Source organism: Arachis hypogaea, chromosome 15 (assembly GCF_003086295.3).
Source record: "Arachis hypogaea cultivar Tifrunner chromosome 15, arahy.Tifrunner.gnm2.J5K5, whole genome shotgun sequence".
NCBI lineage: Eukaryota > Viridiplantae > Streptophyta > Magnoliopsida > Fabales > Fabaceae > Arachis > Arachis hypogaea.
The window spans coordinates 73,703,649-73,775,737 of NC_092050.1; the positions used below are offsets into that span (position 1 = coordinate 73,703,649).

The 72,089-nt window shown below is 34.6% G+C and overlaps 2 protein-coding genes and 1 non-coding gene across 4 annotated transcripts; 1 reads left to right on the forward strand and 2 right to left on the reverse strand.

Annotated features, from left to right (window-relative positions):
- Window positions 1-7,864: 7,864 nt before the first annotated feature.
- LOC112753886 (small nucleolar RNA R71) lies at window positions 7,865-7,972 on the reverse strand. The gene has a single exon (XR_003178248.1). It is a non-coding gene; the product is annotated as a small nucleolar RNA R71 (small nucleolar RNA).
- Window positions 7,973-21,359: 13,387 nt separating this feature from the next.
- LOC140179511 (uncharacterized) lies at window positions 21,360-26,206 on the reverse strand. Its single transcript, XM_072218398.1, has 7 exons — window positions 25,700-26,206; window positions 23,943-24,043; window positions 23,582-23,844; window positions 23,366-23,437; window positions 23,026-23,235; window positions 22,322-22,437; window positions 21,360-21,705 (listed from the first exon to the last, which is right to left on the reverse strand). The coding sequence occupies exons 3-5, from the start codon at window positions 23,778-23,780 to the stop codon at window positions 23,174-23,176; spliced, it is 333 nt and encodes a 110-aa protein (XP_072074499.1). The 5' UTR covers window positions 23,781-23,844; window positions 23,943-24,043; window positions 25,700-26,206; the 3' UTR covers window positions 21,360-21,705; window positions 22,322-22,437; window positions 23,026-23,173.
- Window positions 26,207-52,441: 26,235 nt separating this feature from the next.
- On the forward strand, window positions 52,442-62,387 carry LOC112750306 (protein SHORT ROOT IN SALT MEDIUM 1). 2 transcript variants are annotated; one of them, XM_025798952.3, is made up of 22 exons: window positions 52,442-52,580; window positions 52,673-52,775; window positions 52,895-52,994; window positions 53,293-53,493; window positions 54,235-54,525; window positions 54,672-54,775; window positions 55,055-55,741; window positions 55,852-55,897; window positions 56,536-56,628; window positions 56,710-56,765; window positions 57,668-57,785; window positions 58,354-58,565; window positions 58,647-58,710; window positions 59,005-59,178; window positions 59,318-59,348; window positions 59,444-60,765; window positions 60,857-60,931; window positions 61,035-61,109; window positions 61,197-61,772; window positions 61,850-61,891; window positions 61,972-62,034; window positions 62,119-62,387. In XM_025798952.3, the coding sequence occupies exons 3-22, from the start codon at window positions 52,926-52,928 to the stop codon at window positions 62,206-62,208; spliced, it is 4,389 nt and encodes a 1,462-aa protein (XP_025654737.1). In that variant the 5' UTR covers window positions 52,442-52,580; window positions 52,673-52,775; window positions 52,895-52,925; the 3' UTR covers window positions 62,209-62,387. The 2 variants fall into 2 exon arrangements, with proteins under 2 accessions (XP_025654737.1, XP_072072466.1); XM_072216365.1 differs by having other exon boundaries at window positions 52,487-52,775.
- Window positions 62,388-72,089: the final 9,702 nt, after the last annotated feature.

A 72,089-nucleotide genomic window follows, 5' to 3' on the forward strand; every position in this document is an offset into this window, starting at 1 on the left:
TAGTCTAGTGTTGGTCTCATCGCTCGTCGTCTTGCCCGGTCGCTGTCGTGTCGCCACTCTCCGCCGTCTATCCCGGTTGCTGTCGTGTCGTCGCTCGCCACCGTATCACCAATCGTCGTCATTTCTGCGTTGTCATGCTCTCCATTGAAGGTTAGTGGCGTTATAGTTTCTAGGTTTGGTGTTGTTTGATGGCTGTTGGTGAAATATTTTTTGAAGATGGAAAATTTACTATGCGGTTGATGTGGTTTAATTTTTATGGCTTCTTTTGAAATATTTATAAAACTCGATTTGGCCATTTGTGAGTCTGTTGTTGTGAACATGTTTTGATTTTTGAAATATGGTGCTTATATGATATTGTTTTCAGTAATGCTTCTTCAAACATTTTTCTTAGCTAATTTGGTTCCCCTAATTTACAGTAAAGTCATATATGCGTGTTCCATACTCTCATAATTCATTCAGTTGGTAATGTTTTATGCCAAATTTATTATAATGGGTTTTGGATTTTGGTAAATTTATCTAGTTAAAGTCTTACAGGTTGAAGAAAAACTACTATAGTAGATTATAACAAGTTTTGATAATTAACTTTTGGCAATAATTTAGTTTAATATTATTTTAAGTTCTATTAATTTTTTAGATGAAATTTTTAGACACAAAATTAAGATATTCAATAATTATTGGTGTTATACGAGGTCAAAGTTTTCATCTTTTAGGTTCCAAGCTAAATTTCAAATAATTATAATGTTATGTATTATTTTTATAAAATTATATAATTCTATTTTTTTTAATATTATTTTGAATTTTTTTTAGTTGTATCTTTGTTTCGGTAAAAAAATTCAAATTATCAATTAGCATTTATTATAATTTTTAATATTTATCATTATGATAAAATTTTCTTTAAAATATTTAATATTTTATATATTCTATTTTTTTTAGAAATATGATGATGAAAATAAAAAAAAAATTTCTTTTTTAAGAGAAAGGCTACTGCTAAAGAAAGAAAAATATATAGTGTCCAAGACAGTCTATTTTCAGTAGTGGTGAAATAATAGTTTAAAATTAATTTAAATTAGATTAAAATTAGAATAAGTATAAAATGGAGTATCAAATAATACATACATAAGATGCAGATAAATGTTTACTTACCTGGTTGAAGATCCAGATAATTGTCTATTGGTGTGAAAATTAAGGCCTTAAAAAATCTTTAAAAAAAATTCATCGTGTGAAACCAAAACAATTTCATACGAAAAAAAAAATCATTTAAGTATGAATAAATAAACCAGTCATGGAGGTGAGGTGCATAGAGAGTGCGTATAATTGTTATGTAAAAACTATTTATAAAGGCCGAAAAAAACTTTAGAGAAAACAGTTCAAAGTTGAATATAAATAAATCTTTAGAGGAAGCTGTAGCACTTCCTTCCAATACAAAGATAATACTCACATTTAACAAAGAATTGCAACCAATTGGTCAGGCAGCTGGACTATTCAGTGATTTTTTAGAAAGTTTGGGTGCTGACTATTCCCAATTTCCCATATGTAAAGAGAGTTGGAAGCACGTGAACAAAGCTAAGAAGGAACATGCATACGACATGATTAAGGTATATTTTTTAGTTTGACCATTTTAAACAATTTTAGTATTCAATTTTTTTGGGTAAGAGTTTTTACACAAGTAAATTATATGGCTGGTTAAATTTTTAGATTTCATTTTCCACATGTTTATTTCAGCATTTCTATCTTATACGTAATTGCGACTGCTGGATTTGAGTGTTATAGTTTTTCAATTTAAAGTAGTCTGTAATGGTTGTGGATATTCTTCAAATTACCAGTCTTATCCTTGTTAGTTGGTTTTGGTTAATGACAATGGCAACTAATTGCAACGGGTCTTTCACTATGAGGACGATGCCGGAGGAAATAAAGCGCAAAATTATGCAACGGATAGGAAAGAACTAGAAGGATACAAGACACAACTTGTATCATAAGTGTTACAAAGAAACAAGAACTTTTGAGGAAAATCTTAAGCATCACCCATCAAGAATAGAAGAAAGTCACTGGAAATGGTTCCTTGAATATCGTCAGAAGGAAGAAACAAAGGTAAGCTTTGGTATTTTTTATTATTTCCATAAAAACATACGTGTGTATACATATTATACTCCTTACATTTTATATTCAGCATCCGATTCTCATTTATATTTGTTTTGTTATTTGTTCATAGAAAAAGTGTAACCAAAACGCTTTAAATTGGAGCAAGAAACTTTACACACATATTGGGGGCTCCAAAACATTGGCAAAAAATGACGATGTGGTAATAAGCAATTATTTGCATTGAGATTTTGATTAATCTTCCTAAATATGGTGTTGTTATTTACATAATTATGTCGATATCAATTATATAGGAGAAAGAACAAAGAAGGCCCGTTGGTAGAAGAGAGTTGTTATCATCACTCATAAGAAAAAAATGGCTCTTATATCCATCTCGATACGCGTGATGTTAGTGTAAGTAATGTCTGAAAATTTTAAACTTATCTTATTGTATATATCATGCTAATTTTAAATCATGCCTTTCCAATTTCTTGTATATTTGTAGGAAGCAATTGCAAACGTTGAGACTTGAAAGGCAGGATGAATCCTCTAAGCACCTTTCACAAAATAATTCGCTAGCACAAGTTCTTGGAAAGGAGCACCCAAGATGAGTTCGTGTCTTAGGTGCTGGACCATGTCCTATCCAAGTATTTGGTATTGCTACTGGACAACCGTCGGGTTCTGGTGAGCCAAATGAAGAGTATGAAAGGAGGATTGCAGAATTAACAGCTAAGATAGAAGAAGAGCATGCAAAGAGACCGTCGATAGAGGTTTTGGGATATCTGATCCAACAGTAAGGAGGCAATTTGCCAGTTGACGTTGCTGTAGAGCTGGATTATTTGGACAATACACAAACCTCGTCGCCCGCAAGGCCATCTTCATCTGGCAACCATGACTCGCAACAAAAATAGTGACTTTCAATCAATGTTATTAGATACTATTGGATTTAAGTTGGTTTAGTGATTTATGTTTCACTACAAGGTTTTTGTTTATTTGTGGCAGTTTTTTTTCTTATTTGTGGAGGTTTATGACCCCCACTAAATGTTTTGTGGGGTTTCTAAAACCCCCAAAATTTGAGGTGCCACGAGGTCTTTTGTGGGGGTTTTCAAAAACCTCCACAATCTATTCAGTGGAGGTTTTGTATGTGTTTAGTGGGGATTTTATATTAGATTTTGTGGAGGTTTTAAATTACTTTTGTGGCCGTTTAAAATCCCCATAAATAGATTTTTTAATTTAACAAAAATTAACTATTTTGTGAGATTTTTAAACCTCCATAAATCCTGTAATTATTTATTTATTTTTAATTTTAAATCATTCATTAATCTCATCTCATTTACATATTCTCAAATTAAAATTTTATTTTTTAATATCAAAATTTAAAAATTAAATCTTTTATAACACAATTCCTGAATATAAGATATAACTCTATATATAAAATCATTCTCTGAATGCCAATTTCTATCACAGAACAAAGCTAACCCCTTTATTTGAATCAGTAATAATTAGTAAAAAAAAAAAATACAGAATCCAGATATGATATATTACACAATGATCACCACTTCCAGGCATTATTATATACAACATATTATGAGTATACATCATTCTAAAGCAATTCAGATAAGAAGTAACAAAGATGCAATAGTGATACAAACAGCAGCTATGGTGGCAACAATTGAACCTTGATCAAGTGATTTCTGTAAACTTATTCTTGAGAAAAGCTGGTAAGCCAAATACACTACAATCAACAATGAAATGATATATAATACCTTCTTATGTCCTGATGAGTGGATAATTTATACGCTTTTTGGCATTGTTTTTAGTATGTTTTTAGTAAAATCTAGTTACTTTTAGGGATATTTTTATTAGTTTTTATGTTAAATTTACATTTCTGGACTTTACTATGAGTTTATGTGTTTTTCTGTGATTTCAGGTATTTTCTGGCTGAAATTGAGGGACTTGAGCAAAAATCAGATTCAGAGGTTGAAGAAGGACTGCTGATGTTGTTGGATTCTGACCTCCCTGCACTCAAAGTGGATTTTCTGGAGCTACAGAACTCAAAATGGCGCGCTTCTAATTGTGTTGGAAAGTAGACATCCAGGGCTTTCCAGCAGTGTATAATTGTTCATACTTTGGCCGAGTTTAGATGACATAAAAGGGTGTTGAACGCCAGTTCTATGCTGCTGTCTGGAGTTAAACGCCAGAAACAAGTCACAAACCAGAGTTGAACGCCAGAAATACGTTACAACCTGGCGTTCAACTCCAGAAAGAGCCTCTGCACGTGTAACGTTCAAGCTCAGCCCAAGCACACACCAAGTGGGCCCCGGAAGTTGATTTATGCATCAATTACTTACTTCTGTAAACCCTAGTAGCTAGTTTATTATAAATAGGACTTTTTACTATTGTATTAGAGATCTTCGGAACATCTTTGAACATCTTTGGATGCCTAGTTCTTAGATCAGAGGGGCTGGCCATTCGGCCATGCCTGGACCTTCCACTTATGTATTTTCAACGGTAGAGTTTCTGCACTCCATAGATTAAGGTGTGGAGCTCTGCTGTTCCTCAAAGATTAATGCAAAGTACTACTGTTTTTCTATTCTATTCAACTTATTCCGCTTCTAAGATATTCATTCGCACTTCAACCTGAATGTGATGAACGTGATAATCATCATCATTCCCTATGAACGCGTGCCTGACAACCACTTCCATTCTACCTTAGATTGAATGAGTATCTCTTGGATCTCTTAATCAGAATCTTCGTGGTATAAGCTAGATTGATGGCGGCATTCATGAGAGTCCGGAAAGTCTAAACCTTGTCTGTGGTATTCCGAGTAGGACTCTGGGATTGAATGACTGTGACGAACTTCAAACTCGCGAGTGCTGGGCGTAGTGACAGACGCAAAAGGAGGGTGAATCCTATTCCAGTATGATCGAGAACCTCAGATGATTAGCCGTGCTGTGACAGAGCATTTGGACCATTTTCACAAGAGGATAGGATGCAGCCATTGGCAAGGGTGATGCCTCCAGACGATTAGCCATGCAGTGACAGCACATCGGACCATTTTCCAGAGAGGATTAAAAGTAGCCATTGACAACGGTGATGTCCTTACATAAAGCCAGCCATGGAAAGGAGTAGGATTGATTGGATGAAGACAGCAGGAAAGCAGAAGTTCAGAGGAATGAAAGCATCTCTATGCGCTTATCTGAAATTCTCACCAATGATATACATAAGTGTTTCTATCCTTATTTTATGTTTACTTATTATTTAATTTCGAAAACTCCATAACATTTTGATATCTGCCTGACTGAGATTTACAAGGTGACCATAGCTTGCTTCATACCAACAATCTCCGTGGGATCGACCCTTACTCACGTAAGATTTATTACTTGGACGACCCAGTGCACTTGCTGGTTAGTTGTATCGAAGTTGTGAATGAAAAACAATTTATTAAGACGTGCGTACAGAGTTTTTAGCGCCTTTGCCTGAGATCACAATTTCGTGCACCAAGTTTTTGGCGCCGTTGCCGGGGATTGTTCGAGTTTGGACAACTGACGGTTCATCTTGTTGCTCAGATTAGGTAATTTTCTTTTTGTTTTCTTTTCAAAAATTTTTTCAAAAATCTTTCAAAAATTTCTCCTTTGTTTTCGAAAAAATTTTAAAATAAAAATGTTTTCAAAAATATATTTTTTCTTCAGAATTTTTAAGAATGAATTCTAGTATTTCATGAAGCATGTTGAAGCTTGGCTGGCTGTAAAGCCATGTCTAATCCTTCTGGGTAGGGAATGTCAGGCGTGTCATGTCTGAGTTACATACTAAAGCTTGGCTGGCTATTAAGGCATGCCTGACCCTTTGATTGGAGCTTTAGACTAAAGAGCATAAGATTCCTGTATATTAAAAATTTTGAAATCCTTATTTTTCTTTTTCAAAATGATTTTCGAAAAAAAAATTAAAAGAAAATACAAAAAAATCATAAAATCATAAAAATCAAAAAAATATTTTGTATTTCTTGTTTGAGTCTTGAGTCAGATTTAAAGTTTGGTGTCAATTGCATATTCATCTTGCATTTTTCGAAAATTCATGCATTCATAGTGTTCTTCATAATCTTCAAGTTGTTCTTGGTAAGTCTTCTTGTTTGATCTTGATGTTTTCATGTTTTGCATCTTTTCTTGTTTTTCATGTGCATTTTTGCATTCATAGTGTCTAAACATGAAAGATTTCTAAGTTTGGTGTCTTGCATGTTTTCTTTGCATATAAAAATTTTCAAAAATAAGTTATTGATGTTCATCTTGACATTCAAAGTATTCTTCGTGTTCATCTTGACATTCATAGCATTCTTGCATGCATTCATTGTTTTGATCCAAAATTTTCATGCATTGAGTCTTTTTCATGCTTTTCCCTCTCATTATTAAAAATTCAAAAATAAAAAAAATATCTTTCCCTTTTTCTCTCATCAAATTCGAAAATTTGAGTTGACTTTTTCAAAAATTTTTAAAATATAGTTGTTTTTATGAGTCAAATCAAATTTTCAATTTAAAAATCTTATCTTTTTCAAAATCTTTTTCAAAAATCAAATCTTTTTCATTTTTCTTAGTTATTTTTGAAAATTTTAAAAATATTTTTCAAAAATCTTTTTCTTATCTTTATCACATAATTTTCGAAAATAACATCATCAATTAATGTTTTGATTCAAAAATTTCAAGTTTGTTACTTGCTTGTTAAGAAAGATTCAAACTTTAAATTCTAGAATCATATCTCATGATTTCTTGTGAATCAAGTCATTAATTGTGATTTTAAAAATCAAACCTTTTTCAAAACTAATTTCAAAATATCTTTTCTAACTTCCTAACTCCTTATCTTTTCAAAATTTGTTTCAACTAACTAACTAACTTTTTGTTTGTTTCTTATCTTTTTCAAAACTACCTAACTAACTCTCTCTCTCTCCAATTTTCGAAAATATCTTCCCTCTTTTTCAAAATTTCTTTTTTATTGACTAATTATTTTAATTTTTTATTTTAATTTTCGAAAAATTACAAACCTTTTTCAAAAACTATTTTCGAAAATCACTAACTCTTTTTCAAAAATAATTTTCGAAAATCCTTCTCCCTCATCTCACATCACTGCTCCTATCCTTACCCTTGTGTTTGGATTCTTCATTCTTCTTCACCCCTATTCCTTTTCTTCTTCTACTAACAATAAGGAACCTCTTTACTGTAACATAGAGGATTCCTCTTCTTTTCTTGTTCTTTTCTCTTTCTTATGAGCAGGAACAAGGAAAAAGGCATTCTTGTTGAAGCTGATCCAGAACCTGAAAGGACTCTGAAAAGGAAACTAAGAGAAGCTAAAATACAACAGTCCAGAGACAACCTTTCAGAAATTTTCGAACAAGAAGAGGAGATGGCAGCCGAAAATAATAATAATGCAAGGAGAATGCTTGGTGACTTTACTGCACCTAATTCCAATTTACATGGAAGAAGCATCTCCATTCCTGCCATTGGAGCAAACAATTTTGAGCTGAAACCTCAATTAGTTTCTCTGATGCAGCAGAACTGCAAGTTTTATGGGCTTCCATCTGAAGATCATTTTCAGTTCTTAACTGAATTCTTGCAGATATGTGATACTGTTAAGACTAATGGAGTAGATCCTGAAGTCTACAGGCTCATACTTTTCCCTTTTGCTGTAAAAGACAGAGCTAGAGTATGGTTGGACTCTCAACCTAAGGATAGCCTGAACTCTTGGGATAAGCTGGTCAAGGCTTTCTTAGCCAAGTTCTTTCCTCCTCAAAAGCTGAGTAAGCTTAGAGTGGATGTTCAGACCTTCAGACAGAAAGAAGGTGAATCCCTCTATGAAGCTTGGGAGAGATACAAAGAACTGACCAAAAAGTGTCCTTCTGACATGCTTTCAGAATGGACCATCCTGGATATATTCTATGATGGTCTATCTGAATTGGCTAAGATGTCATTGGATACTTCTGCAGGTGGATCCATTCACCTAAAGAAAACGCCTGCAGAAGCTCAAGAACTCATTGACATGGTTGCTAATAACCAGTTCATGTACACTTCTGAGAGGAATCCTGTGAGTAATGGGACACCTATGAAGAAGGGAGTTCTTGAAATTGATACTCTAAATGCCATACTGGCTCAGAATAAAATATTGACTCAGCAAGTCAATATGATTTCTCAGAGTCTGAGTAGAATGCAAGCTGCATCCAACAGTACTCAAGAGGCATCTTCTGAAGAAGAAGCTTATGATCCTGAAAACCCTACAATAGCAGAGATGAATTACATGGGTGAACCATATGGAAACACCTATAACCCCTCATGGAGAAATCACCCAAATCTCTCATGGAAGGATCAATAAAAGCCTCAACAAGGCTTTAATAATGGTGGAAGAAATAGGTTTAACAATAGTAAACCTTTTCCATCATCCACTCAGCAACAGACAGAGAACTCTGAACAAAATACCTCTAATTTAGCAAACTTAGTCTCTGATCTATCTAAGGCCACTGTAAGTTTCATGAATGAAACAAGGTCCTCCATTAGAAATTTGGAGGCACAAGTGGGCCAGCTGAGTAAAAGGATTACTGAAATCCCTCCTAGTACTCTCCCAAGCAATACAGAAGAAAATCCAAAAGGAGAGTGCAAGGCCATTGAATTAATCACCATGGCCGAACCTGTAAGGGAAGGAGAGGACGTGAATCCCAGTAAGAAAGACCTCCTGGGACATCCAGTGATCAATAAGGAGTTTCCCTCTGAGGAACCAAAGGAATCTGAGGCTCATCTAGAGACCATAGAGATTCCATTAAACCTCCTTATGCCATTCATGAACTCTGATGAGTATTCCTCTTCTGAAGAGAATGAGGATGTTACTGAAGAGCAAACTGCCAAGTTTCTTGGTGCAATCATGAAGTTGAATGCCAAATTATTTGGTATTGAGACTTAGGAAGATGAACCTCCCTTGTTCACCAATGAACTAAGTGATCTGGATCAACTGAGATTGCCTCAGAAGAAACAGGATCCTGGAAAGTTCTTAATACCTTGTACCATAGGCACCATGACCTTTGAGAAGGCTCTATGTGACCTTGGGTCAGGGATAAACCTCATGCCCCTCTCTGTAATAGAGAAACTGGGAATCTATGGGGTGCAAGCTACTAAAATCTCATTAGAGATGACAGACAGTTCAAGAAAATGGGCTTATGGACAAGTAGAGGATGTGTTAGTAAAGGTTGAAGGCCTTTACATCCCTGCTGATTTCATAGTCTCGGATACTGGGAGGGATGAGGATGAATCCATCATCCTTGGAAGACCCTTCCTAGCCACAGCAAGAGCTGTGATTGATGTTGACAGAGGTGAACTAGTCCTTCAAATGAATGAGGACTCCCTTGTGTTTACAACTCAAGGTTACCCTTCTGTAAACATGGAGAGGAAGCACAGTAAGCTTCTCTCAAAACAGAGTCAACCAGAGCCCCCACAGTCAAACTCTAAGTTTGGTGTTGGGAAGTCTCAACAATGCTCTGAACATCTGTGAGGCTCCATGAGAGCCCACTGTCAAGCTATTGACATTAAAGAAGCGCTTGTTGGGAGGCAACCCAATTCTTATTTATCTAATTTTATTGTTCTTTCATGTTTTATTAGGTTCATGATCATGTGGAGTCACAAAATAAATATAAAAATTGAAAACGGAATCAAAAACAGCAGAAGAAAAATCACACCCTGGAGGAAGACCTTACTAGCGTTTAAACGCCAGTAAGAAGCATCTGGCTGGCGTTCAACGCCAGAACAGAGCATGGTTCTGGCGCTGAACGCCCAAAATGGGCAGCATCTGGGCGTTTGAACGCCAGAATTGCACCCTGGAGAAGAGCTGGTGCTGAACGCCCAGAACAAGCATGGTTCTGGCGTTCAACGCCAGAAATGGGCAACAAATGGGCGTTCAACGCCCAGAACAAGCACCAATCTGGCGCTGAACGCCCAGAGTTGTGTGCAAGGGCATTTTGCATGCCTAATTTGGCGCAAGGTTGTAAATCATTGAACACCTCAGGATCTGTGGACCCCACAGGATCCCCACCTACCTTCACTCACTTCTTCTCACCCCTCTTTCACACAATCCCATAAACACTCTTCCTCAAAACCCTTCACCAATCACCTCAATCTCTCTTCCCTATCACCACTTCACCACTCACATCCATCCACTCTTCCCCATAAACCTACCTCATACACTCCACCCACCTTCAAAATTCAAAATCAATTTCCCACCCAAAACCCACCCTTATGGCCGAACCTTACCCCCCCTCCCTTCCCTATATAAAGCCATCCATTCTTCCTCATTTTCACACAACACAACCCTCTCTTCTCTTCTTGGCCGAATACACATCCCTCCTCTCCTCCATATTTTCTTCTTCTTCTTCATCTATTCTTTCTTTTCTTGCTCGAGGGCGAGCAAAATTCTAAGTTTGGTGTGGTAAAAGCATAAGCTTTTTTTTTCCATTACCATTGATGGCACCTAAGACCGGAAAATCCTCCAGAAAAGGGAAAGGGAAGACAAAAGCTTCCACCTCCGAGTCATGGGAGATGGAAAGATTCATCTCCAAAGCTCATCAAGACCACTTCTATGATGTTGTGGCCAAGAAGAAGGTGATCCCTGAGGTCCCTTTCAAGCTCAAGAAGAATGAGTATCCGGAGATCCGACATGAAATCCAAAGAAAAGGTTGGGAAGTTCTAACAAAACCCATCCAACAAGTCGGCATCCTAATGGTTCAAGAGTTCTATGCCAATGCATGGATCACTAGGAACCATGATCAAAGTAAGAACCCGGACCCAAAGAATTATCTCACCATGGTTCGAGGGAAATACTTAGATTTTAGTCCGGAAAATGTAAGGTTGGCGTTTAACTTGCCTATGATGCAAGGAGATGCACGCCCCTACACTAGAAGGGTCAACTTTAATCAAAGGTTGGACCAAGTCCTCATGGACATATGTGTGGAAGGAGCTCAATGGAAGATTGACTCCAAAGGCAAGCCGGTTCAACTAAGAAGACTGGACCTCAAGCCTGTGGCTAGAGGATGGTTGGAGTTCATCCAACGCTCCATCATCCCCACTAGCAACCGAGTTGAAGTTACTGTGGATCGGGCCATCATGATTCATAGCATCATGATTGAAGAGGAAGTAGAAGTTCATGAAGTCATCTCTCTTGAACTCTACAAAATGGCCGAAAAGTCCTCCCCCATGGCAAGGCTAGCTTTTCCTCATCTTATTTGCCATCTATGTTACTCAGCTGGAGCTTTCATAGAAGGAGACATTCCCATTGAGGAAGAGAAGCCCATCACTAAGAAAAGGATGGAGCAAGCAAGAGAGCCCATTCATGAAGCTCAAGAGGCACAGGAAGCTCATCACCATGAGATCCCGGAGATGCCTCAAATGCATTTTCCTCCACAAAACTATTGGGAGCAAATCAACACCTCCCTAGGAGAATTAAGTTCCAACATGGGACAACTAAGGGTGGAACATCAAGAGCACTCCATCATCCTTCATGAAATTAGAGAAGATCAAAAAGCAATGAGGGAGGAGCAACAAAGACAAAGAAGAGACATAGAAGAGCTCAAGGACATCATTGGTTCCTCAAGAAGGAAACGCCACCATCACTAAGGTGGACTCATTCCTTGTTCTTATATTCTCTGTTTTTCGTTTCTATGTTAAGTGCTTATCTAAGTTTGTGTCTTATTACATGATCATTAGTATTTAGTAACTTTGTCTTAAAGTTATGAATGTCCTATGAATCCATCACCTCTCTTAAATGAAAACTGTTTTAATTCAAAAGAATAAGAAGTACATGAGTTTCGAATTTATCCTTGAACTTAGTTTAATTATATTGATGTGGTGACAATGCTTCTTGTTTTCCCAATGAATGCTTGAACAGCGCATATGTCTTTTGAAGTTGTTGTTTAAGAATGTTAAATATGTTGGCTCTTGAAAGAATGATGACAAGGAGACATGTTATTTGAAAATCTGAAAAATCATAAAAATGATTCTTGAAGCAAGAAAAAGTAGCAAAGAACAAAGCTTGCAGAAAAAAAAAAGAAAAAAAAGTAGCGAAAAAAATTAGAAAGAAAAAGAAAAAGCAAGCAGAAAAAGTCAAAAGCTCTTAAAACCAAAAGGCAAGAGCAAAAAGCTAGTAACCCTTAAAACCAAAAGGCAAGAGCAAATAAAAAGGATCCCAAGGCTTTGAGCATCAGTGGATAGGAGGGCCTAAAGGAATAAAATCCTGGTCTAAGCGGCTAAACCAAGCTGTCCCTAACCATGTGCTTGTGGCGTGAAGGTATCAAGTGAAAACTTGAGACTGGGCGGTTAAAGTCAAGGTCCAAAGCAAAAAAAAGAGTGTGCTTAAGAACCCTGGACACCTCTAATTGGGGACTTTAGCAAAGCTAAGTCACAATCTGAAAAGGTTCACCCAATTATGTGTCTGTGGCATTTATGTATCCGGTGGTAATACTGGAAAACAAAGTGCTTAGGGCCACGACCAAGACTCATAAAATAGCTGTGTTCAAGAATCATCATACTGAACTAGGAGAATCAATAACACTATCTGAACTCTGAGTTCCTATAGATGCCAATCATTCTGAACTTCAATGAATAAAGCGAGATGCCAAAACTATTCAAGAGGCAAAAAGCTACAAGTCCCGCTCATCTGATTGGAGCTATGTTTCATTGATAGTTTGGAATTTATAGTATATTCTCTTCTTTTTATCCTATTTGATTTTCAGTTGCTTGGGGACAAGCAACAATTTAAGTTTGGTGCTGTGATGAGCGGATAACTTATACGCTTTTTGGCATTGTTTTTAGTATGTTTTTAGTAGAATCTAGTTACTTTTAGGGATGTTTTTATTAGTTTTTATGTTAAATTCACATTTCTGGACTTTACTATGAGTTTGTGTGTTTTTCTGTGATTTCAGGTATTTTCTGGCTGAAATTGAGGGACTTGAGCAAAAATCAGATTCAGAGGTTGAAGAAGGACTAGTGATGCTGTTGGATTCTGACCTCCCTGCACTCAAAGTGGATTTTCTGGAGCTACAAAACTCAAAATGGCGCGCTTCCAATTGCGTTGGAAAGTAGACATCCAGGGCTTTCCATCAATATATAATAGTCCATACTTTGGCCGATTTTAGACGACGTAAAAGGGCGTTGAACGCCAGTTCTATGCTGCTGTCTGGAGTTAAACGCCAGAAACAAGTCACAAACCAGAGTTGAACGCCAGAAATACGTTACAACCTGGCGTTCAACTCCAGAAAGAGCCTCTGCACGTGTAACATTCAAGCTCAGCCCAAGCACACACCAAGTGAGCCCCAGAAGTGGATTTATGCATCAATTACTTACTTCTGTAAACCCTAGTAGCTAGTTTATTATAAATAGGACTTTTTACTATTGTATTAGAGATCTTGGGAACATCTTTGAACATCTTTGGACGCCTAGTTCTTAGATCAGAGGGGCTGGCCATTCGGCCATGCCTGGACCTTCCACTTATGTATTTTCAACGGTAGAGTTTCTGCACTCCATAGATTAAGGTGTAGAGCTCTGCTATTCCTCAAAGATTAATGCAAAGTACTACTGTTTTTCTATTCTATTCAACTTATTCCGCTTCTAAGATATTTATTCGCACTTCAACCTGAATGTGATGAACGTGACAATCATCATCATTCCCTATGAATGCGTGCCTGACAACCACTTCTGTTTTACCTTAGATTGAATGAGTATCTCTTGGATCTCTTAATCAGAATCTTCGTGGTATAAGCTAGATTGATGGCGGCATTCATGAGAGTTCGGAAAGTCTAAACCTTGTCTGTGGTATTCCGAGTAGGACTCTGGGATTGAATGACTGTGACAAACTTCAAACTCGCGAGTGCTGGGCGTAGTGACAGACGCAAAAGGAGGGTGAATCCTATTCCAGTATGATCGAGAACCTCAGATGATTAGCCGTGCTGTGACAGAGCATTTGGACCATTTTCACAAGAGGATAGGATGCAGCCATTGGCAAGGGTGATGCCTCCAGACGATTAGCCATGCAGTGACAGCGCATCGGACCATTTTCCAGAGAGGATTAAAAGTAGCCATTGACAACGGTGATGTCCTTACATAAAGCCAGCCATGGAAAGGAGTAGGATTGATTGGATGAAGACAGCAGGAAAGCAGAAGTTCAGAGGAACGAAAGCATCTCTATGCGCTTATCTAAAATTCTCACCAATGATATACATAAGTGTTTCTATCCTTATTTTATGTTTACTTATTATTTAATTTCGAAAACTCCATAACCTTTTGATATCCGCCTGACTGAGATTTACAAGGTGACCATAGCTTCCTTCATACCAACAATCTCCGTGGGATCGACCTTTACTCACGTAAGGTTTATTACTTGGACGACCCAGTGCACTTGCTGGTTAGTTGTATCAAAGTTGTGAATGAAAAACAATTTATTAAGACGTGCGTACAGAGTTTTTAGCGCCGTTGCCTGAGATCACAATTTCGTGCACCATGTCCCTAACAAAGATAATAATATTGAATCGTTTTATGAAAAAAAGGCAATGGCTTGATAAATCAAAACCCAAAAGGATGGATTTGCTTACCTAAACTCATGACTTCGTAAGGAGAAAGGATGACCAAGAGAAGTGCTGGAAATGGCAACTCAAGTTCACCTTGAAATAAAGATCCAGCAGAAAATTCTTCATTCAATTATTTTTTGAAAGTATGAAGAATGAACAAAATAAATAGGAATTATTTGTATTATTTTGTGCAAATTTTCAGATAAGATGCACAATTATCATATCCAAATGAATATAGAATAATTAAACATAAAACTGTCAAGCACATAATAAATAAAAAGCTTAAATGTACAAATTTTCATTCAAGTCTTCATCGCTACCCCACTCCATGTGACTCACTCTCTTCCTCATTCCTTCCCTATTTATTTCACTTTTCCTATTTCTATAAAATCATCCAATTTTTCCACTCCTTAGTTACACTATTAATTACAGCTTATAATGAACACGATTTATATCAAAGAATTCTAACACAGTTACTATGTTTGAGTGGCCAATTAAATTCTAACACCATTTTTTAAGGAATTAGCTCCCTTAATTAAAAATCCCAATCCCCAATAGTTGACTCATCCCAACCAACCTGACCAATCATATATGAGTCGGTAAACACTATTTACAACTTGTGCAGGTCCATCAATTGATAGATTGAAAAAATTTACAATGTTGAATCAAAAAAGAAAAGAATTATACTTGTAAATTACACCATTGTGAATTTTTCCATCTCACAAACTCTGAAAAGGAGAATAGAAACACTACCTTGTAGTACTTGGCTAAAGGAATAACAAACTAAAGGAATAACAAACTCTGAAGGACTAGCCCTGCAACCGAAAGAAAGATTTTGAGTTCAAGACTTTATAATTGAGAACAAGATTTCATTAAACAATTAGTTGATCCATGCCTCTGTAATTGAACAAACATACAAGAACTGATAAATTAGCATAAAGAAAAATAAAGATACTCACCTAGGATTGTAAAAAACGGTAAAGGGACTATTATTTGCAGCATCATGAGTAGCTGCCGCAAGAATCCCAATATGCATACTATCACTTGACAATACCGAGGATGATATGTTGGCTGGTTGTCTGTTAGCTCGCCTGATGTCCAAAAGAAGCTGTTGCTTTTCATCTCTGCCGGAACATTTAAAAGAGCAGGAAAGATAGTCAAAATGCAAGTCATTTGCTAAAGCCTAAAAATTTTATTTAGCATAGAATAACCCCTAGCCTTCTTTTTGGTATTTGTAGAGTCTTAAAAAAATAAAAAACATCAATACACTTCATTATTGAAAACATTTAAAATAATGCATGTATATAAAAACTGAAAAATGCATTCAAATTACCGCACATATTACAAAATAAGATAGTAATAAGCTAGTAATAAGTATTCTATAATTTCTGTCGTCTTTCTACTCATGTTACAATTACTCATCAACTAAGTAAATATTCGTTGAACTTAATAAATATTTAAAAATAAGAAAGCTTATCTTGGCATTAACTACATTGATAATAATGGATGATATCATATCTAATATAATAGAGTTAGACTATGGTTATTAATTAAATATTGTTCTCAGACTTGTGCAAAAGAATAGTATAGTATAGCAATACATACTCTATATCTACCAAACCATTATTCAACTGTATTCGGACATTTGGAGGCATCTTAATCTTAAAGACAAACCTTTGATGACAATATAGTAAAGATAGGGTAAATAATAATAATAATAATAATAATAATAATAATAATAATAATAATAATAATAATAATAGAAGAAGATGGACAACAAGTAGAATGCATAAGGCTCACATTGTCACTTCTCTCACAATATCTACTAGGGCCAATCCTTCCCTTGTCTTGATTTCATGTATTCCTATAAAATTAATGCCGGATATAAATCATAAATTGCATCTTTAAAATTCACTATAAAAGGTAAGGAATCACTTGTTACTTTTAAAACTATCTGAAAATTGTTCATTTAACAGCCAATAAGATATTTGCTCAATATTTTTAGGCATCGGATTTCCAGTGCACAGGTATACAACTTCTGTTATCTGCTGAAAAGTCATATGCGTTTACTGCAAATATTTAAGCAACAATGAGTATGTACCTCACCTGAATATAAACAAGAATGTTAGTAGGATTCCAAAACACTACAATTTTTCACAAGATCAAAAAGGCATGTATATGTTTCAAAGTTCAAACCCCTAATATTTCAACTGCAACATTTGAAAAAATGATATTGTACCTTGAGCATCAGGAAGCACAAATCAAGCAAGCAAGTATAATAATGACATAATAGAAACAGAACGAAAAAAAACTTATAACCTCTTAAGGATTGACAATGTCACTGTATCTAGCAGCCAAAATGATTGAAATGGTTGTTGGAACAAAAGGGTAGGATCCACCAATAACTGCAGGTAACCGAGTTCCAAAGAATGTTTGGAAGAATGTGTTTATGCCTGCTACAAATTATAGAGTTTGAATTACTCTTGCCTTCTCTTCCTATTCAAACAAAAACAAGAAAAAGAATAAACAAAAGTTTGCTGTGTTTGTTAGATTTATTATGAATTGGACTATATAAGATTGAAAATTTGAAAAGCATACTATTCATGAATCTTTCATTTTCTCCTCCCATCTGTGGAATTAGAGAGCTAGGAATCAGAATAGTTGTGCCAAGCATCACTAGATAATGTTGGAAACCAAGTAGGATTGCCTCAGCTTCATGCACATCAGAATTTCACAACTCAATTATCATAGTATGAATTCTCAAAAGGATGAATTCTCAACCAACACATAGTTGCAGGTTCTAGAAAGTCAATTTAACACCTTAAATAGAAATAAACAAATCCAGAAAATATATATAAGTTACTAAGTCATAATGCCAGAATCCGTTATATCTCTCTTCAGTTTAATGGATAATGTGAAGCAAGTCCCACAAACATTGCTATGTTTCTTTGTTCTAGTTATAGACGATATAATTTTTAGGAATGTTGATGGAAGAAGCAGGAAACATGTGCTATTAAGTATTAATCATTGAAACTACGAAATTTAATCCCGAACTAAATAAGCACAAAGTAGGAACAAATCCTCACCTCAATGACTCAGTTTCACGAGATTTCATAGCTTCGAACGCAGCTTCAATTGAAGCTTCCAGAGTCTCCAGCTCGCTCACCTTCCAGATCTACTCAGCCAGCACCACCGAGTCTGCACCCAAACCGTGCTCTGAATGCTTCAAGCCGCTGGAGCAAAACCAGAACCATCGGCAGAACCCGCTGTGGAAGACGACGCAGAAGATCTAAAGCATTACTATTCCGAGAGGCAAGAGCTCCACGAATTGAGAGGCTCCACGATCACCTCGTCCTCCATTCATAATTCCACCGGCGACACATTGATGGAGGAGACTTGGCAGTAATGGCGGCGAGGAGAAGAATAGCAGTAGCGATGGAATTAAGATTTTAGGGTTCAGACTCTCCCTCATTCTCTTTCTCGAAGAACTCTTCTGTTTTTTTTAGTATGCTCAGTTAATTTTTGTTTGGATTGGGCTTTTTATCATTAATTGGGTTAAGAGTATTATAATAATGGAAGTTTTTATTATATTATTTAAAATTATCACAAATAAAATATATTATGGAGGTTTTAATAACTCCCACTAAAAAACTTTCACAAATAAATAAGAATTTTGTAGTGTTTATTTTTTTTCAAATTATCGAATTTTACTTCATATTAAATGATGCACTTATGACAATCTCATTATATATGTTATGTTTGCATATATATAATTTGTTTTGCTATATTATTTACTTGTTTTATTTGGTTAGAAGTTCTTTAAATTAATCGGTAACTAATAAATTAAAGTTGAATAAACAGACTACTTTAAAAGAGGCACAATAATAAAAAAAGATAAAATTTTAATGGGAACCTGAATTTGGTGGCGGTTTTTAAACCACCGCAAAATAGGCATGTCGTTCGTTTCCTGGCATTTAGTGGCGGTTTTCAACTGTCGCAAAATGACTATCATTTTCGGTTTGTAGCCGCTGCAAAATTAATAGACCAAATTTCGAATCCCCAACGTCAACGAGTAAAAACCGCCACAAAACTATTTTTATTTCGTGGTGGTTATTCCAGCGGTTAGCTAAAACTACCGCTAACCGTTTACCCGCGACCTATTTTCCTGCAGGTATTTAACCTCCGCAATATGACACCAGAACCGTCGCAAAATGCCGGTTGTGTTGTAGTGATTAGTCATCAGTCAATATAATTGGGTATATAATTAACTAATATGTGTATGCTGGTTTTTTTATCTCATAATAAGGTGTGATTATTCGGTCTTTATTGCATGTTTATTTTGCCTCTTGGTCTCACTATCATATGTTGTCACATTTGGGTACTTCACGTGTTATTAATTTACCTTCATTATTTTTAGTCAATTAAGTTCAAGATGATTGGTTATTTTAGTCCTAATGTGATAGTTGATTTGTATAATCAAAAATATAATATTATCGATGTAAATAGCAAAACTCAAAACATTCATAATATCACAACATAAGAACTCTATACTACATATGATAATAAAAGAAACATATTTATGCTGCATACCTCTCGATACCAAATAGCGACTACTGATCATATAGTAGCAAGTAGTTCATTAACAAAAAGATATTAGAATTAAGCAAAGATAGACTGAACATAACAATAACGACTTACCTACGAACATAAAATATAACAACACAACTTAGAAACATCATAATCATCTAGTCCTTGCTTTAACCTTGGTTTCATCAAACCATATAGAGTCCTTCGGAGTGTAAGGTGTAGGACTTGATATTAACATTCTCATCCCAACTATGATGCAGTATATGTTCCTTTTAGATATCATGTATTTTAGTTTTGAAACCAAGATATCAATCCTCTCCGCATCATTTGAACCGCAAAAAGAACTCCGGTACTCTATGATAGAAATGATATCCTTCCCTAGAAATAGTGTAGGTTGATACGGCATTGCAATACCTGAAACCTTTAACATTCTTTCCTATCCCAACTCATTATCATCAATACGGGTCAACTTCAACATTACAACCTGTCTAGTGAAGCCTATGTTTGAATAGGACATGAAGCCTACTCCATTGTTATAATGTGTAAGAGAATGGTAGGTTGACTTTGCATGAGACAGAAACCTTCCTTCATAGGTGAACTTTTTTTGCAGTGAGAAAATGACAATGCTACGTGGTACCACATAGTTAACTCCTTTCTAACCAATCCAATAGACTGATCCCTTATCGACAACCGAGGTTGGACCAAGTTTTTGAATATCGCTGTGAAATGATCCACTATTTTTCCAAGCAGCATCAAACGAATTATACAATGTCTATGACATGGACTTGTGGAAAAAATGCTTTTTGTAGACATGAAGAATTTGATACTTAATGGTTTCAAACAAATGCCAAAAGCATAAAGGGAGACCGCATGGCAACAGTGTTTTCTTGCCTCATCCGAGACATAGTTTACATTGCAGGTAAGCGGATTCCAGATGACCAACATAAAGTTTAGGCCATCTTGGAAAAACCTAATACATAGGTTCCCATTATCAGACCCTATCATTGAGTAAAATCTAAAATGGTTTATATTGACAGATAAATTAAGTTGAATCTGCTCTCCATTTTGTGGATTTGCCCTCAGAAACCATTGGTAGTTGTCATTAGTTGGAGGGTATCCAACACCAATGATAAGTGTGGTGCTCATGTTCTTATTTTCTTGGTAGTTCAGCTTCACAAACAATGTTCTAGAGAGCTTGTACCTCCATGCTTTATTTAGAGTCCTACATCTAGCTATTTTTGGGTCGGTCTTTGCCAAGATCTTCTACAATAGGTCGTCATTGAGGTGTGGAAGGAGCACTCTCCTTGGTGGTATATCACTCATTTTTTTTTATTAAGGACAAGAATTTTATAGATAATAATTTGGATATAGTATAAGATTTCTTATTGTTGCTTGTTTTCATACTCACAGCAGATTTATATATACATCCGTTGTTAAGCACTTTGTGCATAATACTATTTTTTAAATAGTTAAATCTTAATGACGGGGTTATGATCCAAATGATAGAAACAATGGTCATTAAAAAAAAAGAAATCATAAACACTGAATCCCCAATGTAAAGGACTAAAGGAAAATATCTCTACATAGACAGAGTAAAAGCTATATATCTTGCATGTTTCTATGATTTGTAGGTTATTTACATATTCTCTATTAATATAATTTTTTCATTTCTTATGTTTGGTTTAAAGATATTCTTCTAAAATGAATAAATACCTGATATTGAAAAAATGAGTATAAAAAAGAAAGTGTATTTGATAAAATCCAAACTTTATCTGGGCAATATCAGTCTTTCACTCTTTCTCTTAAGTTTGACCGTTACCTTATTATGTTACACTTAATTACTGCATTTTCAGGTTCAGGTATTTATATCCCCTAAAGCAAACGTCTTTAACCCTAAAAATGTGAAGGTAACTATTGTCAATCTTTTTAATTACACCTATGCTAGCTAGCCTATCGTATCACTCATTTAACTTTATTTGACCCTAAGTAGTAAAACTTTTTCATGTTAGACTAATTTTTTATTCATCTATCCGTTAATATTCATTGGTCTAATATTTTATCCCCTTCAATTACATGTTGTAAGGGGTAAAAACAGAATGATAACAACAATATGTGTAAAAGAAAAAACTAGTTATCATTTTAGTGGTTAATTAAACTAAAGACTGGCAATCCAAAATGTAATACAAAAACTAAATTCAAAGTCAACATAATTTACCAACAGAAAGTGATAAAGTTAACTGATAATTAGAAACTAACATTACATAGTCTAACAATGACAATATTCCACATCTTGGATTTAGATTTTCTATTTCTTATTAGTCTTTCTGGTGAATTTGTTGGTTGAGAATTGTCCTTCCTCATCATTTATGTCGGTGCTTGAGAAGGCACATTTCATATCATTGGAAGTTCTTTTAACTGGGATTTTGTTTTTGAAACTTGATATAGAAGCCTCCATAGGATCCTTTAAATCAAATAAACAACGAAATGTGTTAATCAATCTAAGTATTGTTTTTAACAGTCTTTAAACTATTTTTAAAGACAGTAAATATGCTTTATTAAATCCATACCATATTAAACTAACTATCACTATCGATCTTGATATTAATAATGTTTTCCGAAATATTAATCGTGTTGCTACAGCCCATCTCCTGTGAACAGGGTAAGTATAATTCTATTTAGAATTGACAGCAACCAACTAAGCAAATATATATATATATATATATATATATATATATATATATATATATATATATAGTTAAAGAAAATGAACTACTACCCAACTTATAGATGGGTTTGCAGATACGTTAGAATGCTCTTCTTTTTGCAAGTACTTGTCTATCAAATGTTCATCATCACATATTTTAATGACTGGATAAACTTGGTCAAAATGCTTGATATTTTCATATTTAATATTAATTTTAAATAAAGCCTTTTTGTCTATCATATTGTCAAGGGAGGAGGGGTATTCTCCCTCACCAGTATCTTGCAATAAAAAAAAAATCCTCTCTAGTAGTTTAGTTTAAGAATGTTGAATTGGATATATTTTCTTTGAAAATCTCAACTCGGTATGCACTAACCTTTTCTTCCCTAACTTGATTTGCTCTCTTTTTACAGAGTTATGTTGTTTTCCTGTCCCAAAGCAGTAGGCTGATGCTCCCGTTACCATCATACACCATCACTTCGACCTTTGAACCTATCAGTAGAAAACAATTCCCACAATAAATTTATTCCAATTTTAGGATTTTTCTAGATTTACTATACTAAATTGTCTATGTAGAGCATAGTCCCAAACCTAATAAAGCAGATCCGTATGTGTGTCCACATTTAGTATATCCATACCTATCTCCAATAGGAGTCTCAACTTTCTTCGAGCACTTTCTACATGATTTATAAGACCAATCATTTTTACCTATATTTATAGCAACAATGGTGCCAACAATCTAGTACGTTCCTTCATGAAAAATGTTAATTAACATTGGTGAGTGTTTGAAACCATGGTATGACAACATATCAAGAGTATTTCACATATACATATGTATTATCTCTTTTGAACTTAGGGTCTGTTCAACAGTCTTCACGACAACAACACTATTGTTTAGCTCATCAGTCGTGGACCATGCCCCTTGGATTGAAACTTGACTAATCCTAGATGTACTTGCAGGTGCAATATTAAACAGTCTGAACATTATATTGTAATTGTAAGCATGAAATTATTCTTATGAACATTAACTTCAAGGTGCAAAAGGTTAATAACAACAAATGTGCAATAACTGGTACTAACCTGTTTCTAAAACCAAGTACCTCTGCTAACTCCAAGTCGACATGTACTTTAGATATGGAAAAGTTGCTATGGACAAATGTCTTTCCATTCCACTTTGTTGCCTTGAAGTATTACAACACAACAATAAGGGATTCTTCCCTTATATCTTCTAGGTGTGGAAGGAGGTGATCAACCGTTTCTCCGAATAGAATACAACCAATCTTGTTGTCCCTGTTAAAGAAACCAAAATGGAAGAAGAGTACAAATTCTTTTATTTTCATCATATGATATATGTTTATTTAATAGTAATATATCTTTGGGTTTGGGATCAAATTATAAATCTTCCAAAACAACTGCCAACCATTTGGTTTTTTTTCCATTGCTGGTAACCAACTCTCGTGGATCCTCTTTCCCAAAACCTCTCCAATCATGTCTAGAAAAAAAACACATTGAGTATAGTCAAACTCTAGGGATGGAAACATTTAAGTAATAAACACCAATATAACTTCTAGGTTTTATGCCAAAAATATAATATACACATATTAAGATAACTTTCAGTAACGCATTTTAAACTAACCAAACAGTTCGGTATTGTCAAGCTTTTCAGCATATAGTAACTCAAGAATAGTCTTCAATCGAAATGCTTCAAGGGAATAGCTTGGGTTTTCAATCGGATTTACAATGGTCCTATAGGAGAACGTGAGGACCCACTTTACTGAAGTTACCCTAGACTTTGTCTTGTTATCAACAACTATGAAGTTCTTCATCACATACATGCAGAACTCTCAGGTGTTACCCAACCACTTTTTCAAAAACGGGTTAGGAATTGATGCATGAATCCTATCATCCCGAAAGATATTTAGTTAGAATAATCAATAATTAAAAGAAGATCGAAAAATATAAATACCATTACAAAGGATTTTTTTTGAATAACATACCTTAATATCCTGAAGAATCATCTCAATCGATCCCACTTCTTTCTCGTTGAACTTGCTAGGACTCTCCCAGAGTCTTACCACGTATACCTTGAAATTCTAGGCTAATTTTTTTTGCATTGACATCACACAAGTAATCATAACATTCAGTCATTTTTTGTGATTTGTACTACAGAGGAAGATAAAACTATTTTTATTTTTTAAGAGGTGGGAGCAAAATGTTTTAAAGACGGGGTAAAATGTGGTTTTGCATCAAACAACTCTATTTATATTGACGTTCCACCGATTATTTTATTTGAAATTGAATTCTTTTATTGTACATTTGTCTTCCGGTCTTTTAATGGAGCAAAATCTTCCTATTAGATAGAAGTGCAATTTCATTATAATATATTTGCCAAGAGTCTACTACTGCCACTTGGCATGCATTAGCCATTAACATTTGTCAAGTAAATAACTGCTCCACTTGTCAAATACTTATTCATCTAATGCTCTCCTATTATATATATAGGAAGATGAAGTTCACCTACATATATGGGTTAATAGTCAAATTAGTTCCTGAAAGATAAGACATTCTTCAAATTCATCCCTAAAAATTTTTTTCAATTAAATTGGTCCTTCAAAGATTGTGAATTAATCATATTTGTCCTCCAGTCACTCCATTAACAATTTTCTTCAAAGATTGATATTGTAAAATGTTAATTGATAACATATATAATATATGATATGTCTAATTGGATATTGACCAAATATGTTTATAAAAATTCATTAATTTAGTCATTTTCCTTAATTACAAAAATTCTATTCCTAATATGACCTAGTGACTAAGTTGATAGATTTTTATAAACATATTTAGTCAACGTCTAATTAAACATGTTATGTGTCATATATGCTGTTAGTTAACATTTCACATCGTCAATCGTTGACGAAAATTGTGAGTGGAGTAACTAAAGGACAGATATGATTAATTCATAATCTTTGAAGGACTAATTTGATTGAAAAAATCTTTTTAAAACGAATTTAAAAAATGTCTTATCTTTTAGGAATTAATTTGACTATTAACCCTACCATCTCTTTAAAATTATTGACACAAAAAAAACTCTATAAAATTATGGATTTTGGGTAAACAATGACCCTAATTCCCCCAACCCATTAAAAACATCTCAAAAAACATAGGCCCACGTTATCCGCCCAAAACTTAGGCATCCAGGCAGTTGGCTTATCTAGTCCATTCCACAAAAAAATTAGCCAAAGGTATCCATTATCAACATCCAATTAACACTTAATCCTTCGACCAAGATAATACCACATCTGAAAAGCTATTTTGCACACCTATCAAGGAACTATCTGAAACACGGGGACGGATTCAGTATGCCAAACGTGTTTGCACACCAAAGTGCCAAAAAGTGATTTGGCTGACCGGTGAGCACTTTTAATGAGAAACCATTAGATTATTGTATGTTTTTTAATCTAACAGTAAAGATTTTTTTGAACTTAGTTTCATATGATTGGCTAGTTAATATTTTATATAATTTTTGGGTCAGTGGGGTAACTTTATAAATATTAGTTTTATGATGGTTATTGTTGTTAAATTTAAAATGTTTTGTGGTATTATATCAAAAAATAAAAAATTAGATATTTAAATTAATTCAAAATTGATAAAATTTGTATTGAATAAGATATTTTTCTGTTATATTATTTTGCACATCGTTGAACGCTGGAGTGGGGGCATCAAGCCAAAGTGGAAGAGGATGGGACTTTACCTCCCATGATAGCACATCGTGTGGACAGGATAGCTTCTTGGCTAATATCCTGGCTGCCAACGCGCACGACCCTCTTCACCAACACGGTCCTTCACCTCCGATGACGGCATCCCCAACGCCCGCAACCGCGTCGGCATACGACAATATTTCAGGTGTGCAGCAACGCCTTGATAGCAACCATGGCGCAGATGCCCCGACTAGGAGGATTACAGTATGGTAGGGATGAGATTAGGAGGGAGATGCTGTCACGTGTACACATGGCAGATGCCTTCCTCCTCTTTGTCGTTCTCTTAGCTTCCTCCTCTTCCTCCGCTGTTACAAGCTCTATCTTCATCGCCGGCGACGACTCCAAACCTCCCCACTGCATCTGTTACTCACTTTTTCGTCGCGCCATCAACTCCTTCTCATCTCTAATCGGCCATGGCAGTTTTGGCACCGTCTTCTCCGGCATTCTCTTTCCTCCGTGAGAACTCGGTGAAGCTCTGGACTCCACAACAACCTTGCAGCAAGATCTTCCTTTTAATTTGTTGGATTATTACCATTTACGATTTTTAATTTTTTTGTTAAACAAGAAGCGATAAAATGAGGTTGGTTAGATTTATCTACTGGTCATTATTTGTTGGAATTTTGAGAAGGATGAAACATTTTATGAAAAGAAAAAATAAATAATAAATAAAAATTTTATATTTTAAATTAATTCAACGTTCGAGTCACCAAAAAAAATTAATTTTATATTCTAAACCAATTATTATGAGTTAAATAATTCGGTTCAATCTTCTTTTAAAGTAAGATATTCTGAAAATTAGTAATATTTGGAATAACTTAATTAATATGGTAATATATATTGAAAATTAGTGATTTTGATACGTTAATTTTATTAATTATAGTTAAATAATATCAAAAATAATTTTATTAATTATAGTAAGATCTCATATGAAATTAGTAGTTTTTTAGAATAAATTTATGGATTATAGTAATATAATTTAGAAAATTAGTTTTTTTTAGTAATTTTATAAATTAGAGTAATATGATTTGAGAAATTAGTAAATTTTTAAAGTAATTTTATTAATCATATTAATATGATATAAGATATTAATAATTATGTTAAATTAATTTCATCAACTATAGTAATATGTTATGAAAAATTATTAATTATATAGAGTATTAATTATAGTAAGATACTATAAAAACTAGTATAGATAGAGAGTATATAGAGAGAACAGATAGTACACACAAAAGAATTCAAAAAGATAATATGAAGAAGAAGAAGTCTTATATTACACAAATAAAAATCTCATAAAGAACCATGAATCCTAAACTCTAAATTAGTAATTTTTAGGGTAATTTGATTAATTATATATAGAGTAATTTGATTAATTATATATATATATATATATATATATATATATAATAAATTAATAATTTTGTTATATTAATTTTATTAACTATATTTAAATGATATGGAGAATAATTTTATTAATTATAGTAAGATGTCATATGAAATTAGTAATTTTTTAGAATAATTTATAGGTTTCAGTAATATGATTTAGAAAATTATTTATTTTTATAGTAATTTTATTAATTATAGTAATATAATCTTAGAAATTAAAAGTTTTTCTAAAATAATCTTATTAATTATACTAATATAATATGAGAAATTAATTATTATGTTAAATTAATTTTATTAATTACAGTAATATGTCATAAAAATGTATTAATTATATAGAGTATGAATTAAAATAACGATATCAAATTAAAAAAAATAACGATATAAAATTTTTAAGTTAAAAAATAATAATTTAAAATTTGAAATGCATGTGCAAAACCAATACAAATAACCATATTCATATTATTCCATATACGAATTTTGGCTATTTTTAACTTAGAAAATATTTGTATTTTATTTAGTTTATTAAAATAAAAAGGTCAAGAAAAAAAGAGAAGTGATCAATGAACTATAGCTCAGATGACATAGTCTTTTCATACTGACCTAAGGGGTTGTGGATTTGAATCTCCTTATCTTTAGAAGAAAAAAAAAATTATTTAACCTGTAAAATTTGATAATGTGTTTTAAAATTAAATTTTAATTTAATTTATTCACTTTAAAATTTTTATTTTGTTAGTATGATAAAAATTTTAACCCCAAACTCCAATTCCAAAACTCCAAAACCCAAATCACAAGCTCCCAATTCGAAATTTTTAACTTCAACCTCCAATCTCTAACTCCCGAATTCTAAATCATAAATCCTAAACTCTCGTAACTAGTGTTTTGTTTTTTTAAAAAATAAGATAAATATATTTTGTTATAGTCAAACTAATATTTAAAAATTTTTATAAATATTCATATAATATTTTAATTTTATCAATTAAAATATTTTTAATATTTTCTAAAAATTGTCTTATTTTTTTTTTTACAAAATCTAATAAAAGAAAGACAAAAAATAAAAATAAAATAAGAGTGATATTTGTATATATAAGATAAGAGTAATATTTAAATATATAAAATATATCTTTTTTTTAAGGTAAGATATTCTGAAAAATTAATAATATTTTGAGTAACTTAATTAATTATAGTAATATATATATAAAATATAAAGTATTTTTTAGATAAATTGTAATGATATTTTAATATTTTATTGATATTAAAATATAAAATAAAATTTTTAATGTCTTATTTTAATTATATCAAGTATTTAAAATATTTTTTGTTTTAATAAATAATAATATATACTATATCTAAATTTATTTTAAGAATATATGTTAAGAATAAGACTAGACACGAGGACACGTGATGGTATTTAGGCGTGTCCAGGCGTGTCCGGAGAAGAATTTTTTATTTTTTATTAAGGCACGATTGGACACAGCAGACACGCATGTCAGACGAGTGTCGGTAAGTGTCGTGTCCGAAATGTGTGAATAATTTTTTTTAATTATAGTAATATAATTTAGAAAATTAGTTATTTTTTAGTAATTTTATTAATTAAAGTAATATGATCCGAAAAATTAGTAAATTTTTAAAATAATTTTATTAATTATATTAATATGATATTAAAAATTAACCATTTTGTCAAATTAGTTTTATTAACTATAGTAATATGTTACGAAAAATTATTAATTATATAGAGTATTAATTATAGTAAGATACTGTAAAAGTTAGCACAGATAGAGAGTATATAGAGAGTATAGAGAGTACACATAAAAGAATTCAAGAAGATAATACGAAGAAGAAAAAGTCTCATATTATACAAATAAAGATCTCATAAACCCTGAATTTTAAACTCTAAATTAGTAATTTTTAGAGTAATTTGATTAATTATATATATATATATATATATATTAAAAATTAGTAATTTTGTTATATTAATTTTATTAACTATAGTTAAATGATATGGAGAATAATTTTATAGGTTTCAGTAATATGATCTAGGAAATTGGTTATTTTTTTAGTAATTTTATTAATTATAATAATATAATCTAAGAAATCAAAAAATTTTAAAAATAATCTTATTAATTATGTTAATATGACATGAGAAATTAATTATTATGTTAAATTAATTTTATTAATTATAGTAATATGTCATGAAAATTTATTAATTATATAGAGTATGAAATTAGTATATTTTAAATTAATTTTATTAAATAATTGATAGGTATTATCATTAACTTGGGAAATAAATCAAAAATAAAAAAAATATATGTAAAAAGTTCTAAGGTTCAAATAACAAGATGGAATATATCGAGGATCAGAAGAAGAAAAGAAAACCTTAAACTCTAAATCTTAAACTCTAAATTCTAAACTCTAAATTAGTAATTTATCGTTAGTGCCTGGTGAGCCGCTTTTTTATTGAGTTTAAGAAATTAATTTTATATTTTTATTTTAAAATTATAAATTTATTAATAATTAAAAATAAATTATAAAAAACTAAAATACCTTAAATTATTTAACATGTAAAATAGTAAAAAAAATTAAATTAAAAAATAAGATTAAAAAAATATTAATTTACTATTATGTGTAATAAAATTATATAAAAATTTATTGATATTATTTAAAAATTAGTTATTTATAAATATTATTAAATTTATTTATTTTTTTAATTCTATTTAATTAGAAGCAAATTTAAAAATTTATATCGAAAACATTTTTTATCTCCATCCATAATTCTAATGCATAAAAAAAATATATTTTTTCAATTTAATATTAAAATAATAGTACTTTTATCTGACATTTAAGTAAAAATTATCTTTTATAAATAACTAACATGTATTTTAGTTTATATATACTCTTTTTGAATCAGAATAATGTTATTATCATTATTTTTTGAATTATATTTTGGTTTATAGTAATTTTAATTTTATTAAAATATGATATAAATAAAGTCACATCAACATTAAAATAAAAAATACTTATCTAATAAATTTGAAGAGTGAATGATATATTAACAAAAAAATAAAATTAATTTCTTAAAAATAATAGAAAAGTGGCTGAAATTGCCTGTTCAGCCGATTTTTTATTGAGTTAAAAAAATATTTTTATTTTTTATTTTTAAAATTATAAATTTGATATCAATAAATAAAAATTAATTATAAAAAAATAAAATATTTTAAATTATTTAAGATATGTAAAAGATATAAAATAATTAAATTTAAATTAAAAAAGGTAAAAAGTTATATTATTATTATGTATACTAAAATTAAGATAAAGATTTACTAACATGGTTTACAAATTAGTTATTTATATATTAAATTTATTTATTTTCTCAATCTTATTTAATTTGAAGCAAATTTAAAAATTTATATTCAAAACACTTTTTATCTTTATGTATAATTCGAATAGATAAAAAAATATTTTTTAATCTTATATTAAACATCTTTAATTATTTTTAATTTTATTATTATTTTAAAATTATTAATTTTTATTTTGATTATATCATCTCATTATATTATACACTATCATTTTTTCTTATCATTCTTTTTACATGGATAACTATTATCGTCTCACCATCACTATTATGTTGTCTTGTTTTATTTTTTTCTTGTTTTTTTATGTTGTCTTGTTTTATTTTTTTCTTATTTTTTTCTTCTATTAACCACAACCGCAATCAATTACCATAATACCATTATGTCAGCTCTCATTTTTGTTCATCACTTTGTATGTGAAAGACAGATTAAAAATATATAGAATGAGTTAACAAAATAATTTATGAGAGTTCTTCAGTTTATTATTGATAGGTATATATATGTAAAAGAAAATTAAAAAATAAATATCAGATAAAAAAAATAATCATTTTTTTAAATTAAATTGATGAGAGAAAACTTTGTATGTGAAAGACAGATTAAAAATATATAAGAATGAATACAGTTTGGTAAGTAAACTTAAGAGAAAGGAAAATGAAGGTGAAAGTTATGCGTGAAATTAATATCTACAGTAAAATGGTATAAAATTTGCAATTATAGGCGAGAAAAAGATGGAGGCAATACAATCACGATATTCAAGGAAGGAGAATGATGGCCACAGTAATAATATAGAAGAGTGCACCTAATGGTGAGAGGAGAAGCACTAAAAATTGAATAATGAGATCAAACTTGGTATAAAGTACTCACATAAAGAATATACCCAAAATAAAACGATAAGATCCATAAAAAATTATTTATCACTCCTAATTATTTTTTTCCTCCTTTCATACATGGTGTCGAAAATCAACATTTGGCATAGTTATTATCTAGTTCAGAAAATTACAAAAACTCATCCAAATAATTGTTACATACAGAGAAGCACATTCAGACTTGGAAAGAGAAGTAAGAAAAATTGAAAACGGATAAAATTAATTAAATGGATAAATTATTGGAATAAAGAATTGAAGAAGAGGTTACTGTTCCTACAACTATTAGTGAAATACAGAATGAAACTAAGATAGAAGAATATGTGTTGCATGTACGGGAGAATCTCTATCATTAAGGGCAACATTAAAAAGTAAATTTGGATACGAAAACTCCATATCCACATTATATATTGTTATAGATTTCTGTTACTTGTGCCTGTTCCATTGTCATGCGCTTTCATTCCTGTATGTTTCAAAAGTAAAATATAATTATTAAAAACTAATTGAATTCATAACAAGGAAAATTAGTTATCGTGTTACCTGTATCAAATTGAATTCATTTGTCTAATTGTAGTCAATCGGGCTACTCCTATGTTTATAGTTAATCGAGTACCTTTACCTGCGTTTGGCATTGGAGTTGGAATTGGAGTCAGTTGATATGGCAACTTGTTTTTCTTGTCGAATCATCTCCCGATAAGTTGCACGTCTTCTAGTCAGGTGTTGCTGTCTTTGTTCTTTGATCATGTTGTCTTCTTTGCCTAGCATATTCTGTTCAAGTGGGTCGACGTTGACGTGATTGTTGATTTTGTGAAGTTTCCGTCTAGCATATTCTGTTCAAGTGGGTCGACGTTGACGTGATTGTTGATTTTGTGAAGTTTCCATTTCTATTTGTCAGAAAGATAGCAAGATGCAGAGAAGAAAAAGGTTTGCGAGACCAAAATTGAGAGTGAAAAAGTATTTAATTCTGTTGGGTTTCCGTTTTTAAATTGAGTACGTAGGAGCAGTTTTTTATTGGAAATATGTCGTGGGTTGAAAATGAATCATTCTGTTGTAAGATAATTTTTTTTTTATAAAAAAATAAAAAATTGAGGACGTGGTAACAGTTTGTTAACAAAAATAAAAAAGAAATAGGGGTAAAATAGGGAGAAAGAATTAGATACTAAACTTTTCTATCCCATTATATATTGGTATAGATAAAAAAATAGTTATTATGACAAAAAAAAATAATAAATAGAAAATAATAGAAAAAATAGTTATTATAATAGAAATCAAAGTTGTCAATCATGCAATGGCAAGAGAAAGAGTACGTACTCAGAGAGAATGAGAGAAGGAGAGAGCGGGAGAGAGCGTTTGAGGGTGAAACACGGTGAAGAAGATGGCCATGCCATCGAAAGAGATAAGGGGGAGAGTGTGGGAGGGTTTGCATCAGGTGTGAAGGAGGGATCAAGTAAGGGCGACCTTAGTTCCAGGGTGACTTCCAAGATTTCGTTCCGTGACAAGGTTATTGGTTCTACGGTAGCCACAGGGATAAATCGGGCTGAAGCTCTAGATGAGGATTCCATGGCAGTGGTAACTGGAAAACAAGGAGATCCTATGCCTCCAAGAGTTTGCTTCTCCGAAGAGGCTAGAAACATCCTTTCTGAACCATACAAGGAAGCAATTGTGATTAAGGTTCTTGGAAAAAACCTTAGTTACACGGCCATGTTTCACAAATTGAAAGGGGTATGGAGGATCACCGGTGGATATGAAATCTTGGATGTGGGTTTTGGGTACTTCCTCGTTAAATTTGATCGCATGGACGATCGAGAGAAGGTTTTACTAGGGGGGCCATGGATGATCTTCGGTCACTATATTGCGGTCAAGCCATGGACACCGGATTTTAAACCTTGTGAGGACACTTTCGGGGAGACTATGGTTTGGATTCGAATCTCTGGTTTGAGCATATGGTACTATCAGGATAAAGCCATGATGAGAATCGCTTCTGCTGTGGGAAGACCAGTCAAGGTGGATCTGGCTACTAAGTTGGCGGAAAGGGGAAAATTTGCTCGGGTTTGCGTGCAAATTAATCTTGGTTTGCCGGTGGTCCGGAGTGTGATTGTCGATGAGTTTGAATATAAGGTGGAGTATGAATGCTTACACCTTATTTGTGACAAGTGCAATTGTTTCGGGCATCCAGCAACTGACTGCAGAATGACCCCAATAGATTCGGAAAGGGTGGATCGAAAGGAAACATCAGTGACCGAGACGGCGGCCCGGGTGGTGCAGCCACAGGAAGCTTCAAAAGAGAAAATTTTTGAATTTGGATGCAATCCCAAAGAGTCAGTGATAGTTGCAGAAATTGGGGAGGAATTAGATGATACGTTGCATGGGAAGGAAGTGGGGTCCCAACATTTGGAAAATGAGGCTGGCTGGACCAAAGTCAGCGGCAAAAGGAGAGAAAAATTGAGTCAATCAAACAAAGCCCAACAAACATCTAAAGATAAAATGCCGGTGCGCTCAAATCAGAAATTGGACCAGAACCGTGACTTTGGGCTACGTATGAGAGGAGCCGAATCAGGGGTGAAGACCGGGTCGGTTAGCGGATCTAAGGCACGCATGGCATCTTCCAAACAGCAAGGGGTGAAGGGCAAATCTGTCTCCGTTGCGGTGCCGACTTTCACTGCCATTATCAAAAACGGACACAAGAGGTTGCGCCCTTCTTCTTTGCAGAATTCGCCGTCGACTCCGGACTGCCTTGGCGACACCAGCAAGCAGCAAATCGGCAAATTGGAAGGGTTGTCAGTGGAGGGACACAGACAGACTGGGCAACAACCGGACAAGGACAAGCAAGGCTCAGGGGGATATGATGGTGGATCTTCATCATCTCGTTAGGGACTTCAGCTGAGGTTGGTCCTTTTTACAATACAAATTGTTTTATGGATTATTTAGATTTAAGCTTTCTATTTTGGAATATTAGAGGTGCCTCTAATAAATTGGCCCGGGTTCATAGTAAGGAGTTAGCGAATAAATTTCATCCTACTTTTTTCATTCTGTTTGAAACCCATATTGCTTTCGAGAGGATGAAATCTTTTTGGAATAATCTAGGTTACCAGGATGTTGGTATTGTTGAGGCTAATGGTCATAGTGGGGGTATCTGGGTTCTATGTTCTAATTCAAATATTTCTGTGAGAGTATTGGATGTAGTTGATCAATGTATCAGTTTTGAAATCACTATGGGCAATACATCTAGTTACTGCAGTGCGGTGTATGCTAATCCGCATATACATCGGCGTAAAGAACTGTGGGGTGACTTGACAAGGATTGCTAATATGATCCACGGACCTTGGATTGTGTTAGGGGACTTTAATGATGTTTTGTTGCAGAGTGAAGTTAGAGGGGGGCAATTTAGACTTGCCAGAGCAGAACAATTTGCGGAAACATTGGAGGATTGTGGGCTGTTTGATATAGGGGCTATTGGGAGAAGATTCACTTGGTACAGGAAGGTGAAAGGTGGGGTGCAGGTGGCCAAGAAGCTTGATAGAGCAGTCATCAACCAGGACTGGCGACTAATGTTTCCAGAGGCTTATACTGAGGTGCTGGCGCGCCTTCACTCTGATCATTGCCCATTATTCACTAGGTGCAAGATGGCAAAGAGGGCTACCAAGGGCCATCGTCCGTTCAGATTCCAGGCTGCGTGGATGACTCATCCTCTTTTTAGGAATGTTGTTGATACAGCTTGGAATAGAGGAGCTCCGGATGTAGTTAAATGTTTGTTGGAGGTTCAAAAAGATGCAACTAGCTTCAATAAAAAGGTTTTTGGCAATATTTTTGTTAAGAAAAGGGAGTTGGAGAGGCTTTTGAATGACGTTCAGATTACTCTGGAAAGTCGAGAGGATCAACAGCTTAGGATCAAAGAGCAAGTTTTGCATCAGGAACTGAATGCTGTCCTTCTTCAAGAAGAGTTGTTGTGGTATCAAAAATCTAGAGAACAATGGGTGAGATGTGGAGACAGAAATACAAAATTTTTTCATCTGCAGACAGTTATCAGGAGAAAGAGGAACAAAATTCATGGGTTATTTTTGGAGGATGGGTCTTGGACCACGGAGACTACGACTCTAGAACTGGCGGCAAATTCTTTCTTTCAAAAGCTCTTTTCTACAAGGGAGGATATTGACCTGGACGCCATGGGGCCTTTTCCTTGCCCGTCTCTTAGTACTGAGGCTTGTCAAAAGTTAGTGGAACCGGTGACGTCTGAAGAGGTTAAAAGAGCTGTGATGACCATGAGTTCATTTAAAGCCCCAGGGCCAGATGGATTTCAAGCAATTTTCTACAAAGAGTTCTGGGACTCTCTTAGCAACGATGTGTGTAGACTGGTCAAGCGAGCCTTTGAGGGTGAGCCATTGAATGCGGCTATTTTCGATACTCTCATTGTTCTAATTCCTAAAGTGGAAGTTCCCTCTTCCTTACGGGAGTTTCGGCCTATTAGCTTATGTAATGTAATTTATAAAATTGTCACAAAGGTTCTAGTTAACAGGTTCAGACCTTTCCTGTCGGAGATCATTGGTCCTTTGCAAGGAGGGTTCATTCCAGGAAGAGGAACCACAGAGAATATTATCATTGCTCAAGAGATTATGCACTTCATGAGGAACACCAAGTCTCGAAAAGGGACCATGGCATTCAAGATTGATTTGGAAAAAGCTTATGACAGGGTAGACTGGCGTTTTCTGGAAGCTACTTTGGTCCGGTTTGGGTTTCCAAAGGCTACCATTAATCTTATATTGAATTGTGTGACTTCCTCTTCGTTGGCAGTTTTGTGGAATGGGAACAGGCTCCAAAATTTCAATCCGAAGAGAGGGTTGAGGCAAGGAGATCCTATGTCTCCTTATCTATTTGTACTCTGTATGGAAATGCTTGCCTGCTTTATCTCTCATAGAGTTTCCCAAGGTTTGTGGAACCCAGTTGCGGTTTCTAGGAATGGACCACGACTCTCTCATTTGATGTTTGCAGATGATCTTTTGCTTTTCTGTAAGGCATCAAAAGCTCAAGTAATAGAGGTCATGCATTGTTTGGACTTGTTTTCTAGAGCGTCAGGTTTAAAGGTAAATCTTCATAAGTCAAAGGCCCAGTGTTCCAAGAGGGTGTCGGAGAGGAGAAAAGAGGTTCTCTCAGGGGTCTCTAACATCCGGTTCTGCAATGATTTGGGTAAATACCTGGGAATTAACATCGGTCATGCCAGAGCTTCCAGGAAGACGGCTCAGGAGATTATTGAAAAAATTTCGAGAAAGCTCTCCAGTTGGAAAGGACGCCTACTGAATAAGGCAGGGAGGCTTTGTCTTGTTAAATCGGTTATGGCCTCTATCCCAGTTTATGAAATGCAAATTTCTCTTCTCCCGAAGTATGCATGTAATAAAATTGATTCCTTGATGAGACAATTCTTGTGGAAAGGCCAAGCGACTGGAAAAGGACTGCCTCTGGTCAGGTGGGAGGTCGCCATAACTCCTAAAAAGGCAGGAGGATTGGGTATTAGGGATACTTCCTGTGCTAACATGGCGCTTCTGGGAAAGTTGGTATGGGATTGTCTAAATAATAGTGAGAAGTTATGGGTGCAGGTTCTGAAGCATAAATATCTCAGGAATCAATCTGGTATGAACGGAAACAGTAGAAATTCTTCATCGGCTACCTGGAAGAACATTGTTAGTGCCTATGAGCATCTCAAGGAAGGGCTTCATTGGAATATTGGAGATGTCCACAAATCAGTTTGGTATGATGAGTGGACTCCTTTTGGTAAGCTTTGCAACCTTGTTCCTTATGTACATATTTCTGAATCAGATTTCATGGTGGCTGACTTGTGGAAAGGGGTGTCTTGGGAGGTTGATAGTCTTACCACGCCTATTCCGCATGAGATTAAGCAGTTTATTTATGGTCTGAGATATCCTAGTTTGACTGAGTTGGAGCCACAGTGGGAGTGGTGGCCTGCAGCAACAAAAAAGTATAGTGCAAGGGAGGGTTACAGATGGTTATTAAAGAAAACATTAAATTGGAATGCCAACAGTAATTGGAACTGGTTGTGGAACACAAACATTCCAGAGAAGTTCAAATTTACTATGTGGCTTAGCTTACATGATGCTCTACCAACTGAGACCTTTCGATTCAAGCGGCATTTAGCTTCTTCAGATATGTGTAAGAGATGTAACAAGGCGCAGGAGACTATGGAGCATTGCCTTAGAGACTGTGAACGATCAAAGGCAATCTGGTATATGTTGGATCCTAGTATCCTGGACTCGACGGCTGGTACTGCTCTTGAAGAGTGGTTTCGGAAGGCCTTGGCTAACAATGAGGCGTCCTTTGGTGCAGGGCTTTGGTGGGTATGGAGACATAGGTGCAATGACATATTCAACACTGACAACCCTTGGACAGACCATAAGGTTGTTGCCTTGGCCAGAATTACCGCCAAGGACTTACAGGTTTACAGGAATCGAAGCAATGCCTTTAGGTCTCTCCGAAATTGCCTGTGTTGGGAACCACCGGTAGGCAATAGTTTTAAAGTTAATTGTGATGCAAGCTTGTATATGGATTCAAATTTAGCGGGATTTGGGTGTATTATTAGAGATTCTAAGGGAGATTGGATCTCGGGCTGCTCTGGAAGCATTCCCCCTTGGTCTATAATCAGATGTGAATTATTTGCTGCTTGGAGGGGGCTGGTTTTAGCTTGGGATTGCGGTTTGAGGGATATTATATGTGAAACAGATTGCCTTGACATTCTGCCCATCATGCATGAGCTTACAAGTGGGTATCCATCTGAAGTAACAGATTTGGTTCACAAGATTCAGGAGCTTTTATCTCGTCCTTGGCTTGTTCACGTTGAATGGGTGTCCCGAGAAGCAAATAGAGCTGCGGATTGGATGGCTAAATATGGTGCCAAGAGTAACTCTAATCATGTTATTTGGTCTGAGCCTAGTGTTGATCTCCAACGAATCATCCGCTCGGATTTAGAATAGTTTTTGCTTTGTTTCTTTCCTTGTTTAGTCACCAAAAAAAAATCATGCAATGGCACTATTTCAATTCGAAAAGAAAAATATAAAATTCAAATCTAAATTTATTTGATATTAAATAAAATAAAATTATATAAAATATTATTATTTACCATATAAATTAAATAAAAAATTACTAATATTTTTAAATAAATATTTTATACAATAACTGCCAAGCAGAACTAACTGAATAAACAAAATTAAACATCAAACTCCGATATTTTCTTTGTATATTGTTATTTTATTATAGTATAAATAATAGTTTTGGAATTATCTAAATATTTTAATATAAATTATTTAATATTGTCAAAGCTAAAAAATTTAAGAGATAAAATTAATATTTCTTCTAATGATTATTTTTATAATTATAAATACACAATAAAAAATTAGAGTACATTAAAAAAGTATCATAATAAAAAATAATTTAAAAGATAAAATTAACAAACTAATGAAATATATATACACAACTAACCAATGTTATCATCATTCAGAATATTATTTAGACCAATTCTAATACTTGAATATCTAAAAACAGATTTTTAACATATAAATAATATTTTTTGAATTTCGTAAATCTTTTAATATAAATGATTTAATATTGTCTGAACACAAAAAATTAAAAAATAAGATTAATATTTCTTTTAAGAATTATTTTTATCAAAATTATAAATACATAATAAAAATTTAAAGTACATTAAAATAGTACCATAATAAAAAAATTCAAATATTAAATTAATAGTGTAAATTTTTTAAGTGAACAATTAACAACCATAATACACTGTATTATAGATATATGTAACATAGTATATTAGAAATAATTAAAAGTTAATGATAATTTGTACTCACTAATATTATTACCATTCTATTTATTACTTAAATTTGGACCAATTTTATTATTATTATGAATATCTGAATATTTAAAAGTAAATCTATTATTATTTTTTTTTACCAAAGATAGGAGACTCGAACTCGCAACCTCTTAATTGAGTATGGGGAGACTATGCCATTTGAGCTATAACTCATTGGCAAGTAAATCTATTATTGGCATAAGTCTAATGTATTTTTAAAATCTATTAATGTATTTAATAATATTAATAAGAGATGAGATAAGAAGAGAAAAATGGATAAGAGGTAACATGTGAAAATTACGTCAAGTGGGCAAATGGAGTAATACTGTAAAAAAATTTTGGACACCAAATCCATGTATTGCCATTATATATATATATAATATATATATATATATATATATATATATATATATATATATATATATATATACAGAAAAGCTCTGCATACAAGCCCTAATGGCTTGTATGCTTTACAAGTTCATTAACAAATAAAACCCAAAACGCGCTGCTACACATACGTCGTATACACGCGCTATATTAGAGATCCCGCTTTTATCTAACTACCAAATTTAAAAGATTTGTTTCCTTCTTCATTTTCGTTATACACAGATTTGCTCGTTCTTCTTCTCGCGCCTATTCCCTGCTTCTTCTTGATCGTTCTTTTCCCCTCCTTTCTCACTGGTATGTTCTTCGTCATTTACGTTAGTTCCTCTCTCTGCAACTCCAGCTTCGTTTTCTATTTGATTTGTTGTTTTCTGAAATCAAAGTTTGAACTCGTTTTGAAGATTATGGATGATTCAACCTCAGATTATCAGCTGAATCAGGGCGAAGTGGATTATGAATTTGAATCTAACGAAAATCCTGAGGTTTGATTTAAATACGATTACTTTGAATTTTGTTGCAGTCATTTGAATAGCATTATGTAGCTGAATAATTCGTGAACATTGACTGTGAAACTAACACGTTAACATGAATCTGACGATTGAATGTAATGTATTAGTTTTGATTAATTATCTGGAATTTATAGCAGACGCTCGGGTGTAGATCAGAACTTTTTTGGGTGTATTTTTGCGAGAAGTGTGGGTGTATTTACAGTTTATGGCTTTTTGTGTTATGTTAGCTGAGTTGTTGTCGTTCGGGTGTATTATATCAGACATAATTGGGTGTGTTTTTAGTTTTTGACATGGTGTATTCTGCAGCCTGTGTATTTACAGTTTATGGTTTTTTTTTTGTTATTTTAGTTGAGCTGTTTCGGTTCGGGTGTATTATATCAGCAATGATTGGGTGTATTTTTAGTTTTTGACATAGTGTATTCTGCAGCCTCTCTCTGTTATTGATGACCAGTTTGTTTCGAAGGTTGGAATGACCTTTACCACTCTTGAAGATGCTAGAAAATTTTATAGGAACTACGCCAAGGCTGCAGGTTTTTCTACAAGAGTTCGGAGCACAAATAAGAAGGGAAACGAGATTAAGAATCAATTGATTACATGTAGCAGAGAGGAAAAATGGAAATCTAAAATATCTCCGACCGAGAAGACTAATCTGATAGCCGGTTTAAACTGTCCTGCAAGAATTTATATACATACATTGAAGGATGTCGGTGCTTGGATCATTTCAAAGGTTGTGCTGGATCATTCACACCCCTGTTGTCCAAGTAAAGCAGAGATGCTCAAACAGCACAGGGAATTAAGCATGTCCATTCGTCGTACAATAGAGAATAACGAGGAGGCCGGTATCAGACCAAGCAAAACCTACCAATCATTTGTTGCGGCTGCCGGGGGTCACCGTGAGTTAAATTTTATCGAAAAGGATATGAGAAATTACATTACCAGGGAAGTGCGGAATGTTTCCGAACAAGAAGATGCAAAGGAATTTGGGAAATATTTGTTAAGAATGAAAGAGAAGAATCAGAATTTCTTTTTTGAGCTCGAACTCGAGGAGGATCAATCGATTAAGCTGGCTTTTTGGGCCGATGCAAGAAGCAGAGCTGCCTTTGAGTATTTTGGAGACGTTATTTCATTTGACACCACCTACAATACAAACAGGTAACAAACTGTCCCTGTTTATGATGCTAAATTAATGTATTTTTATGAATCTGCCGCAGAGGTGTATATTGGCTGTTTTTTTGGGTGTATACGAAGTATTTGTTGGGTGTACCTAATGATTTTGCATTCTGCACTATGGTAATTTGTTTCAGGTATAATTTGGTTTGTGGTTCTTTTGTCGGGGTGAATCACCACGGTTAGTCAACACTTCTCGGATGCTCTTTGATGAAAAACGAAGAAATTGAATCATTCAAATGGTTATTTGAATGTTGGCTTCGTTGCATGGGAGGAAATGCTCCGAAAGGGTTTCTCACTGATCAATGCGCATCAATGAAAAGGGCTTTAGAGGCCTGTATGCCAACAACAATTCACTGTTGGTGTATTTGGCACATCATGAAGAAGATACCATGCAAATTAAACGGGTACAAGGGACATGCAGATATCGAACAAGAAATGAGCCAAGTTGTTTGGAACTCTCATAGCAAAGACTCATTCGATAGGAATTGGAATGATTTTCTGCTGAATTTTGGTCTTGTGGACAACAAGTGGCTTTCGGGTAATGTTTGTTAAAAATCTGCAGCAGAGGTGTAAATTGCATGTTTTTTCGGGTGTATTTATAGTCTGTGTTTGGGTGTATTCTTCAGATCTGTATGAAGACCGTCATATATGGGTTCCTATCTATCTGGATCACCACTTCTGGGCAGGGATGAGAAGCACACAAAGGAGCGAGAGCATACATTCATTTTTTAACAAGTTTATCACCCGGAACAGCTCGCTTATTCAGTTCGTCAAACAATACGATAATTGCCTCGGAAGTCGGGAGCAAGCAGAGAGAGAATCAGATGCTGCAGATTTTCATACGGTCATACCGTGTGCAACCAAATCTTCCATTGAAGCTCAGTTTCAAGATGTGTACACTCATCAAAAGTTTAGGAAATTCCAAGCGCAATTCAGAGAAAAGGCGAATTGCATCACCAGATTAACGAATTCCGCTCTAGGCTATTCAGTATACGAAGTCGGAGAACAAGTTTCCAGCTCAATATTCAACAAGTTTGTGGTTACTTACGACTCAGTTGCAGCCGAGGTAAAATGCCAATGCTTATTATTCGAGTCGAGAGGGATACTGTGTCGTCACGCACTAAGCGTGTTAAGCTTTGAACAAGTAAGCCAAGTGTCACCGAGATATATACTGGAACGATGGAGCAAGAAGGTAAAGAGGCAACACACACACATCAAGAGCAGCCACGACGAGCCACTGTTGGAGCCAAGAAGCAAGAGGTTTGACCAATTGGTTTTTTGTTCGCAAAATATTTGCGAATTTGCATCCGAATCGGAGGAGCTGACTGCAATTCTGCACCGTACGTACGATAACGTCATGGCTGAGATGGAATCATTAAAAGCCAAAAGGAAGGGGACATCTTCTTTATCCCACGAAGACGCCAACTTGGAATCCGTTAACGAGCTTCAAAGCCCGCCAAGGATTCGAACAAGAGGACGTCAAAAAAATAGGCTAGGTTCAAAGTTGGACAAACAGATCGCAAATGCTACAAAGAAGAAGAAAACGAAAGTTTTAAGCGAGGTAAAAGTAATGTTCTTTAAATTTGTGGTGATTGAGTTTATTTTTTCTCGTTAATAGTTTAGCTAATATGTGAGTTTCTTATTTTCGGATAAACTTGTATGATGTTGCATCAGTGGTGCATTCAAATTCCAGCCAATATCAAGGACATGTTATGAATTATCAGTTCAGGGTACCAGGAGCAGGGGATAACTCTTTGGGTGTATAGTTACAGAATATGAGTGTAAAAGCACTGTTCTTTTGGATATATTTTTCTGAATTTTCTTGTGATTCACATTCTACATATAGATACATATATTTAGGGTTTAGGTTTTTAGGGTTTACAGGTTAGGGGTAAGGGTTTAGGTTTTAAGTGTTTAGGGTTCAGGGTTTTAGGCTCAAAGCATCAGGGGGGTAGATCTCAGGGTGTATATTCGACTTTCTTTGGGTGTAAAAAATCGCAGGTTATGGGTGTATATTTGATTTGATGTTTTTCTTCATATTATACTACCTGTAATTCATACATTTTGAATACAGCACAGACAGTTTAACAGCACAGACAGTTTGGGTGTATATTTAAGCAATCTTGGGTGTATATTAAACTTCCGTTCGGTGTAAAAGTTTATAATTTGTGTTTAGATCTGCCTTGATATTTTTCTTCATATTTTACCACCTGTAATACAGAGTTTTTGAATACAGCACATACAGTTTAACAGCACAGATAGTTTAACTATGGAAAAAAAATTTCATTGAATAGAAGTTGTTTATAAATGGCAAATTTTTACAGCATTTGTTCAATTTACAAACTAGCTAGCAGTTAGATTACCCAGTTTCTATATCAGTAGAATTTATCTGACAAAATGGACTCAATAATACTGAGGATGGCTTGGACAGTCTTATTGCATTACTCGCTCTAATTGCTTGATCTCTCTCTTTATTCATTTCACTGAATAGTATCCGCGAAGCATATTCTACTCTATAGTGGTCCACCTCCTCCTACAATTAAAAAGTATATTCTGTTTAAACAACAATATTAATTCCAGTAAAGTAATACAGAGTTATATAGTTTTAAAGACAGTTACCTGTGGCCAATTATCCCATTCATACTTCGCCCTTTTAATGTTTTCGGGCTCAATTAACTCAAGCCACTTCATAACGTAAATAGCACAGTCATAGCTGAAAATGAAGAAAATAAATTACAAATCTCATTTAGGAAAGTTTAATGTTCAGAGTCACAAATTTATACCTTGATTTTTGGCCTGAGATTTTAACGTATGTTGCTTTAATTTCCAACTCATTCTCCTTTTTCTTCAGAGGTGCCCCGCCGGCATATTCTCTAATTCTTGAAATTACATATCCCTTAAAAAATAAAACAAATCAGTAATACACCCGAATGAAATACACCCAAAAGAGAACATACTTACACCCAAATAAAAACATACATACACCTTATATTGAATTGAATATACCTATCTATTAAAATAAAGAACACAGAGCCAACTTACAGTGAATTTATTAAGCTGCTTTCTCCCATCGCTTGGAGCTTTCTTGTGTAGCGGGTCAAGTATATAAAATCTTCCCTTTGTTGTATCAATCACCCATAACCACCAATGGCCTGAGTAGCAAACAGGCGCAAAAATCTGAAGGATTGCCACATTTCAATAGTGTGTTATTTTATTTGGCATATAAGTAAAGAACGGTACTAACAAATTTTACAAATGAAAACTCACATATCGATGCAAAGTTAATTTTTTTTCCATCTATGAAGTGAATAAACATTGGGTAGTCTTCCACCTTGAATTCTTTATTGGTTTTAGGTGATATGAATTCCCCGTTTGGGTGCTTCAAAACGGCCATGCTCTGCAACAATTGTGAAACAACAAATGAAATACTGAAAATACACCCAAGTGAATACTTTAAATAAACCCAAATGACTACACAACTTACACCCAATTGAACGTAAAAAATACACCCAAATGAATACAAAAACAGACCCGTTGATCAGAGAATATACACCCTAAGGAATACAGAAAATACAGCCAAAATTCGTAGAAATAACACTTACCACAATATCAAAGGGGAGACAGTATACTTGTTCTTGAAACCTTTTATCATTTTTCTAGTTGAGGATGAGGCACATGGCAGATACAATCTAGAAATATATGCCGAAATCAATTTACATTAATAAACATTGCAGTTAACTTTGGTGTTAAAATATTAATGTTATTCTAACATTACCTCAGATTCTATATAACTTCCTGCCTGGAGCGATGCAAGGTGCATTCTATTCAAAATGTATTTGTCTTGGGCAATCAGAGTGCACAGGTTGTCAAACTCGTTAGTACTGCCATCTGCGTATGTCTTCACTCGCGTCGCTCAGATGTAGCACTTCTCTTTCATATCACCCGTATTCTGATTTATTCCCGCAGGAGTTTCAAACTTCCCAGAACTTTCTCCGCCAGTCTCCTTTTGAATTTGTGGACTTTTACTTTCTTCTTTCGCCGCACTGCTTGCTATTTTTTGTACCAAATCCTCTAATTGTTCTAGCAAATTTGCAGTTTCTGGAGTTTTTGTCATGTTTGCCTCCTGCGTTGACGCTCCCTCCTGCGTTGCTGCTTCTTCTTGGCTTGAATCAGTGAAGTCTAGTCTGAATGATGGCATTGGATCTGTTTTATAAACATACGATGCTGTCCGTGCCATCATCATCAGCGCAGCAGCGTCTTCTTCGGCTGGATAACTGCGTGATCATGTATGACATATTATAAGAGTAAGAATATACGGATGATAAGCAAAGATTAATTTTAGTCTGATGAACTTACCTTTTAGATGGAGCTGGGGGAAGCGTGGGTGTGCTTTCTTCAAGTTTTTGGGGGGTTCAGGAGTGCTGCACGGCACAGAAAATTAATCATGACATAAAAAAAACTATTCAGGAACAATATACACCCAAACTGTAAGCAAATATACACCCAAACTGTAACCCAATATACACCCATACATTGATTTTACTCTAATGAACTTACATTTTAGATGGAGCTGGGGAAGTGTGGCTGTGCTTTCTTCAAGTTGTTGGGGGGGGGGTTCAGGAGTGCTGCACAGTTACACAAAATTAATCATGGCGTAAAAAAAACTATTCAGGAACAATATACACCAAAACTGTAAGCAAATATACACCCGAACTGTAACCCAATATACACCCAAACTCTAAACAAATATACACCCAATACTATTTCTTACGTTTTTGTAGTTCCTTCAATTTGTAGCAGAGGGGTTGGTTCAAAATCTGTCTCAGGTGTTTCTTCAAATTTCGGCACGGTGGTTGTTTGGGACACTGGCACGAAAACTTGAATCAGAACTCTAAATAAGAAGAAAAATGAAAGGTTAACAACGCCTTTGAAAATAATAAGGTTATAAGGTTGAAATATTCTTGAAAAACTCACATTGCAAGCGCTTCCGACGGTGTCTCTTCCCTCACAACCATTATATTCGAATCAGCCAGCTCACTGGTTGACTCTTGAACCAGACTCAACCTAAAATACACCCAAAGAGAGTCAAAAAATATACCCGAACAATTCAAAAGGAAGACAGGCTTTGTTTTTTTGAGAACTTACATACTTGCAGTTTTTGCTTTTTTTTCCTGCCTTTTTTTTCTCGAATAAAATAATAAAGGGCTTTTTTTTTCTAAAAAAATATATACAGAATTAGAAGTAGAAGGTAATAAAAGAACAAAAGTAACGGTTAGTTGAAAGAGAAATTACATGCTCTCTGTCGGCCTGTTTACACTACTTTGTTCTGTGTGTCCTTGAGAGGAAGGATCATCACTTCCCAAGTTCACGTCCGGTATTCTAAACAGATTTCATGTTATTCAGACAAAATATGATACAGGTAAATCATGATAACAAGATTTTATTAAATAATGCTTCTTACGTTTCAGAGGAGACATAGCGACCTTCTGTCGATCGCAGGTCAGCTTCCTTCTCCCTGCAAAATAAGAAACAATTATTAGCAAAGAAAACACACTAAAATCTGAAATATACACCCCAACAAGACATACCCCTCTGCAACAGATTTTTCATTGTTTTCCTTAATAATTCATCTAGATCTTCACTTCCTATTTCATATCTGTCACTACATTCATAAAAGAAGATGTTAACAAAAATAATTATGATGATAGACGGTAATATAGCTTACGAAGTATTGTACCCATCATAGGATTGATCTTCTTCAGGAGACGAATGCTCAACAACAACCTTTTTCTTTTTGGATTGTGTTCTGGGTGGAAAAAACAAGTATGAATCAGAAATAAAAAATTAATTTTATCACAGAATATTATCCAAAGAAGTGCTTACTTTTTTGGTGTTCTTTGTGTCTTTTCTTTTTTTTTTTTTTGCTTCTTCACCGGTGATGATTCTTCGCTTCTATAAGTTAATAAGAGACACTTCAGTTAATACACAAAATCTTGATAATTAAGCCAAGAGAAAGGAGTAATAATTTCAGAACATTACTCATCAGTTGATTCATATTCTGAATCAGAATCTGAATCCTCTTGACTCTTCTTCCTTTTTTTGGAGACCATTCTGGAAGGCAAACAATCATTATTTAGAACATACTAAAGATATAAAATACACCCAAATGAATGCACAAGATACAACCAACTGAATGGACAATATACACCTAACACAACAAACGAAATACACCCAACTTAATAAACAACATACACCCAACTTGATAAACAAAATACACCCAAATAGTTCCACAAAATACACCCAACTCGATAAGGAAAATACACCCAAGTATGGTACTTACTTTTTTCCTTTTTTGCTGGGTTGTTTTCTTAGTGAATCCTCTGAGTCTTCTTGAGTCTCAAACTCAGAGGTGGAACTGTCACTATCAGTTGTTTCTTGCTCCGAAGACGATGTTGAACTTGCCTTCCTTTTTTTTGTTTTTTTGATTTCTTGTTTTTTTTCTTTTTTCTCTATTTTTTTCATTTTCTCTCTTGTTTGCGCCATCTTTACAATCCCCTGAAACATTAGAAATTTTAGTTAGCAGCATTCAGGTAAATAAAATACACCCAACATATTATGTTCACTTACCAAAATTTCCTCTCTTTCCGCCATCATTCTTTCGTCCAACTGCTCCTTACTCCAGTTGGTAATCCAGGGTTTTGGCGGTCTTTCAGCTCTCTTCTTGCCTTTATTTTTAGAAAGATGAAAATAAATTATCATCAGGGCAAAGAGGCAGCCATCAATTGCCTTTTTCTTTTTCTCCTTGTAGTCGGTTATGCCCTTGACGATAAAACTCAAAACATGCCCTCCCCAGTTTCTCTCTGTTATGGTGTCCATCTCAAAAATTGGGGCCAGGTGCACAGGCGAGATTTTGTTTATTGTCGTTGGTAAAAGGAACGCCATCTGTATATAGAGGATGAAAATTCTCTTGAACATTAGGCGATCCTCTTCGTTACCAACGCCAATATCCATCATCTCATCTGTAAGACTTTTGAGGGTCTTACCCTGGAATCTTCTAAAAATTTCGTTGTCATCCTCAGAAAGTTTCTTATAATCGACTTTCTGAGGAAATAGATCTCCTACAAAAAGGAAAACAACAAAGTATAAGTATCAGTTTAAATACACCCAAGCATCAACTAAAATACACCCAAGCGTCAGTTAATATACACCTATAATTTTTAGCGAGTTACCTGTTGCGTTGATGCCAAGCGCATCACCTATTTTTTTTGGTGTTATTTTAAAAGAACCGTATCCTGTTTCCAGTCTGTTCTCCCCTAATTTGAAGTTGTTAGACAGCTCCCTTAACACTTGGTGATGCACCCTTAGTGGTGGGATGTGCATCAAGCCACCGAATCCCAAATCCCTCACAATCGTTTTCTTCTCCTCACTCATGTTTCTGAATTTATCATTTAACAAATGTGTTGCACACTTGAGGTCTTTGGTTTGCTGTAAACAAAAATAAAATTATAGTCAGATATGTTTCTATTATATAAAACTGATTTCATCTAAGACATATATTTGTTCTTACATTTCTCCCAGGTTAGTTTCTCGTTGCCATTTTTTCTGAAATGAAAAATACACCCAAAGTTATCAGTAAGATACACCCATATATATGAGTCAGATACACCCATAGATATCAGTAAGATACACCCATAGATATGAGTCAGATACACCCATAGATATCAGTAAGATACACCCATAGATATGATTCAGATACACCCATATATATCAGTCAGATATCACTCAAACAATCATCAATATACAAGGTCAAGCAATATACACCCATGGACAAGCAAATATAAGAACAGTTGTAACTGCTAACTATTATAGTATATCAGTTCAGAAAAATACACCCAACAATTTGTGCCATATACACCCAACAAATTACCTCATATCACCCACCAAACTACTGATTATACCCCCAAAAATTAGTTACCAGAAGAACTAGAACAACAAGAACAGTAACACCTAGAAGAACTAAGAAGAACAGTGTAACATAGAACCAAGAATAACAGTAAAACCTAGAACAAGTAGAACATCATAAACTGTAAAATGAGACGTAGAGCAAGAAGTACAGTAGAACGTAAAACAACGTAGAAGAATAGTAAAACCTAGTTCTTCAATTTCGAAATGTGGAAAATATACAGGAATGGTAATGTAACGTACCTTTAGTATTATAGCATTGTTTTCTCTGCAGATTCTTGATCGATAGTTCTATATTGTGTTGATGGAATTTTTGAATCTTAGCAACGAGTTGTATATTTTGAGTATCGAATGATGCTCGAAAATGGAACGTTTTCTTTTTCTCTGAATTGCTTTGAGAAGTGGAAGAAGTGGAAGAGTCTGCCATTAAGGAGGCGGTTTATGTGAAGCGTAACCGTTTGAGTGGAGCGCGTGAATGTTACGCCCCATTCAATGCTCTTCTCTGCGCGTGTGGATTGTTTGTGGGTTGGGGGCTTGGATAACTTGTAAGGCCTTTTTGCTTGTATGTGTAGCAGACCCTATATATATATATATATATATATATATATATATATATATATATATATATATATATATATATATATATAGAACATTAGTGATTTGTTACATTATTTTTATTAATTATAGTTAAATAATATGAAAAATAATTTTATTCATAGTTAAATAATATAAAAAATAATTTTATTCATTATATAATAAGATGTTATGTGAAATTAGTAATTTTTTAGAATAACTTTATAGGTTATAGTAATATGATTTAGGAAATTAGTTATCTTTTTTAGTAGTTTTATTAACTATAATAATATAATCTGAGAAATTAGTATAATTTTAAAGTAATTTTATTAATTATAATAATATGATATGAGAAATTAATAATTGTTAGATTAATTTTATTAATTATAATAATATGTCATAAAATTTTATTAATTATTTAGAGTATAGTAATATGCTATAAAAAAATTAGTATTTTAGATTAATTTTATTAAATTAATTACTTATATTTCTAGTAATTTTATTAATTATAATAATACAATCTGATAAATTAGTAAATTTTTAAAGTAATTTTATTAATTATAATAATATGATATGAAAAATTAGTAATTGCTAAATTAATTTTATTAATTATAGTTGTCCTAAAAATTAATCAATTATTCAAAAACAATGAATCTCATTTTAGGCTTTGTCAGAATATTCGAAAACGCAGTTGAGAGAGAAACAGGAGCAGTGTGGCCATGGCAGATCAGCAGAATTTGCCAGAAGGAACGGTGCAGAATATTTTAGAACAAAAAACTCTTAAATGGGTCTTCGTTGGTGGTAAAAGTGGCGTTGGCTAAACTACGTGCAGCTCAATACTCTCGGTTCTTTTCGCCACTGTTCGCTGACTCTGTTCTCATAATTTCCACCGACCCAGCTCACAATCTCAGCGATGCTTCTCAACAGCGATTCACAAAGATTCCAACTTTAGTCAATGGCTTCACCAATCTCTATACTATAGAAGTGGATCCAACTATTGAGCATGAGGATGTGGGCACTTTTGAAGGGATTGACGGTATGAGTCACTGCAATTTTCGGTGAAGTGTGGACAGTAGACTTCGGGCGTACCAAAGAAGATGGTGCTGAAACCACCATGACTGAGTGGGGAAGAGAAGGAGTTGGTAGCACGAAGGAGCGAGTAGGAGAGGTGGTGGGGAGGGTGGAGTCGTTGTTGGCGGTGGAGATAATGGCAAGGGGGTGCGCTTGCGACGGCAAAAGAAGGAGAGAAAGAGAACTTGTAGGAGGAGGTTAGCGGCTTTTAACAACTAAGTGAAATACTGAAATGTATTTATTTAAAAAAATAAAAAAAGTTACTCCTCTATTTCATGTGTAATTGTGAGAAAGACCTCACAAAAATAAACATTTTGATTTTGATACTTTTTGACTGACTGGTGCGCCAAAGAGCATTTTGGCATTTCGGTATGCAAACTTCTTCCGCATACCCAATCCGTGCCCCTGAAACACCTGCTTCCCCACCCCACTTGTTAGTCACATGTGTCCAGAGCTGCGCTAAGATACATGGGCATTCACATCTATGTAGGGGTGCACATGGCCTGACCCGGCCCGAAGATTCAGCCTGGCCCCGAACACTTTAGAGGCTAATTTGGTATGATTTCACCGGGTTTAGGGTCGGGTAAGGGTCTCAAAAATAAATCCGGTCATTATTTTGGGTCGGGTCCGGGCCATAGCTCGAGTCACCCGAACTTGGCCCGGTGGCCCGGTCATCATACACAATTAATATTTTGTGTTATTAGTGATGGATCATGGCTATTCTTATGTGGAATTTAAGTATTGTAAACCTTAATATTTTGTGTTATTAGTCATTATAAGTCTATAAGTTAATGTTTTATGTTTAGAATGCATAAGACTTTAGACTAATGCATAATATTGTGTTATTTGTATTGATTTAAATATTTGGTGTTATTAGACAATATTAGTATTGATTGTGGTTATGCTTTAGTATTGATTGTGGTTATGCTTTAATTTTGAAGAAGGGTTGATTATTGTTATATTTTACTAAGTGAATTTTACCATGTCAAATAATGGTTAGAGTCTTGAAAATTTGGATATTTTTACATGCTAGCTTACAAGAAGATATCAATGTAATGTAATGTTAACGGCCCGATTTTCACTTGGTATAATTGTGGCTCGAAAGTGTATTTTAGAGCCGGATTCGGGTCTAATAAATAAACCTAGTGTATATTTCGAGCCAAATCTGAGTCACATCAAACCCGGCTTCACCCGACCCATGTGCACCCCTACATCTATGGATGTTTCCTATTGTCCATGGCAGAGACATTCCCCTAATGGTATTAGTATGTTAGACCTTTTGCTTTCTTTTTTTTGTCAAATAAATTAAACAACTCCTAATTTTAGACATACAATATCACAAACTCATGCACACTATGTACTCATACACAACCTTTAAGGGTTCTCATGTACTATTCGGCCTTAGCCAAATTTCACACCCGGCTGTGGTCTTTTTAGGGCCTCTTGCTTTTGTTTATTTCCTTCAGTGGGTTCTCATATACACAAAATTTGGACCTTACTTTGGGTCAGGAATTCAGGATTAATACATTTTTCGGGCTCCTGATTTTTGTTGGTATTAGTTGGGCATCATTCTTTGTTACTGCAAGGCCACACATAACCAGAGCCCATTAACCGCGTTGAACAACGGAATAAAAACAAAAACCCTCGTTCCCTTGTGATTACCGCAAAAGCCTGATTCTTCGTGCAACAGTATTGCTTCATTGCTTGGAAAATTTGAGATAAACGGAACAAAAACAAATTCAGGATAAAACAAGGTGTCTCCCGATTTCCATTCATTCACTCACTTTCTTCTTCTTCTTCTTCTTCTTCTTCACTTACATTATAGGGTTTCCCTCACTCTTTCTAGGGTTTCCTCACACTCCTTTCTCCGATCAAACTTTGTCGTAAATATCTTGCACCTTCAAATTCATCGTCTCTGCAGGAATCCAATTTCCCCATCTCTTCAATCGGTGCGTTGACAATTTGCTAAAGAACCAAACCTTCAAAATTCCTCCTTTTTGTTTTGGTCTTTTTCGGTTTGCTGTTGCTTTATTGATGAACGAATTGTTGGAATGGTTTTGGGTTTCAGGGTTGGTCGCTCTCGTTCCATGTGAAGGAGCATGTATTCTTCCAGAGGGAGCGGTGCTTACGGTCAATCGTACCCGGGTCAATCCGCATACGGCCAGAACGTAAGCCTTTGATTGACTCTTAACAGTTTCTTGATTTCATTCAGGCTGTCGTTGTCAAATTTATCTATTCCCCCCTTAAAAAATTGTTTTCTTTTTCCTTTATTTTTATTTTTTAAATGAATGTTCACCATCGTAAGTCATTGATTCTTAGGCTATGTTTTGTATAATACAATTAAAATTTAAAGGAGGAATTCTTAGAAGTAAAAAAAAATTACAATTTATTTTTGTTTAATGCTTGGAATTTTGTTTATTGGAAGATTAATTTGGATTTTTGTGGTGTTTTTGAATTTGGTTGCAGCTGGGTTCTAATTTCACTGGAGCTTCTGTTGGAGGACATGATGTGGGGCAGCATTCTGTGGCATCAAGGCATTCAGCGATATTAGGTGCCTCTCAGGAAGTTGATGTTGCTGGATATCGCCCTCACAGTTCAACTGCTGCACAGTATGGGGGGCAGTATAGTGCGGTTTATGGCTCATCTGCTTTGAGCAGTGCACAGCAGGTCAGTGTGTTGTGTTATGTGCGGTTAACGCTTTATCTGAAAGATAAGGATAAGGAGTGTTATATAATTGGAAATGGTTCCTTAGGTTTTGTTTGGATTGATGCGACAGAGTGGGTGGACTGGAGTGAACTGGTCATCTGGTATTAGGTGTCCTTTGGTTGGTCTAAAAATACGATGGAGTAGAAGTGATCTTGGTGCTCTTCTATTCTATACAAGTACCTACCATTATTTTGTTTTCCCTTTGATTTGGATGAATTGCGACTTCAATTCCATACTCTGCCTTGCAATAATCTTTCATCCAATTTGATTCTCTTTTCCTTTTCATTTTTCCTCACTATCCAAACCTGTCAAAGTGATGTGAAAGCATCTTCAACTTAGAGGCACTTATGTTTGCTGTTAATTGTTGAAACATTTGGCGTGACACCCAGAAAATCCTAACATTAGGAGAGCTGAGACCCTAGTTAATGGATAGGGTTAGTTGGCTGAAAGCTTCCATTTGGTGTCTTCAAATATTAAAGTCTTGATTCTTGAATCCAAGAGAGGTATTTTCATGTCTCTAGAAGTGTATGCCTTGCCTCTAGTAACAATTTTGTTCTATCTGCCTTTTCAAATTTTCATTTAAGTGTCATGTTTCCCTTCAAAACCTTATAAATCCTTCTCAGTATAATTTTTTAAATATTCTTGTTAATCTTTATTTTTTGCTATAAGTGAAAAATTGTTTGGATATTTTTCTCTGTATAGGTTCCCTCGTTGGGTACCAAGGGAGCTTCATCATCAGCATTAGATGGTCGTGGAGGTTATAATTTGGGTGTTTCGGATTCGCCTAAGTTTGCTTCTGGAGAATATGTTCCGTCATCTGGTCATGGATATGGTCATAAGGTTGATCAATTGTATGGTGACAAAGGATTGGAATATTCTGGAATAGACAGGCGGCAATATGGTGAAAGGCAGAGTGCTTATATTGGTAGGGACTTGGGTGATGCAGCTGGACGGTATGCTGCTGATCCTATTGGGTTTAGTCATCAACATCAGGTGTGTGGTTACTTTGTAGACTAAATTTCTTTCTTTCTTTTAGTTCCCACTGAAATGAAATAAACAAATGGCCACTCCATCCTGCCTTTGGCATTATTTCTTTTATTTTTACAATTTTAATCATGTTGCATTTATCTTTCTTTCAGCAAGCAGAAATCTATGACCGCATTGATCAGGCAGCTTTGCTTCGACAAGAGCAACTGCTGAAAGCTCAGCCTCTGCAAGCTGCTTCACTTGATGGGGGTGCTAGGTATTAGTTTTATTTTATTTGGATGAGTGTGCATTGGAGGGTTTTTGTTTTGTTTTGTTTGCTTTTGGGTCTAATACAAATTGTGATGAATCCACACCAATTTTGGTTGCTAAGTAGTGCTAAATATATGTGCATATGTCCATTTTGGTTATATGTAAAATAGCAGTGTCGTCTTTTTGAGTTTTGTTTTCACTGGGCAGAAGCTGATCAACTCTTCCTTACTATCTTAAATGGTGATTATATTTCTCCGTGCACTAAGTAGCAACACGTTTCTGGCAGACAAGCTGATTATCTTGCAGCAAGGACTGCTGCTAGTCGTCACACTGCCCAAGATCTTTTGTCTTATGGAGGAAGGATTGATTCTGATCCACGTGCTTCATCAATGCTAAGTGCTGCTTCGTATAGTGGACAGCATGCACCATCAATATTGGGAGCAGCTCCAAGGAGAAACTTGGATGATCTACTGTATTCTCAGAATGCTTCAAATCCTGGTTATGGAGTGAGCCTACCACCTGGTAGGGATTACGCTAGTGGAAAAGCACTTCATGGAAATGCCATGGAGTTGGATTACCCAGGAAATGCCCTTTCACGTGGTGGGCACAATGACCTTAAAGATGACCGTGCTAGCTATCTACGAGAATTTGAGCTAAGGGAAGAAGAGCGTCGCCGGGAACGCTTGCGTGAGAGAGAGAGGGACAGAGAAAGGGAGAAAGAACGTGAACGATTGCGTGAGCGGGAACGAGAAAAGGAACGCGAAAGGGAGCGCGAAAGGGAGCGCATCTTGGAGCGGCGGGAAAAGGAAAGGGAACGAGAACGCAAACGTGCTCTTGAAACTAAGCGTGATCGGACTCCAGTGAGATCTTCCAAGGATCCCCGTGGTACATCAAAGGATCCTCGAGGATCATCTTTGACAAAGGATGGGAGATCTTCACGACGGGACTCCCCACATCATGTTGCTTCACATAGGTGGATGTTGTGATTTTACTATTTCTGCGTCCTGCTCAGGTTCTGAATATCTAGCTGCTTGTTTATCTTGCAGCCTTATATAACTAACTAAGTGTTCTGTTATGCTGAAGGCACCATTCACCTGTTAGAGAAAAACGGAGGGAATATGTCTGCAAGGTAAAAGAAAACAAGAATTTAGTTGCTCAGCATTGTGAGAATATTCCACAGGAGGAGCTAGTTGTACTTGTTTTCCTTCAGGAGATCTGTGGCTGGTGGCTTGATAATTTTTTCAACGTTATCCTTTTGTGGCTTTCTTTTATCTTGAACTCTCACTTTAGCGTGTTCATTCTGATTTCAACCAAGTCACATGATTGGATTCCATAAAGTTGGGAAATCTTCGTTGTCCTCGATTGGCCTTTGTTCATAATCCTTGTTGAGTATGCAAACGGCAAAGCACTTGTTTTCCCTTGGGTCATGATTATTCTTTCCTATTCCTTGTCTCCTCATCTCTTTCACCTCTTCACTGATTCTTCCTTTTTGTTTTCCTTTCTTCCTTGCTTGTCCTAAAATACCTTGATTTTTTATTTTGGGATGTGTCTTTTAATGGATTGGGAGGCAAATCTAATACCTGAAGAAAAAAGTATAAAATTTCAAGAATATTCTCATTCTTATTCATGCTACATTGGAAGTTACATTTCAATTCTGAATGTGAAGTGATTTGAAAATAATACCCAATGACCTAATTTCCTATTTATTGTATATTGCTTTATGAATTTATAAACAAGACTAATTGATCTTTGCACTGTCTAAAACAGGTTTACCCAGCCCGTTTGGTGGATATTGAAAGGGATTACCTCTCGATAGATAGGCGATACCCCCGACTCTTTGTCTCTCCTGAATTTTCTAAGGTCTTCTGGTTCTATAGTTTCTTTTTATTTGATGGTGATTGTTTGACGTTGATTTGACATCATATCTTGCAAATGCTTTAGGTTGTTGTGAACTGGCCAAAGGAAAACCTGAAACTGTCTATCCATACTCCTGTCAGGTATGTCTCTCCATCTGTGTGATATTGGTTACAAGATTCCAAAATGTTATCTGATGTTTCTAATAGCATTTGATCTAATTTTTATTACTCTTTTTTAATTAGGTTATTCTGTTAAGCTTACATTTTCAGGATATCCCTGCCCCTTCTTTTTTCTTTCTCTTTTTAAGCAACACAGAAAAAACCATCATAAACAGCAAACTCTTTTTGAAGCTTGTACACAAAGAAAAACTCTTTTTGCTACTTGAATTTAATTGTTTTGTACACTCATTTTGTTTCTCTTCTTATGTAGTGTAAATATTTTTAGCTATTCCTTGTAACATAAACTGATTGTTAGGCATCAAATGAAAGAAATATTTAGGTTCTTTCAAAATTAATATGAATGGGTTATATTGTATGCATGATTTGAGCGTGATGATCTTGTGGTTACAGAAATTTGAAGGGCTTTTTTCTTTTTCTTTTTTTTTTGGTTTGGGGGGGGGGGGGGGGATGAAATTATTATTTCATCAAGATGATGAGAAGGAAAATACAAAATAGGATAAGAGTTTCTCTTTAAAAAAACAGGACAAAAATGTTTATCTATAAAAATAGCTTTCTGATCATCTTTGAGAAGAGTCTTTTGTACAGATAATGAACTTCACACAAATAGATGCCAGATGTCTAATCCTGTTCCATAAAACTTGTCAGAAAATTTGTCACGGGAAGGTGCAAGCATTACATTCCAACCAAGTTTTGATTATCAGAAATTTTGCCAGACATCTATTGATTTTCATTTATTCCTTCATTCCACTTTCTCTCGAAGATCGTCCTAGTTTTTCTGCTTTGCCTGCCATATATGTATTATTCTTACTAGTATTTGTTTAAGAAAAATAAAAACAAGTGAAAAATAACATTATTTTGAACAGTTTTGAGCATGATTTTATTGAAGAAGGAAGTTTCACCGAGACTAGGGAATCATCTGGCAAGCTTTTGATGGGACAACCTCCAAATTCAATACAAGGAAATACAGTATGGAATGCTAAAGTAGGTTCAGCAATGGATATATACATATCTTTTGTTTGTTTTGTATTATTATTGTATTTGTTGTTCATCTGGGAATTATTTGGTGGTGGTTACTTTTTTTTTTATTTGTGCACATTATTTCGTAATGGTTACTAAACATATTGCTTTTGGTAATTTTCTTTTTGGTTGCTACTAAGATGTGATAGAATGTGTCGATCTTGAGAAAGGTGACAAATGTGTTGATCTTGGTTGCAACTAAGATGTTATAGAATGTGAGACAAAGCTTTATTGCGAACACCCTCCCATCTCCTGCCTAACCCATTTCTCTGATAACAGAGATCAATCTTAAATGCTTATCATAAGGCTTGTGCCAATATACTTGATCTAGTTTGATACTTTCCAACAAACTTTGTCCTTCCATAAATAATATAGATCTGTTTGCAGGAGCTTGTATGTTGGTGGTTCCAGTTTCTGTTGTAATGGTGTTTTCTAGTTGGTCTCTTGTGATATATAATCATATAAATTCATTATTGTACATAAAAATTTTGGGCTTCATTGCTCGCTAAATAACTTTATCTCCTTATTTCAGATAATCTTGATGAGTGGACTTAGTAGGGGTGCATTGGAGGAGCTGTCATCTGATAAAATTTTAGATGATCGCATTCCTCATATTTGCAGTTTCCTTAAGTTTGCGGTCCTTAAGAAGGACCATTCTTTCATGGCAGTTGGTGGCCCATGGGAACCAGTTGATGGTGGTGATCCATCTGTTGATGACAACTCTCTGATTAGAACAGCGCTCAGGTTTATGCTTAAGATATAAATATTGTTCTGGAGGTTATAATTTCTACTACTATACTAACGGGCATTTCTCCTATTTTCCAGATATGCAAAGGATGTTATCCAGCTTGATTTGCGTAATTGTCAACAGTGGAACCGTTTTCTAGAGGTATTGGTTTACTTTCGATGTTGTGTTGGTATTTTTTGCTTGTTTTAGTCTCTCCCACATTGGGATTGACAGCTAAATCCTTTTTCAATCATTTGCATGCTTCGAGTCTTATTTCCTGTTAGTTTGTGTTTATTCTTACGAGCTATGTGCATTTTGCATTCTAGTGGTTTAGTGATATTCTGCTTTTATGTTTCTTTTACTAATCTTTACTATTATGTTTTTTATTTCTTCATTTAAAATGCTAACACATTCTTATGAAATTTCTAGTCTCCTAATAGCTTTTATGTTTCCCAGATACACTACGATAGACTTGGAAAAGATGGTTTCTTTAGCCACAAAGAGATCACTGTACTGTATGTTCCTAATTTGTCTGATTGTCTCCCCAAGTTGGATGAATGGCGTGAGCATTGGCTTGCCCACAAGAAAGCTGTGGTTGAGAGAGCACGCCAACTTGCTTTGAAAAGAGAGGTCTGTTTATTTTGGCCGTGGTGGTTTTGCTGATAATCTATTTGTGCTGGATACGGGTTGAAAATGGAATGTTGCTTGGGAATTTTCTCTATTATTCTATTTTGATTTTCATATATTCTTTTTTTTGGTAATGTTTCAGAACACAAGAGATAGCAAGGAAGCTTCTAAAGGTGAGTGGCCTCACTTTCCTGTGTGACATGTATCTTTTTGTCAACCTGATTTTATCTAATCATGTTATTGTGGTTTTCCGGCGATTATACTTTAGACAAATTGGATAAGAAGAAGGAATCTGCCTCATCTGGACAATCTGGAGATGCTAAGAAAAAGGAGAAAGATAGCAATAATGTTAAGGTGGAAGCTGAAGAGAAAACTGCAGTAGATAATTCTAAAACTTCTAAACATGATGGCTCTGACATTGGTGAAGGAGGCAAGAATGCTGAGAAAAAACAGCCCGAAGCTGATGCTTGTCAGACATCAGGGAGTGTGAAATCTGTAAAGAAGAAGGTTATAAGGAAGGTTGTAAAGCAAAAAGTTGTCAACAAGGCAAATGATGCCACAAACAAGCAACTCGATAAATCAGATGAGAAGAATGGTGTGGAGAAAATAGAAACATCTACTGTTCCGGTTGAGGGCGAGAAATCTTCTGTGGGTCCTGATGGGATTCAGGATGCTACGAATAATGTAGTTTCCAAGGATATTATTATGAATAATACTGATGGGGAAGAGGGGAAAGATAAGGATATGATTAGTTCTGAAGACAAACCTCTAGATAAGCCAGAAACAGTGGGCAATGCTACTATTAAAACAATAAAGAAGAAAATTATCAAGCGGGTACCAAAAAAGGTGGTTGGTGAAGCATCAAAAACTCTTCCTGAGACTAAAACTGGAGGGAACGTAGAGGCAGTTAAAGCAGAAGACGGTACCCAGAGCACGAGCAAGCAGATTGCTGGTGCAGGTATTGCAGCGACACAAGGGAAGAAAGCTATGAAGGTGGTTCCTAAGAAAAAGTTAAAAACACCTACCACTGTAAAGCAAAATGATACATCTGCTTCCAATAAAACTGAAACAAAATCTGACAAGGATGACAAGAAGTCTGAAGAAAATGTTGTGGCAGGCCAAGCACAAGATGTCACTCAGAACAGGGGTAGGCAGACAGCTGATGCGGATACCTCAGTGACAGAAGTGAAGAAAACTGTGAAGGTAGTTTCTAAAAACAAGTCAAAGGAAACCTCTGAAAAGCAAGATGGTGCAGCTGATTCCAATAAAAATGAAATGAAGTCCAACAAGGATGGCATAAAAGATGAAAAGGACGTTGGAAAAATTGGAGCCAAGTTAGAGAAACAGAAAGCCTCTGAGAAAGATGTTCACAATGTTAAAGGGAAATTGAAAGATGGGGATAAGGCAAAAGACATGAAAGGAACAAAAGATGGAGATAAGTCGAAGGACATGAAAGGAACAAAAGAGAGAGATGGAAAAGACGAGTCTAGAAGCAAATCTAGTAGAGAATTGAAGGAGAAGAAGAAGTCCGATGAGCCTCCTCGGCACCCTGGATTTGTTCTTCAAACAAAATGGACTAAAGATTCTAAAGTATGCTAACTTTAGCTTGGTTCTACGAACTGTAGTCAAATTTTTCATTTTCTCATGTAGTCTCGGTCTTAATTTGTCAATTATATTGCAGCTTCGTTCGTTGTCATTGTCACTGGATTCGTTGCTGGATTATACTGACAAAGATGTTGAAGAATCGACACTTGAGGTCCGTTATTTACTAGCTTGGCAACAGCTTTTTCCGAGTCATTTGTAGTATTCTGCTGCTTTCAAATGGACATTCATTATTCTTTATTGTCTGGGTTTTGCAGCTTTCATTGTTTGCTGAATCATTTCATGAAATGCTCCAGTTTCAAATGGGTTGTACGATTTTGGCATTTCTTCAGGTTTGTTAAACCATTGTTCGTAGTTAGAGTCTGAGTATATTTTTCAAAGGAAGTCTGCTACAATTTGGTGTACATAATTTTCTCCAGAAACTGCGCATTAAGTTTGTGACGAAAAGGGCCCAGCGAAAGAGGCAGAGAGAAGAGAGCCATGAGAAGGATAGTGAAAGTAAATCACCTTCAAAACGTACAAAGAAAGATAATCCTCCTGTGAAGAGTGAGCCTGCAGATATGGACACAACAGTTCCAACCGAAGGAGACGATGATAAAATTGTTGTACAGAAAGGTAAGCCTGGTGGTGAAAAAGAGGAGGATAAACCTGTTGAGAAGGAGGATGTGAAGATGGAAGATGGATCAGACGAGGAGGAAGATCCTGAGGAGGATCCTGAAGAATATGACGAAATGGAAAATGGTAGTCCGCAACATGATTCATCTGAGTATAAAAATGCTGAGCAAGAGGCCAATACAGATGTTGAATCCAAAAATATTACTGGCAACGCAAAAGCTGCAGAATCTTCTAAAGAGGAAACTAAGGTTATAATAGAAGAGGTGAAAGAATCCAAGTCTGATGCACATTCCACCGAAGAGAAGGAAGGAAAGGTTGATAAAATAAAGAAAGAATCCCCTGCGGTTAAGGAGGCTGTTGTGGACAAAGAACTTCTTCAGGTACTTCCCTTGTCTAATTATAATTTACTAGTACATGATGTGTTCTTGATTGAATAATGACTATTTATTTATGACAGGCTTTCCGATTCTTCGATAGGAATCAAGCTGGCTACATTAGAGTAAGCGCCACGAACATCAGCTAATCTGTTTCATATTATGCTTGACAATGCTAAAATGTTCGTTTTTCTCATTTCTTCAGGTTGAAGACATGAGATTAGTCGTCCACAATCTAGGGATGTTCCTTTCTCATAGGGATGTTAAGGTGAAAAAATATTACACATACTAGTATCATATTAACTATTGATTTTCATCTAAACTGTATACTAACGCATTTTATGTAAATCAGGAACTTGTACAAAGTGCATTATTGGAGAGCAACACTGGGAGGGACGATCGGATACTCTATAATAAGCTGGTGCGGATGACTGATGTTTGAATATTTGATGCAACCTAGGGTCTCTCTCACTCTTATTTATTTATTTTATTATTATTGGGTGAAAGGACGTGCTGCGTTTCTTGTAATGCATGGATGTAACTCATAATAACATTCTGTCCACTCAACTCCCCCGGATTCCCATAAGTTCTGCTATTAGATTTCATAGTTGAGTTTGATCATTTACTAGATTCCCGTGATTTTCTACATTTATCCACGTTATATGGCGGGGCATGGGTAATTGGAACCCCTCTGCAGTCATGCATGAGCATGGTTATTAGAAGTTTAGAAGCGAATCAGCAACGGAATCACTCAGATTATTGAATTATTAGTTGAATTTTATGATGCATAGACATGGGACATAACAATGACACGGTATGTTTGACACGAATTTGAAATTTATATAAGACATGCGGACACGTATAAAATATAGGAAACATTTCAAGTGCACTGGAAGTACCGGTGTTTCAGTTGTTTTAATCATTGATCTGAATTATAAAAAATATATATAATATATATTAATTAAAATTAACGGTTAAAACAATTGATGCACCGGTACTCCTGGGTGCACTTGAAATGTTTCCTAAAATATAAAGTATAGGAAAGTTATCAGGTGTATTTGGGAATACTGGTGTTTTAATTGTCGTTGATCTTAATTAATATATATTATATTTTTTTATAATTCAGATCGACGGTTAAAACAACTGAAATACTAATATTCCCAGTACACCTGATAACCTTCTTAAAGTATATTTTAAATAAATTATTATGTTATTTTAATATTTTGTTGATATTAAAATATAAATTAATATTTTAATTTTTAATGTTTTTTAATTATTTAAAATATTTTTTTATTTTAATATTTAATTATATATACTATTTTTAATTTCATTTTAGTATTCCATTGGATATAAAGAATAAGGTTAAATATATTAATACGTAATGATATTTAAATATATTTACATATGTTTGAAGAATAATTTTTTTTAATTCAAATATGATAAATTAAGAAAATATTTGTTTTATAGGTTGAATTGTAATTTATTTTTAATTCAAATATGATAAATTAAGAAAATATTTGTTTCATAGGTTGAATTGGTTGATTTGGTTTTGCTTAAATAAAATATAAAATTATTCTAAAATTAAATTTAAATTTTTTAAAAAATACATGCTTTTTCAAATACTTCAACGATTATGTCTACATTAATTTAGTCATTATTACAATATATCTTAATTTAAAGCAAATTTTTAAATCATAGGATTTAATTAATAATTTGATTTCAAATTTTGCATCGAATGTTTTCATCCTCAAGAAAATTTTATTATATAGAGATCTTTAAACTTTACAATAGTAAGATATATAGGTCATTTCGCACACATTTAAAGATCTATTTGTTCAAATAAAAATAACGGTTTGATTCTTAGAAGAACAATGTTTATACTTTTTTATTTAATTCATGCAAAAATCTTTTCACAGCAAATCATTTATAATTAAACCCCAATCTCTTGGTGATTTAATTTCTCTAAACTCAATTAATCACCAATCCTTTGGTCAACTAATCGAGAGAAGAGGTGAAGAACGGTTTCAATTTTAAGATGCACAACCTTCAAGAACTGTCACTAGTCGAATTATATGTTATGTATTTGAAATAGATCTAGATAAGTGAAGATTATGAGATGAGTTTTAAGCTAATCTGAAATTAACTTTTCCAAATATGAAATCAGAATCCAAGACAGATTTAGAATATTTCCCAATAGTTCTAACCTTTATTGATGAAGAAGAAACTCAATCTTGAAAAAGTAAAAAAGGATGAATTAAAATAAATATAACACTTACATTATTAATCCTAAAACCAAACAGAGCTCCTAACCTTCAACGGGGAGGCTTAATGACTCATGATAAAGAAAGAAACTAATTCTAATGATGAGAGAGTGATCCTCCGATGGATGATTGATTGATCCTAGGGATCTGAGGATCCTAGATCCTGAATGATCTCCCTTGTGAACAAAGTTCAATTATTTATATCCTAAATTCTATCTAGAATTTAAATTCAAAAAATAAATATAATGTTATCATTAGGAAAGATAAGATAGATAACTACCTACTTCAAATTAAAACAATAATTCAAATCTAAATTATAAACAAATCCTAACAACCAAATCTTTATATTTATAGAAGGAATTGATGATAACTAATCTTTTTGAATCTTGAATCTTCAATATTCGAATGTGATTAAGGCTTCTAATGATTTGTATAAATGAACTTGGGTCTTAATTATTACATCCTAGGAATTGAGGAGTGTTGCGCACCGAGCTTAAGGTTTTCAATTTTAGGCGTAGGGACAATTGCACGCTGAGTTTGTGGTGAGAGACGCCGGGCTTGTATGTTTAATTGGATGGGGACGCCGGGCTTGAGGCTTTGGTCGGCGACGTTTGGTGGAAGGAGGAAGGGATGCCGGGATTCTGTGGATAGCCGCCAGGGATGTGCGTGAGTTACTGGGTGTCCGTGCTTGAAGGCTTGGGCGTTTGGTTCTCTTCGTTTTGGGCCTGGTTGGACCGTCTTTGAACTAGTTTTGCGTTTCCTTGCTAAAAAGACCATAATTCTTGATTATTTTCAGACAAAAACACCTGAAAACACAATAATACTAACACAACTCCAAATATTTGATTAGTTATGAAATTCCACTAGAAAACATAAGAAAATTGATTGAAACTCTAAGAAAACCTAAGAAAACAAATGAAAAATAACCCTAAAAATTGTTTAAGATGACGTGTCATCACAACACCAAACTTAAAACTTTGTTTGTTCTCAAGCAAAAAGAAAAGTAAATAGAGTTTATCTTAAGTGAAAATAATTGAAGAGTTTACAAATCTTAAATTTCAAAAATTGGGATTTATGATAATCCTTGTGATTATATTTGGCTTCTTTTATCTTTGATGAATCTTGCATACTTAGAATTGAGAATTTCTAAGAACTTAGATCCGAATTATATTATGAGAATTTTTTTGGGCTTTATATGACTTGAAAACAGTTACTTTACATTCAGGGAAAGATCTTTGAGACTTTTGACTCTAAGTGTTCTGTCACAAGGCAGCTCTTAATGAGCTTTTAATCGATAAACCCAGTCCAGTTGGCCCAAGTTACCGGGTGATAAAGTATCCCTCGAATCTAATTACCCAAGCTTTTCCTTGACACAATCACACCACAAGCACATAACTAAAAAATTTATTGATCCAAACATCGATGCCCAGAGCCTCTTTGGACTCTAAATGTTTTGTCTTAAGGCGACTCTTTAAGTGAGCTTCCAATCGATAATTCCGGTCCAGTTGGCCCAAGTTATCAGGTGATAAAGCACCGCTCGGATTTACTTGCCCAAGTCTTTCCTTGAAACACAAATATTACCGGCACATAACTGGGCTCTAGTCATTGTTGCTCAGAGTCTTATTTATTTTGATTTCTTTGAACTTTTTAGACTTTTTTTCACTGCTTCAAGGAATTGATTTGAATTCTCATAATTCTTCTTCAAATTCCTATTTTTGAAGATTCTCTTTCCGTTTCCACAATATTCAAATATCTTAAGTTCATCAAATGTAACCACATATTCTTAAGCACCACAACTTTGATTTTGAATTCTTTTATTCAATCTTTTTATTAAGATATCCTCCATACAATTTGATCACTAGAGGGAACAAACAAGTTTTAGCACTATAAATAAAGAAAAACTGAAGAAAATAGAAACAAAAAGATGCATGCAAACAAGAAAGAAAATAAACAAAACAAAGGAAAAACAAAAGCTAAAGGAAAAGAAATAACTACCCCAGAGAGAATTCATCTTACCCCAATCTTTACCCAATGTTACCAACACCAAACTTAAATACTTATACCAAACTTAGAGTTTAATAAAGCTTTAGCAATAAGTATAAGTTATATATAGAAGCATACATACATGAAAAGGAAAGGAATTTGGCTTCCATTCGGGACGTTGGGCGTCCCTGAAGTTTTCCTCCTTGGGACTTGCGCTAGCCTAGGCGCCGGGCTTTTGGGGAACATGTCGGGCGTGTGACCTTCCCTATGCTTAGGATGTTGGGTGTTGGTGCACGAAATTGAACTCGCACAACTTCACCGGCAAGTGCACCGGGTCGTCCAAGTAATATCTTAGGTGAGTGAGGGTCATTCCCACAAGGATTGTTGGATTGAGCAAGCAGTGGTTATCCTGCAAATCTTAATCAGGTGAATAGAAAGATAGTGGTTGTTTTTGTAGGCTCATAAACAGAATAAATAAGAAAACAATAAAGAATTGATAAAGAAAAAAAATAAGAAATCAGTTAAGGCTTTGTAGATGCTTTATCTTTTTGGATTAATACTTCTTACAGACTAATTTAACAATGAATGATTCATTCTATGGCAAAGCTGTAAGTGAATACTCATGTCCTCTCATCAAGTCAATCTCCTTTAATTCAAATCAAACGCCGTTGTCAATGGTCATTCAATATGAACGAGGGTGAAGCTCACGCAATTCATTCTTCTTTGTGATCCTACTCAAAATGCCACAGACAAAGTCGGATCTTCCGGATCGAAGAATGAAGCTCAATGTTCTAGCCTTAGCGCCACAGAAACCTCATCACCTAGAACTACCCGGATTATATGTCACATATCCTCGATTAGCCCAGATGAATTATTGGTTCAAGTGATGTATTCTCAAGCTTTAGCTCAATACTATCCGGGTCAGGACTCACAAGAACTCATGTTGAAAAAGGGACATACCCAGTCTCATTTGGATGAAGAACGACAATACATCATAGAATGGAATCAAAGATATATTAAAATAGAAACAGTAATATTATTAATCCATAGGAATCAGCAGAGCTCCTAACCTTAACCTAGGAAGTTTAGTTGCTCATAATTTACAGAGAAAAACTTAGGTATGAAAGTGAAGTATGATTCCAGTTCCTTCGTAAACCTAAGTGATCTCCTCTTTTTATAGGAGATGCTAACCCTAAAAGATGTTCATTTAAAATTAAAAATACAAGGATAAACGAAACTAGGCTACAGAGCGCTGAAATCCACTTTGGGCCCACTTTGGTCTTGTGCTCGTCCAATCCTGGCATCCAACTTAGAGTATGGGCATTGAATGCCATTTAGGGGGTGAGTGTGTGCTCCCTTGGTCCCTTGGTGGCGTTGAACGCCAGTCTTGGGCGTTCAACGCTGGGCTTTGGTCCTTCTTGGGCGTTGAACACCAGATGTGGGCGTTCATTGCCAGTTATGGGCATTGATATGGAAAAGAAGTATAAACTATCATATATTTCTGGAACACTCTAGAAGTTAGCTTTCCAACACTGTTGAGAGCGCGTCAATTGGACCTCTGTAACTCAAGATATGCTCATTAGAGTGCACGGAGTTCAGGATTTAACAACATCTGCTATCCATTCTTCCTCTCTAAATAAGACTTTGCTAATTCTGCCATTTTTGCCCAAAAATTACCTAAAATCATAGAAAAAAATACCAAAACTCAAAGTAGCATCTAAAAAGTAAATTTTGTACTAAAACATAATAAAATTAGTAAAATCTAACTAAAAACACTATGAAAATGCTATGAAAAAGCGTATAAGATATCCACTTATCAGGCATCCTCTTTGGAACGCCTAGCATACAAATTTTTTTTTATGTAAACCATAATTAAAAGATTCATGCAAAGAAGGAGGAGAAGAAGAGATTAATGTAAATATGGAATGAAAAAGAAAAAGAACAAAGAAAGAGAACAAACCATGGTTTGGTTGCCTCCCAACAAGCGCTTCTTTAACAATCACTAGCTTGACGTTGAATCTTCTAGGTTGGAGGTTGAGATGAGTTTTGTTGATCTACTTTCCCAAAATAGGGTTTCAATCTTTGTTCATTGACCACGAACTTCCTTCCAAAGTTCTCCTCCGTTACTTTGACATGTCCATATGGGGATATTTTACTCATGTGAATGACCTAGACCACCTTAATTTCAACTTTCCAAGAAACAACTTTAATCTTAAATTAAATAGCAACACCTTCTGACCTAGTTCAAATTCTTTTGAGAGGATTTTATTGTCAACCCACTTTTTTGCCCTTTCTTTGTATAACTGGACATTGTCATAGGCTTGATTTATGAATTCATCAAATTCATTAAGTTGCAGAAGTCTCTTTTCTCCCACGGCCTTGGCATTAAAATTCAAAAATTTGATTGCCCAGAACGCTCTATGCTCTAGCTCAACAGGTAAATGGCATGCCTTGCCATAGACCAGTTGATAGGGTGACATGCCAATTGATGTCTTGAAAGCTGTTCTGTAGGCTCATAGAGCATCGCCAATCCTTCTGGACTAATCCTTCCGGGAGGCATTGACAATCTTCTCTAGAATTCTTTTCAGCTCTCGGTTGGATACCTCCCCTTGTCTACTTGTTTGCAGATGATACGGAGTTACCACTTTATGTCTGACTCCATACTTTTGAAGAAGAACTTCGAGTTGCTTGTTATAGAAGTGGGTTCCTCCATCACTAATTAGTGTTCTTGGAACCCCAAGTCTGTTGAAGATTGTCTTTTTCAAGAATCCAATTACAACCTTAGCATCCTTAGTGGGTAATGGCATGGGTTCCACCCACTTGGAGACATAGTCAATGGCCACTAGTATATAGAGGTTTGAATTTGAGGAGGGAAAATGTCCCAAGTAGTCAACTCCCCATATATCAAACAACTCTACTTCAAGTATGAAAATTTGTGGCATCTCATGTCTCTAGGATAGATTTCTGGATCTCTGACATCTATCATATTTTTCAACGAAGGATTGGGCGTCTTTGAAAAGAGTGGGCCAATAGAGGGCGCTTTGAAGCACTTTAGTCGCCGTCCTCTCTCCATTGAAGTGTGATGAGTCCATATTTGATGATATATTTTGACTCAATTAGGATGGATTCTAGCACATGAACTCACACTTAAGCACCAAAATAGCATACTTTTTTTTTTGTCCCCAATTTGATCCTAAATGTGAAAATATGCAATTTTGTGCTTGAAATAAGCAATTTAATTCCACTTTTATTCTATTTGATGCCATGACATGTTTGCTGAGTACTTTCAGGCCTTAGAGGCAAGAATGGATAGCCAAAAGTGGAATAAAGCATGTACAAGGGAGAAAACATGAAGAAAACAAAGAAAAGCACACACAGCGAAGTGTGCGTGCGCACAAGTAAGCGTGCGTGCAAACAAGTACTTGTGCATACGCACAGGAGAACTTTCAGCCAAGTGTGCGTACGCACACATCTGTACGTACGCACAGGTCCCTGCACGTGGTTGCATTAATGAAACACGTGCTTTGCAAATTTTGAGGCCTCTTGGCCCATTTTGGAAGGCTTGGATGCTGATTTTGGATGATATATGAAGGGGAATTCAACACATAGGAAGGCATGCATTATTGGAGAGGTTACATTAGAGTAGAAGGGTTCACTTAGATAGTTTTAGAGAGTAATTAGGAGTAGGAGTAGGAGTAGTGTAGCATTGTTCTCTTAGGGTTTCATTTCCATTTCCATTGTAGTATTTTATAACAAGCTTTGATTTTGGATTTTGCTTCTTTAATTGTAAGTACTCTCAATTTTCTCTTTAATTACATTGTCTTTATTTTCATTTCCTTTGGTTCAAGTTACTATGTTCATATTTGTAATTTTGTGTTTCTTGAAGTTTTGATAAATGAATTTTATGTTTCATGCTTCTTTTATGCTTGATTGCTTGTCTATATTTGGTTTTGTTGATAGTTGGTTATAGTTTTCCATTTTTCCTTACAATTTTCCATGTTTTATTTTTATGCACACAAGGTGTTTGTGAAAATGCCAATTATGAGTTTTGAGTAGATTTTCACACCTTGGCTTGGGAATTGAGTTCCTAGGATACTAGAGTCATAATGTCTAACATTTAGTGGTAATTCTTGGGTAGTTAGTTGACTCTTGTTTCAATTGACGCTAGCTTTTTATCAACTAGTTTGGTAAGTTAGCTAGGATTTATGGATTAAGGTCAGTTATGCTTGCTTGACTTACTCCTCGATGTTTGGGGTTAACTAGGCAAGATTGACTCATGATAATTACCATAGTTGTGGTTATGGAAATGATAGGGGTCTTAGACTCTCATTCTCAAGTCAAGGCTTTTTATGCATTTATAGCGTTTTCACTAGTTTTGATCTCATCTTCTCTTTAATTGCATTAATTACAATTTTTATTATCTCTTTGTTCTTTTATTTCTTAAGTTCTTTTAATCTTTCATTTCTCACTTGAAAATCCCTTTTTGCCTTAACAACCAAGGAAGTAACATTTCAATTGCATCCTAGGGAGAACGACCCGAGGTTGAAGTACTCTTGATCTTGGTTTATATGTTTTGAAATTAACATTTGATTTGGAAATTAATTGTTTGTCTAGACTATACTTTCAACGGCGGAATTCTATTTTGTAAAAATCTAGATCGACAATGAAATTCTCTTTGTCAAAGTGGCCGCCATAGTCTGAACCATGACAATGCCATAATACTCCTTGAATCTCTTCCTCAGGAATACATTTCCATACGATATTGTCAGAACATCTTTTGAAGAGTTATGGGTCATCCCATTGGAAGTATTAGAAATCATGAATGAATTTTTTTCTTTGATTCAAATTAAGTTCCTAAGGAATGATTCTCCTAGCCTTGTAGTTAGCCATGTTAGCAAACCATGGTATAACCTTAATGGCCAGGATTTGTTCATCTGAAAATTCTTCCTTAAGGGCCACTTGTGGCGCTTGAGTTTCTTCAGGATAAATTCTGGAAAGATGGTCTGCTACTGGGTTTTCTGTGCCTTTTTATCCCGAATTTCCACATCAAATTCTTGAAGTAGTAACACCCATCTTATCAATCTTGACTTGGCATCCTGTTTAGACAAAAGATACTTAAGAGCAGAATGATCAGTGTAAACTATTACTTTTGAACCAATAAAATAAGATCTAAATTTATCAAAAATAAATACTACAGCTAATAGTTCTTTCTCAGTTGTTGTATAATTTTTCTATGCGTCATTCAAAATATGACTTGCATAGTAATTACATGTAATAGCTTGTCTTTCTTTTCCCTCAAGACTGCGCCTATGACATAATTACTAGCATCACACATTAATTCAAAAGGCATAGACCAATCGGGAGGAGCAATTATTGGTGCACACACAAGTTTGGCTTTAAAGTTTCAAAAGCATGCAGACATTCTCTACTGAAAATAAATGGAGCTTTTTTTATTAGAAAACTGCTGAGTGGTTTTGTAATTTTTAAAAAATCTTTTATAAATCTCCTATAAAAGACTGCATGTCCTAAGAAACTTCTAATGGTCTTCACATTTACTGGTGGTGGAAATTTTTAAATTACCTCCACCTTAGTTTTGTCAACTTTTATGCCCTTTAATTAAGATTCGGTGTCTAAAAATAATTCCTTTAGTGACCATAAAATGACACCTTTCCCAGTTCAAAACTAGGTTTATTTTTTGGCACATTTTCAAAACTAATGACAAGTGATGCAAGCAAGTATTGAATGTGTCACCAAATACAGAAAAAACATCCATAAATATTTCTATAATTTTTTTATCATATCAGAAAAGATGAAAGCATACACCTTAAAAAAAATGGCAGGTGCATTATAAAACCTGAAGGCATCCTCTGATAGGCAAAGATTCCATAGGGACACGTGAAAGCAGTTTTTCTTTATCAAGGGGGTCAACCGCAATTCGGTTATACCCCGAATACCTATCAAGAAAGTAATAAAATGCATGACTGGTAAGCCTCTCCAACATTTGATCAATGAAGGGGAGGGAAAAGTAGTCTTTCCTTGTGGCTAGGTTGAGCCGCTGGTAATTAATGCACATTTTCTA

Coding starts and splice junctions, on each gene's coding strand:
- LOC140179511 (XM_072218398.1), bottom strand. CDS start 23,780: ATGTATGTGATGAAGAACTTCATAGTTGTTGATAACAAGACAAAGTCT. Junction 23,438..23,581: donor TGACAATACCGAACTGTTTG/GTTAGTTTAAAA, acceptor TTTTTTTTCTAG/ACATGATTGGAGAGGTTTTG. Junction 23,236..23,365: donor AATGGAAAAAAAACCAAATG/GTTGGCAGTTGT, acceptor TTTCTTTAACAG/GGACAACAAGATTGGTTGTA.
- LOC112750306 (XM_025798952.3), top strand. CDS start 52,926: ATGTATTCTTCCAGAGGGAGCGGTGCTTACGGTCAATCGTACCCGGGT. Junction 61,773..61,849: donor TGGACAAAGAACTTCTTCAG/GTACTTCCCTTG, acceptor TATTTATGACAG/GCTTTCCGATTCTTCGATAG. Junction 62,035..62,118: donor TTTCTCATAGGGATGTTAAG/GTGAAAAAATAT, acceptor TATGTAAATCAG/GAACTTGTACAAAGTGCATT.